Source organism: Ochotona curzoniae, unplaced genomic scaffold, assembly GCF_017591425.1.
Source record: "Ochotona curzoniae isolate NIBS_2020 unplaced genomic scaffold, NIBS_Ocur_1.0 contig_2210, whole genome shotgun sequence".
Classification (NCBI taxonomy): Eukaryota; Metazoa; Chordata; class Mammalia; order Lagomorpha; family Ochotonidae; genus Ochotona; species Ochotona curzoniae.
The window spans coordinates 35,391,964-35,452,911 of NW_024465369.1; the positions used below are offsets into that span (position 1 = coordinate 35,391,964).

Genomic DNA, 60,948 nt, shown 5'->3' on the forward strand with positions numbered 1-60,948 from the left:
GACATTTATTTTGTCTCTAAACTGCCTAGGCAATTGATGTCATTTGGGCATCATTACCAAGAGTTGACAGGTGAGCTGACAGTCATAGAACAGTCAGTGGAATGTCCAATAGGTGACTGTGGACAGCCTGTAGTGGCCCAGGTACCTGTACCCATATTGCAGACTGCCACGCAACTGTTAAAAAAAAATTATATGGTAGCAATATGTCCAAGAAAGACTAAAAAAAAAAAAAACAAAGAAAACAAAATGTATACAGAGTCCACGCAGCACAATCTCAAATATCTGAGTAAGTGTGGTAGAATGGAGGATGGAGAAGATGAGGAACAGAGCCAAGCTCCACTGAGCTGCTAGAAATGAAATTAGGTACATTACTACATGGCTTCACAGTGAGCAAATAATTCTGAGAGTTATATACATATATGTATACATATACAAACATGCACATACATATTTAGACACATCTTTTTAAAGAGCATACAATATCTGTGTAAGAGAAATACATAAACTTTTACTTTAAGTGGTAATTGATTCCACTCGCCCAGATAACTATTTGGTTCTGAATTTTCCCTTTGATTCACCATTTCCTTTCTGTTGTAGACACCCCTTACCTAAAAAATCAGTTTATCCCACAAACACAAAGGAGCCTGAGGATAGGCTGTGTCATTTAACTGTTATTGAAGCATCTCACTTAGGCTTTGCAGCCCTTCTGGGCCAGGGTACAAGTGGTACATTCCAGGGGCAGAAGAGCTCCCAACCCTCACTCAAATGGAATCAGATACAAGTTCTTAGGTTCTCCATCAACAATCCCCATAAAAACACAAAACCCTATTCCTTAATCATTAGAGTCGTTTTTCACTTTGTAAAATACAAAAATAAACAGCATCATTAAAGCCCATCAGAATCTGTTTTGTCGAGAAAATATAAAAATTGACTCTTTTTTTTTTTAAAAAAAAAAAGAGCTTATAATATCATGAGCGAAAAGAGACACAAGTGACTATAGTACCACAAACATTCCTACCACGTGAGCTGTGTCCTTCAAAGCCAACAATGAATGGACTGCCTTGACAGCTGCGTTTCCCGTTGTTTTTACCTATGTCCTTCTTTTTATTGAATACTGGCAAAGTCTACTGTTTTTCACAAGTATTTGTGAGCAGTCTGCAGATTCTACAGAATTCAATACACAAATGAGCAAGAAGGGCAGGGTGAAGAGGCATGAGAACGGAAATGCACAGCGTACCAGAAGCCTAGGCATGAAAAGTGGTGTGTACAAGAAGGCTGATGATGAAATCAAGGACGAAAAAAAATGCAGTGCTTGGAATCCAGCTGCCCCAGGTCTGCACACTGGGACACTGCCCCACGGTAACACTAGGAAGTGCAGATTGAGGTTCTGCATCCAGGAATCCCCCAGCAGAGTTTTGAGAACAGTAAATGATTCAGCGAAACAGTGCACAGCAAGGGGTGAAGTCAAAGGAAGAAATGAGGGGAAAGAGGGAGATAGGAAGGAAGGGAAGAAGGCAAGCAGGAGAGATGTTGAAAAGCTCGACCCCGATCACAGACAGCTTTGGAGAATTTCACTCACATTAATAGAGTTGTGAGATAAAAGGAAATTAAAATAAATTGAGTTATGCTGAAAACAAGGCTTATTAGAAGAGGAAAAAAATACGTTGATAGTAAGCAATGCAAAACTGTTTCAAAGCAATGAGTTCTACATGAACCATGACTGCTGAAACTGCTAAATAACAAACGTGGCAAGCAACTTATCTCCTGCTTTAGATACATTCTTCTGCTTTGACTACTAATAAAGTATTATTTATATCTTCTCAACAAGCATTTGCACCAATCTGCAGAGCTCACAAGGCTGAGCAGGGTTCCCAGGGATCAAAGCTCCCTGTACCCCAGACACAGGAAGTACCAGTGATACCTCCAACCTTGGGCATTGGTGTACCTGCCACCTAGATCAGCCACTGTCACCAAGACAGTCTCCTTCCCTGGTGAGCCCCATGGCCATTGTGTCACTGCTACATCATGTTAATCTGACATTTCCTGAGGTCAAAGGAACAGGAATATGAAGTGTCTTATCTTTGCCTCCCTGCCCTTTATCTGTAAAGACAGCCTCACAGATTAGGCTCCCTCACCTCAACAGAGGCTGCAGGTTGGCAGCCCCTCATGCTAAGCTTCTCCTCAATGGCACTGCTCCCTTGCAGGGCTGCTAGGAGAATATGTGAGGGGCTGGAGTTGTAGCAGTAGGTTAGCTGCCAGCTGCAAATCCAGCATCCCATATTGGTGCCTGATTCGAATCCCTGCTGCTCCACTTCCAGTCCAACTCCCTATGACACTCCTGTGAAATCAGCAGAAAATGGCCCAAGTGCTAGGATCCCTGTTACCCAAGTGGTTAACCAAGAAGAAGCTCTTGGCTTCAGCCTGGCCCAACTCCAGCCACTGTGGCTACCTGGGAGTAAAACAGTGAATGGAAGATTTCTCTCTCTCTCTCTCTCCCTTTCAGTTGCCTTGCCTTTTAAATAAATGAATCTTCTTTATTAAAAAAAAAAAAAGAAATTGTTAGCATGTTATATATTATACCATTATTACATATTACATATAAAAAGTAGCTCCTATATTTAGGCTAGTTTCCTGAAGAGTATTTGTACATGCTTTCACTGATAATAACAAGACTAATATTAATCATAACCACACACCAGTCCTAAGCAACCCACTATGGAGTGATGTGTGCACAGTGACCTCACCCAAGCCTGTCACCAAGCCCCAGGCAGCAGTCTCTGCTCTGATCTTAAAGGTTAGGAACCTGTCAGAGAACCGAGGAGGTCAAGTAAGCTCCCTTTGACTTCAGTATCGGGAAACCCTGCCCTCAGGCAGCACAGCAGCATCCCCCTAGGGAGCTTCCAAGGGAGACGAGCCCAAGCCTTCACCACCCCCAGGATCCAACCTCAAGTAGCCTCCGGCCACTCTCCTGGTGGAAGCTTGTTAAGGAGAAGAACACCACTCAGCTTCCAGAACATAGTGGGAGGGGCGGATGCTTGGGAGAGCCTGCAGCTTTGTTACTGAAAAACCTACAGGCCCCTGCCAGGAAGACCCTCAGAATGAGGAACAGCTGCGGCCTGTGGGAGCTGAGCCATACCATTAGGCCAGTGAGGAAGGGCAGTGAAGCCCAATCTGAGAAGCACAACGTGAACCAGCCAATCAATCTCCTCAGAGTTGGCATGCAGCAAACACTTAGTAAATGTTTACGAAGTGGACAGATGCACGAAGGACTGACTCTGCAGCTGGAAGTAATTCCACTCAGTTCCCTTTTCCATCCATCACATTCCGCCTCGCATTCCTGCTGTTTGAAGCATGGCTGGTAGCTAGCAGAAGGTAAGCACTCAGGGTCCCTCTCCACCCCTTCCTGAGCCGGGTCTCTCCCTCTACCCTCAGCAGGGACCCCCATTGTTCAGTGAGCACCTGGCTTGATTCAAACACATGGGTCCTGGCCAACACAAAGGCATGTATGAGCCTCCCCAGCCTTCAGGAACTGCGGGGTAACTGTGAGCTGCTGGCAAACAGCAACAGAAACTTCTGTATGGAAATTGGGAATTTGGTGGATCACATTAGAAGGTCACCGTTCTGGGGAGGTCAAAGACCAACTATCCACATGCTTAAAGTGGCAGCAACAAAAGACGTTTGTGTTTGGTTTTATGATTCTGGTGTATGTATTGTGGAATTTGCCTGTCTTAAAATCACAACCAGTTAAGAACACCTGAAAACACCAGGGAATGCACAGCCAGTGCGGAACCCTGTCCACAAAAACTGGTGGGAGGCAGGCTCATCCGTCAAAGGCCAGAGCACATTCCCTTCAGCTCATCCCACCCTCCATCGCTTTTGACCCTCACAGCACAGGTTAGGACAACATTCCTTGAGGGAGGAGGACGGTGTTACGAGGTACACCTGAGAGCACACAGGAAGCACAGCATTTGTGAAATGGGCCAGGAAAGAAGCCATGACTCCTCCACCTGGAAGTGATGTCATTCTGAATTCCCAAAGCTTCGCCTGATCTCCCCTGCTAATCTCTTCGCTCTACATCTCCGGACCTAAAGAGAGTTTTCTCTGGGAGCCCCAGTGACAGCGCAGGTCTGCAGGATGGTGGGGGGGCGGGAGGAGGGTATGGTTGATCAGTTTTAGTAACACCTGCAGAGTGCAGATTGCCACTGACGGCTTTCACAGGGAGCTGGGACCCACAACACGACCAGGTCCCCAGGAAATTAACGTTAACGTATTGGGGATGGAGGCAGTGAGGGGTCAAGAGGCCCTGACAGCCCCAGCAGGCTTTCTTACTCCCACACTCCCACACCCCACTCCCAACAAGCCAGAGGCAGTTTGCAACTTGAAATGGAAAAAAAAAATCTCTTGCAGTTGCTTTATCAGTTACAGAAAATGGGTGTTTTTGAGGAGGAAAACAAACAAAAAACTAACCAAGGACTCAAAATGAAGCTACAGTACTGTTCCAAAACTGGGAAACTGGCAAATAAAACCCACCCGGGACAGGGCGCTGCAGCCTGGAGCTGTGGAAGACAGCCAAGCCTGGGATGCAGGGTCCAGTGCGGGCGAGGTCTCAGGGAGACTCGGCAGCGCCAGGAGCCCGGGGGACAGCACGGGACTCAGCCCTCATGGACACGCCCTGGGTTCGCCTCGGTCCAAAGTCTAGCCACTAGTTGAGGATCTGGGTCAGCTCCCTTCTTACAGGGCATCTTTCCCCGATAGTTCTTAAAATAGAAACGTATGCTAAGTGGAAAAGGAAGGGAAAATCGTCCATCAGTTCCTTTGGGGAGGCCAGGGGCGACGGTGCGGTCTCCTGCCCCTGCATGCGCAGTCCTGTGGAGAGGCTGGCTCGGCGAGGTGGCGAGGCAGTGTCCTGGCTGGGAGTTGTCCTCCAAAGTCCCTCTGCACCCCCATTGCATTGATGCAGAGCCTCAGCTAGCACGTCCTGAACCCCAGGGGCTGGCCCTCAGTTGGCGCGGAGCCCCAGCCCCTGCAGCAACCCGCGTCCTCTTTCCTCTCCGCTGGGCCACCGGCCCCGCCCGGAATTGCGCTCCTTCTAGGGGACCAGTGTCCCCTCTCAGATCCCGGGGTGCCCAGTGCCGCTTCCCAGCCCTCCCTCTGCGCTGCAGAGCCCCATCACCTCCCAACGTCCCTTACCGCGCAGCAGCAGTTCTGGTCGGCTCCAGGGCCCCGTGGCGCACCGGGCATTTTTTCTGGAAAAACTTCTCCCAGGGTCCGAAGGGCTGAGTCTACCGGGCAGGAAAAGCGCTCGGCGCCGGGAGGCTGCGACCATCCGGGAACTTGGCCGGGACGTGAGCCCTCCCCCTCGGCTCCCTGGCGCGCCCCCGGTCCCCCGCCCCGTCGCCACATGCGGCCGGCCGCGCGCGAGGCCACTCAGGGGATGCGGGCGTCCTGCATCCCTGTCCCTGTGCCCGGCCATCCCGGGAAGGGGCGTCCCACCCACCGAGGGCCCTTTCCGTGGGGCTCCTCGCTTCCTCTGCCTGAGGAAAAGCCCTCGCCCTTCCGAACGGATGCCTGCCACTCAAGTTCATTTTTCAAACGAAGTGAAAACCGAGTCTAGGAGGCCCGGAGTCTAGCAGTCTGGCTGCTGCTTCTGTGAGGATGGGGTCCTTTTCGACCGCACCCCCTCTGCACCCCACTTGGTCCTCAGAGCCCACGGGGTCCACCGTGGACGGGCCCCATCTGCAGAGTGCACTCCGATCCCAGAACGGGAGCTGCCACTCCACACCCTGGCCCGGCTGCACAGATGCCAGAATGTGCGCATGAGAAAACCACGAAACCGTAGTCCATGCCAGGACTCACACTCCTGAAGACCCCAGCCCCCCCCCCCCCCCCGTGAGTACACAGGATACAGAAAGGCCGGGATAGAGGCCCTGCACAGCCCAAGCCCCTAGGCTCCCCCTGACCCCTGCACATGTGTTAATGTTTATTTGAAAACAGTGCAAGAAAGTCCGTTGGTTCACTCCCCGACTGGCAGCAACAACCAGGTCTGAGCCACTAGAAGCACAGAGCCTTGGCACTCCATCTGGGTGCCCTGTGGTGGTGGCAGGGGCTCAGACACTCAAGTCATCTGTTTCTGCTTTCCCTGGGCACATTAGTAAGACACTGCGTAAGAGGTGGAACAATTGGAACTGGAACCCATGCTCATGTAGGGGACCGGCCTTGCAGACAGCCGCTTAACCCCGCAGGGCTGCAAATTTGACCCTACCTCATTCTTTTTGGGGGACTTTTTCAGTCTTCCTGTACATTGTATCACAATTCAACCAAATTCCTCATTGCTGTACATTATCTTTTAGAAGTTATCTTTTTAAAAAAATACAATATACATATATGCTCCTAAATGCCCCTCTATCTATATTCCAGTTTGTAGAAGTTGCCATCCCTACAGAAAAAAAAAGCAACTTCTACTAATTAAGTAGAAATGTGGGATCAAAGGCTTTGTACCTTTTGGTAGGTACTATCCACTGGTGTCTTAAATGTTAGTACCAGTCTACTGACAGTGGCATTTTATGGACCCTAAAATAGGTCGTTCTTGCAAACACATGCCCTTGCTAATTTATCGGGAAGCTGCATGAGCAGTGGTTAGGTGTTCGGACTCTTGATTGGCTGATCTTGTCTGTTCTTGACTCCTCAGTATCCTGACACCGTGGCTTGCCACGGGTAGCTTAAACCTTGGTCTCTGTGTCTCTCAATGGAGGTGATAACAGTAGTGCCCACTTGTATACGTTGTCTATGGCCGTGTGAAAAATTACCTTCAAGATGTAGTTTCTCCCAACAGAACACATTCGGAAGCTTGTGATATCAGTGGCTGAGGACTCAGCATGGGGTAGCTGCATGGTGTCGCTGTGTGGTGAGGCTGTGTGGTGTCGCTGTGTGGTGCCGCTATGTGGTGTCGCTGCGTGGTATCGCTGTGTGGTGTAACTGCGTGGTGTAGCTGCGTGGTGCCGCTGTGTGGTGTAGCTGCATGGTGTTGCTGTGTGGTGTGGCTGTGTGGTGTGGCTGTGTGTTGTAGCTGCGTGGTGCCGCTGTGTGGTGTGGCTGTGTGGTGTCGCTGTGTGGTGAGGCTGTGTGGTGCCGCTATGTGGTGTCGCTGCGTGGTATCGCTGTGTGGTGTAACTGCGTGGTGTAGCTGCGTGGTGCCGCTGTGTGGTGTAGCTGCATGGTGTTGGCTTGTGGTCTCTCATAAGGCTGCAGTCATCTCAAGGTGTGACGCATGAAGCTCCCTGGAGGCTCATGCCGGTGGTTGTTGGCTGGAGGCATCAGTGCTTTGTCATGTATCTCTGGGGCTGCTGCAGTGTGGCACCTGCTTGCCCAGAGGCCATGGGCAAAAGGAGCACCCTAGGTGGGAGCTTTGGTCTTTTCCCCACTTGTCTTGCAAGTGGCATCTTGTCCCTGTGCTGTGTTCTGCCCGTTAGCTGCAGGCACTCAGTGCAGCCCGTGGAGAGGGGAAGGGTGTTGAATAAGATGCCTGTGACAGCAGGCATAGATTGCTAAGCTCATCTTACAGACTTCCCACCTAGGGCTACACTAGGTGTTGAGTATGAAATCAAACACGTCACGGGAAATGGTGTTAACAGATAATTTTGTTTTGTTGAAAAAACTTATGATCCATACAGACAAGGTGTCTTTAAAAGGCCATGAATGGTAGGGGGAGGGACCAGTTTGATGGAATAGCACACTAAGCCTCTGCCTGAGGTGCCAGCATCCCGTACGGGTACCTGTTTGAGTCCCAGCTGCTTCACTTCCGATCCAGCTCCCTGCTTATGACCTGGGAAAGCAGCAGCGGATGGCTCGAGTCCTAGGGCCCCGGCACCCACATGGGAGACCTGGAAAAAGGAAAAGGAACTGGCATTGTGGCATGATGGTAAAGCTACCACCTGTGATGTACATATCCCACATGGTGCCATCGTGGCTGTACTCATGGCCCAGCTCTCTGCTGATGGCCTGGGAAAAGCAGCACCCAATGGCCCAAGTATTTGGGCCCCTGTCACCCATGTGGAAGACCTGAAAGAAACACTTGGCTTCAGCCTGACCCAGCTCTGGCTGTTGTGGTCATCTGGGGAGTGAATCAGTGAGTGGAAGATTCTCTGTGTGTGTATGTCCCTCTAATTCTCCCCACCCCGGTATAACTCTGACTTTCAAATAAATAAGTAATAAATCTGGAAACCCATGGAAAATGTGTTCTATGAAACAACTATATATGGACTTCAAAGTTTTTTGTACCAAAAAAACCTTGCATTTTAATTTCATTTTTCCATGAACTTTTTGAAGTACCTTGTATATGTGGTATCTGACTTTGGTATTATTGCTGTTGTGCTACCGCCACCAGCAGCACCCCCATTCCTCACTCTTGGTTTTGTATTTGCCTCATATCACATCAAGAATCAAGGAACAGTGGTGTTGTTTTAACCGTGGTTAGGACATCCACACCCCATGTCACAGTGCCTGGGCTTGAGTCCTGGCTCTCCTGATCTCAGTCTCCAGCTGAGGCACACCTTGGGAGTCAGGAGGTGGTAACGCAGTCTTTGGGTCCCTGCTGGTCATGGGGGAGACCCAGATTGAGTTCCAGGTTCCCGGTTTTGAACTGGCTGCTGTAAGGCATCTGGAGAGTAAACCAGTATGTGAGATCTCTTTGTTAGTGTCTGCATTTCAAATAAGATAACAATTAATTTTAAAATAATTTAAGAAGAATCGAAGAATGATATTTAAACCAAGTTGCTGTTTGTATGGTAAAGTGAGCACGGAGCCTTTTTCAAATGAAGTAATAATACCAGGAAGCCCGAAAGCCTGTTTCATCTGATGTGAGTGTAACTATTCCTACTCAGTGTTGACTTCCGTTTGCGGCTGTGTCTTTCTCCAGCCCTTCACTTTCAGAGCATGTGTACTTTTACTGACAATTCATTTTTATCCTCCTCTCCCTTCTCTTCCTTCATTTCTTCTTTCCTCCTCCCTTCCCTTCCTCTCTTCTTCCATCCCTCCCTTCTTCTCTGTCTCCTTCCCTTCTCTCTCTCTGTTCTTTCCTCCCTTCCTTTCCCTTCCCTTCCCTTCTTTCTCTTTTTTTTTTCTTTGCTTTTAAACAACAGTTTATTGAGGTATGCCGTACAGCCTGCCAATGCAGAGAATACAATTCCATGCCTTTTGCCTATTCACACATCTGTGCAAGCCCCACCACAATCAACCATGGGACATTTTCACTTTTCAAAATGGATTTCCTCTTAATGACAGTTTCCTGACGACCAAGCCCTTGGTTCTGTCTAAACGCCATTTTATAAGAAGGTGTGGTTTCTACTGTGATCATTTTCTGTCATTGCAATTGTTACCTATAGCTGAGATACTTGCTGCTGTGATTCCATGGGAGGTAGTGTGGAAGGGCCAGGTGCTGTGGCATAGTGGGGACAACCACTGTCTACAATGGCACTGCCCTTTAGGGTGCCAGTTCAACACCCAGCTGCTCCTCTTATGCTCCAGCTCCCTGTTGACGCACCTGGGCCCCCTCAGCTTTAACTTTCAATTAATTCCTTCTTTGAATTCAAGCCTTTTGAATATTTTATTATTATTATTATTATTATTAAAATGTATTTATTTTTATTGGAAAGACAGATATACAGAGAGGAGGAGAGACAGAGAGAAAGATCTTCCATCCTATGATTCACTCCCCAAGCAGCCACAATGGCCAGAACAGAGTCAATCCAAAGCCAGGAGCCTCTTCTAGGTCTCCCACACGGGTGCAGGGTCCCAAGGATTTGGGCCGACCTCAACTACTTTCCCAGGCCACAAGCTGGATGGGAAGCAGGGCCAACAGGATTAGAACCAGTGACCATATGGGATCCTGGTGTGTTCAAGGCGAGGACTTTAACTGCCACACTATTGCACTGGGCCCTATTTTTTTTTTCTTTTTCTTTTTCTTTTTTTTTTTTTTTTTTTTTTTGAGAGGCAGGCAGACAGTGAGCTCCCATCCGCTGACTGACTTCCCAAATGTTTGGAATGGCCAGAGCTGGGCCAGGAAAAGGTGAGAGTTGGGAACCTGCTCTAAGTCTTCCTTGTGGGTAGTAAGGAGCCCAGTGCCTTAAACTCATGCTGCCCAGGGTCTAAATTAGCAGGAAGCAGAAACAAGAATTTGAGGTGGGTACGGAATCCAGGTACCTCAACGTGGAACACACAGGGGGGTCACAAACACAAGACTGAACATGCCTCCTGCTGCCTATTTCTTATTCCCATGGTTTCTTGACAGTTTTCTTGAGTTATGATGGGGAAATTCTGTTTCCTTGGATATAAATTCCCCCACTTAGCTGCTCGCTAAGGCACTGGCCACCTCCTGCACTGTGTCATTTCTATGTGTGTGACCACCACATACAGTAGTAGTGGTATTCCTCTTTCCCAACTGGGCGGTTTTTCAGCCCAGGGGCCACAGTTTTAAATGCAGAAGTCACCCCTTTTCTGAACCCTTCTGGGGTTTGCACTGCAGCAGAGCTAGGGCTGCCAGAAGCTTGGGTACCAGTCACCGTTTGCCCGAGCCTATCCACTGCCACAAGCGTCCTGTTCCCCACAGGAGTCTCCATCCTCTTTTCCCAGCCATGGAAGGTCAGCTCTTCTCCTGGCTGCTGTGGGCACGTTTGGTCACTGTCATTAGTTAGAGTTGGAGTCCTGGCCTTGTGTTGCTGCTTGTGCAGGAGCCAGGGGCCTCACAGCTCCAAGCTCCTGTCTCTTCTCAACACAGCAAATGCTTCCTGGGAGGTGTGGACTGACTGTACACACACTCCATGCCCGTGACTCCTGTCCCTTGGCACTGACTACCAGTGCTAGGACACTGTGCTTCTACGGCATGACACAGGCACAGCCGCATCCGATGACTTAGTGCAGGGGCAGACCCTGAAGGGAACATCAGGGTGTGTGCTGGTTAGAGGCACCTGTGACAGAGCTGGCATGGGATCAACCTACCAAGGGTGCAGATGACAGCCCAGTCTCCTGCGCAGGGACCCCTCTCACATGGTGAGGGGCCCATAGGAGTCAGGGCTCTCCAGCGGTCCCACAGACTACTACCTGGCCTGGGCCTGGGGCAGATCTTCAGGGAACTGTCAGATCCTTTCTTCATCACACACTGGTTCTGAGATGATCGCCACTAACCATAGACTGATCTGGGACTTGAACCCCCTTGGCTTCCAGCCTTAACAGCACCAGCCCAGGGCAGGGGTGGCTCACATTAGATACCACCTCTGCCCTGTCCTGGAGCCTATCCCCACAGCACGCTGGGGCCCAGCAGTAGAGAACAGCTTGTGGTTACACACAGCCCTTTACTGGTCTCTATTTCAAGAGAGTAAATAAAAAATACACAAAACAGAAAAGACCAAAAATCCATATGTACAGACCCAGGCATGCAACAGAGCTCTGTCTCCTTGGGGTGATGGGGGTTCTGAGAAGGTGAGGAGCTGATCTCAAACCCAGAACAGGCCAGTCCAGCCACCTGCAGGACAGGCCCGATGTCAGATGGTATGGGCCACGCCTCAGTCAGAGTCGCAGGCCTCTTGCTTGGTGGTGGCGCCCACTGCAGAGGCTAGGCAATCCTCCTGGCCTTTCAGCCTTTCACGGATGAGCTAGGCGATGGGCCTCTGGGTGTGCTTCTCCAGCTTCTCCAGCTTCTCCAGCTTCTTGGCCACATCCCTTTTGATGTCCCAGTCAGGCTTCCGGGGGGCGAGGTTGGCCAGGTCCACTTCCTCTATGATGGGCTTTGGCTTGGCGGCCTCCAATTGCTCCAACACCTTCTCTTCCACTGCAACTGGCTTGGCCTGGGGTACCCTCCTCCTCTTCAGGTCCTCATCCTCTGGGACATAGTTCCACAGCCTGAGTTCCTTGTGCTTCTCGCCTTCTTCATCCTCTCTGGGCTGCTTGGCCTTGAGTTTCCCCTCTTCCTTGTCCTTGCGTCCGGTTTTCTCCTGAAGGGCCCTCAGCCTTTCCTTTCGCTGCAGGGCCTCTTCCTCCAACCTGCCCACACCGGCCGCTACCGCCACCATCTTACCTGCACCCCCTCCTCTCCCTCTTCTTTCACTTTTTAACTCAAGGAGCCAATCTGTATCCCTTGACTGAGAAATGCCATCCATTTATATTTAGTGTTAGCACTGAGATATAAGAATCAACACATGTCAATTTGCTGTTCGGTTACTGATCATATCTGTTTTCTAATGCGTTTTGTAATACAGTGTGTTTTCACGATGTTGACTTTTAATGTAGGCCTCCCTTCAGAGAAGTTCTTACAAGACTTATCAAGCATTGATGAATTCTCTGTTTTTGCTTATCTGGGAAACACTTATTTCTCCTTCACTTCTGAAGGATAGATTCACTGAATACAATATTTTTGATTGGAAAATTAAAAAAAAAATACCTTGAAGGGCCAACATTATTGCGTAGCATGTACCAACATCCCGTGTGGGTACTGGCTGCCCCATTTCTGACCATGTGCCTAGAATGCCAACAGAGGCTGACCCAAGTGCTTGGGCTCCTGTTACGTGGGAGACTTGGGTAAAACTCCTGGCTCCTAGCTTGTGCTGGTTGGGCCAGGCCATTGCAGCCATTTGGAGAGTCAACTATTGAATGAAAGATCTCTGTCTTTCCTTATTTCTCTGGAACCATCTTTTGAAATAAATAAATCTTTGATTTAAAATAAAAATCAAAACTTGGCTCTATCAGAAGTAGAGCACCTGGGACTCAAAGTGATGCCCATACGGGATACTGGTGAGGCAGGCAGAGGCTATACCTTCTAAGCAGGTGCCAGCCCCTCAGTTCTTAATGCCTTTCTCTTTCGCTTCTTCAGGAATTCCTGTAACATGAATATTTGGTTGCTTAATCATATCCTGTGTTTTGTGTGAGTTTTCTTAATTGTTTTCTCTTTGTTTTTGTCTGACTGGGCTATTTCAAAAATCATGCCCTCTGGAGCAGAAATTCTTTCCTCTGCGTGGTCCATGCTGCTGTTGAAGCTCTGTATTTAATACATATTTATTAATTGAAGTTTTGAGCTCCACAGTTTCTGTTTGGTTCTCTGAATGATTTACTCTCATTCATGTCACCTCTGGTTTTCCTCTTTGTTCAATTTCCTTGGAATCATTATTTTGAATTCTATTCCTGGCACGTTACAGGTTTCCTCAGGACACAATCTGTTTCTGAAGATCGGTTGTATTCTTTTGTGTATCACATGAAGGGCATGTGTTCGCGTGACTTCTGATCGTGCAGCCAACCATCTGAAACTGATGATTCATCAGTCAGGAACCAATGAAGGGACTTGCTGAGGGCCTCAGGGGACTGCCACAGGTACAGAGTGTCCCAAACACTGTTCTCCACCCACAGCAAGGACCCAGGAGCCACATTCAGGTGGAGAGAAGGCAGCGCAGCGGGAGGACCCCGGGAGAAGTTAATACAGTGACCGGGAAATAGATGGGCTCTTAGTGAAGAGAGAGAGAGTGGGGTGTTACTTGTTATTCCAGGTTCTTGCTGAACACAAAGATAAGGTTTCTGAGTGCTGATGGAAGTCAGATGACTTGGATTCTAAAGGTGAAAAAGCAAAGACACATGTGAGCCTGAGTCGTCCCACCCAGTGTGGTCAGAAGGAGAGGGGAGTGTGTGAGGGGAAGCGAAGCAGACACTCCAGCCCCTTCCCCAGCCTTGGTCTCCTTCGGAAGAGAAAACTTTGACCTTTCTTTTTTTTTTTTTAAGATTTATTTATTTTTATTGGAAAGGCAGATATACAGAGAGGAGGAGAGACAGAGAGGAAGGTCTTCCGTCCGATGGTTCACTCCCCAAGCGGCTGCAACAGCTGGAGCTGAGCTATCCGAAGCCAGGAGCCAGGAGCTTCTTCTGGGTCTCCCACACGGGTGCAGGGTCCCAAGGCTTTGGGCCGTCCTCGACTGCTTTCCCAGACCACAGGCAGGGAGCTGGATGGGAAGTGGAGCTGCCAGGATTAGAACCGGTGCCCATATGGCATCCTGGCGCATTCAAGGTGAGGACTTTAACCACTTCGCTATCGTGCTGGGCCTGAACTTTGACCTTTCTTAGGAGGGCAGAGAATGGTGGCTCTGCAGACAGGAGGCCACCTCCTGGGAGTGTTATACCACCATAGAATTCCCCATGGGTCTTCAGGTACATGTTCTTATGACACCTTCTCCCCAAATCCTGGGTGAAACAGGTGGATACCTGGGAGGAGGACATATTGACAGACAAGTGGGAGGTTAGATTGCACACGGGCAGGGGCTGCGACAGGCACGTCCCGCACGGCAGTTCCTTCCCCAGCTGCCTGCCTACTCCAGATAGATAGATATAGGGCGGGCCTGTCCCCGGCAGGTCGTGCCAGTGGGAATCTGAGGGCTTTCGCAGAGTTTTCTCACAGGTTCAGCCTATTGAAGTGCAGGGCGTTGGAGGGACAAGAGAAAGTTGTATTATTTAATTTATTTGTTTACTAGGTAAGCTGATATTTATTAAGTGTTTTGTGGAGATGATCTTAAAATATGAGTGATCTGGAGAAACCCTTTAAAATGTAACAAAGGCATTTGCTAAAATATCTGAAGAGTACTTTATAAAAACTCATTTATTTGAAAGGCAGAATTACAGAGATGAGGAGAAGGAGGAAGAGAAAGACAGAGAGAGACAGCAGACAGACAGACATGGCCTGGACTGGGCCAGTAGCTCAGAGCTTCTTCCAGGCCTACCACGTGGGCCCAGGGGTCCGAGCACCGGGGTCTTCTGCTGCTTTCTCGGGCACATGAATAGGGAGCTGGATCAGAAGTGGAGCCGCCAGGACTGAAGCCAGCAGGTAGAGGCTTAGCAGCCCCTGGAGAACAGTTTTTAAGAATCAAGAGTAATAGGAGGGCCCAGCATGATAGCTCAGTTGGCTAACCCTCCTATTGCTAGTGCTGGGATCCATATGGGTGCTGGTTCATATCCTGGCTGCTCCACTTCCCATCCAGCTACCTGCCTGGGAAAGCAGTGGTAGATGACCCAAAGATTTGGAACACTGCACCCACGTGGGAGACCCGAAAGAAACTCCTGGCTCCTGGCTTTGAATCAAATCAACTCTGGGCATTTTGGCCATTTAGAAAATGAACTAGTAGATGGAAGAGCTTTCTCTGTGTTTCTCCTTCTCTCTGTAAAACATGTCTTTCCAATAAAAAATAAATACATCTTTGAAAAAAAAATAATAGGAACGTGAGAGAGGGAGATGTAAGTGTATGAAAGAGACATAAACAGAAAAATGTCGGTGAGCGTGACTCAGCCGAGCTCATCCTCAGGCCCATGACATAAGTGTTAACAGATCCCTCATTGTAGACACTGGGAAGATGGAAGAAAATGAATTCCACAAATGAAGAAACACCCGGAAAAAAATCATTCTTTTCAAACTGCCTATTGTAATGTAAGTGCGTGCACAGGACTGGTAACTCTCACGGAGCAAACAGTAGCTTCTTTTAGTTGTAGGTGATTCTCAACAGTCCCGAGATGGAATGCCCCTTGTCCTGCCTCTTCCTTCAGGTCAATTTCCTCTTCTCATTTTGAGGACTTCTTTTTCCAGCTCAGGGAAAGCATTTGGTTGGGTGTGACCATCAAGGGAGAAAATGGGGAATCCCACAGAAATAAAGCTCATTGTCCTTGCTACCACAGGTCTACCAGACAGAGGGGCTGGGTGGCCTGCAGGACCACCTGGGAAGGTGTGACCCAGAGCAGGACAGCAGGTGCAGGGGCAGAGGAGGCTAGGCAGGGCAGCAGGAATAGCCTGGGCCTGGCTGGAGGACTCCAAGCTCACTGAGTGAGCCCCTCCTCACCTGGTCCCTGCCTGGGGGAGGATTAAGGCGAAGCATATCGCCCCCTAGTGTGTGGTTCCAATGGAGGTAGCCTGCCTCTGCTTTGCTTATCGAAGTCCTGCTCCTGGCTGAGCCCTGTGCTATGCCCAGGATTTGGTTAATCCCAGTCTCAGAGAGGATTTGGTTAATCCTCCCAGAGAGGAACAGTCTCTCCCCAGTGAGAAAGGTTGATTTTGTTTGTTTAATTTATTTGAGACAGAGGAGACTGGGAAGCATGTGTGAGCTCCAATCCCCTGGGTCACTCCCTGCGATGTCCGTGCCTGCCTTGACGGATGCTGGGTCAGAGCCAGAGCCAGAATCACAGTGGAGGCCTCCTGTGTGGGAGGCAGGAACGCAATTGCTTGGGTCATGTTACCTGCTGCCTCCCGCGGTCTGCATTAGCAGGAAGCTGGGACTGAGTATCAAAACCAGGTGTTTCAAGGTGTGACACAGGTATCTTTACCACCAAGTAAAGATAAAGCTTTAAAGCTTTGCAGGCATCATGATTCTTAGAAAACAAGAAATGTAGACAATACAGAGATAAGGAATTGTTCTTGGGTGATAACTAAGAAGGAAGAATATACGTTCTGGGCCTCAAGCAATTTTTTTTTTTAAGATTTATTTATTTTTATTGGAAAGGCAGATATACAGATAGGAGGAGAGGAACAGAGGAAGATCTTCTGTCTGATGATTCACTCCCCAGGTGACCACAACGGCTGGGGCTGCACTGATCCGAAACCAGGAGCCCAGATCCTCTTCTGGATTTCCTACACTGGTGCAGGGTCCCAAGGCTTTAGGCTGTCCTTGACTGCTTTCCCAGGCCACAAGCAGGGAGCTAGAAGGGAAGCAGGGCCGCCGGGATTAGAACTGGCACCCATATGGGATCCTAGCGCATGCAAGGCGAGGACTTTTAGCCATTAGGCCACTGCTCCAGGCCCTCAAGCAATCTTCTAAATAATGTATTCATGTTTGAGAAAGGAGAGTGTGAATGAGCAAGAGAGACCGTTCCCATTCGCTGCTTTACTCCCCAAATACCCACGGGTGCCAGGGCTGGGAAGAGGGTCACTGCCAGAAGCCAGGAACTCCATATAGGAACTCTCCTCCATCCTCTGGAGGGAGGAGAAGTTGTCTTTAAAGGGGCTATTAGCAATGATGGAAAGAGGAGAGAACCCCACTAATGGAAAAGCCCAGCTAAGCGTCAGTGTGGCTGGATTTCCTCAGAAAGGACAGGTCTGTCTGCACAGCAGGCCCAAGAGCCACAAGTTCCAAGAGCTGGACTGGAGAGAGAGGGGCCTGGGTGCGCAGAGGAAGGTGTTAGGCTGCTAGAGCGGCAGGGGATGGAGAGGGGGATGATGGAGAAGGCATGGGGTAGAACTCTGTCTTCCTTGGCTCTGAGGCCAGGTCAGAGAACCACTGCCTGGAGAAGCAAGGCCAAGACCCTCTTCTGTTGTCCCTTCTTGACCTGGGGCGCCCAGGTCTGGCTGGGCCGTAGACCCAAACCTACAAAACAGTTTTAGAGGTGCCTTGTGTCTCTGTGCGTTGGCACCTGCTCTGTGGAGTGCCTGCCCTGCTGGCTGCCTCCAACGCAGGCTTCAGAGTTCACCTGTGCCAACGGCTGTGACAGGAGCCAGTAGGACCAACTCTGCCTTTTGTTGACTTTGTCAGCTCCAGCAAGTTCTTTACCTTGGCCAAGGCTCAGTTCCCTTCTCTGTGAAATGGGAGAAATGGTTATATCCTGCCTCATTCTATCACAGATAACAAGCTCCTTGTGGAGGCCCTCCATGAAAGCTACCATTATTACTGTTGATACTTGGAGCACTGTGGAAAGTATAACTTGAAGACAAAAAAGCAGCTGGCTATCAAAAAGGCAAGATAGCATCGAGCCGGCTGCTTACCATCAAGGGACTCTTAGAAATGCTGATGAGTCTTGGGGCTGGAGCTGTGCTCTAACAGGCTAAGCCTCCAAATGAGGCACTGTAGTACGGGATGCAGGTACCCAATGCAGCATTTTAACTACTGCATCAAACACCCCCAGGCTTACCTTTTTTTTTTTTTTCAAGGATGCAGTTATTTGTTTGAAAGGCAGAGTTACGAGGGGCGGGGGGGTGTCAGGGAGAGGATCTAGCCACTGGCTCACTTTGCAGATGTCTGCAACAGCCAGGCCTGTATGGCTGAATCCTGGATCCTGGTTCTCTGAGACTCCCACATGGATAACAGGGGCCCAAACATTTGAATTGTCTGTTGCTGCTTTCCCAGGTGCTAAGAACTGGCTGGGAAGTGGAGCAGCTGTGACTTGAACTAGTATATGGGATGACATCACAGGTAGTAGGATAATTCACTGCATCACAGCACTATCCCTCCCAAGCATATTTTTATTTTTTAGATTTACTTACTTTTGCTTGAAAGCTTTTACAGAGCAAGGTGGAGAGATAGATAGATAAACAGACAGACAGACATCTTCCATCTGCTGGTGCTGCAACAGCTGAAACTGAGCCAATCTGAAGCCAGGAGCTAGGAGTTTCTCCCAGATCTCCCACATGGGCGCAGGGGTCCAAGGACCTGAACCTTCCATAAGCAGAGAGCTGGATGGAACTGGAGTAGCAGGGACACAAAACAATGCCGGTATGGGATGCTGGCATCCCTGCCTGAGGATTAGCCTGCCACACCATCATTCTGCCCACACCGAAACTTTTAATTCCATTTCTCCCATAAGCTTCTTGAAGGCTCCCACAAATGCCAAGTGCCTAGGATGGAAAGAGCCATCCCGTGTCTGCTGTCTGTGTTCCCTATCCCTGGTCTTGGTCACCCTAAGGCCACGATCCATTCAGCCAGAGTCAGGTGGCCAGGGTCACATCCCTGCTTGCTCACCTGTAGCAAGGTGTGGCCGTACAGCCTAAGCATTCACCCGAATGTCCTAGGTCATGATGTTCCACGTGCAAAAGTTAGAACAGTGTGCTGTGCAGGGCTCAGCTGGGCCTCCTGCTGCCCAACAGCAGAGGAGACAGGGCCCCATGTCTTTTAGGCAGAGGGAGAAGAGAAGGCTGGCCAGGTCTGGGAGGCCAGCTGACCTCTTCCCAGTTTATTCTCTGGATTCTCCATCATCTGTCCCTCAGGGGAACAGGGCCTCTCTGTCTTGCTCACAATCAAGTGTGTGCAGGATCTAGCCATTTTATTTGGCACACAGTGGGCACATAATCCAGGCATATCGTAAGTAAACAAAGGTTAGAAGAATGCTGAGGTTATAGACATGTTAAGGAAAGAGGAGACATTTCCCATCCTCTGTCTTGCCTCTGCTTTATTAGCTGCTACATATACTGCACTGTTAGGATTTAAGGAAGATCGCCTATGTTAGTCCCATCTTACTATTCCCACTAACACACTGTCCTCATTGTTTTTTTTGATGAGCCTCTGTCTCAGGGACTATGCTTTCTTTGACTCCCCCCACCCTCAGGCCAGCATGATGGCTCAATTGGCTCATCTTCCACCTACAAGCACCCAAATAAGTACCTGTTCTTGTCCCAGCTGCTCCACTTCTGATCCAGCTCTCTGCTTGTGGCCTGGGGAAGAGGCAGAGGATAGCCCAAAGCCTTGGGATCCTGCACCCATGTGGGAGACCCAGAAGAAGTATCTGGCTTCACATCAGCTCAGCTTCGGCCGTTGTGGCCATTTGGGGAGTGACCCAGCAAATGCAAGATCTTTCTCTCTCCTTCTCTTTTTTAAGTATTCTTTTAAAAGATTTTTGTTTTATTTTTTTAAATTTTATCATATAATTCTGCATAGTCTTGGATTCACCTACCCCCAATTTCCACCCCCCAACTGATTTTCCCATATTGTCACAATAGTACATTTCTTAATAAGGAGTTACAATTCCACCAGTCTGCTATTTAAATGTGCCCCGACATTGCTGGTACAGACAACATCAGACAGTCCATCATCCCATTGTCTGGATATGTCCAACACTTCCATTGGGAGCCCATCTTTTGTTTGGAAGTAGGGATGCATGTTGCATTGTGTCTTCACATTTGGATATGGTAGTTTCCATTATTCCACCACATACATTCCAGTTTGCATGGTGGGTTCCTTGTATTAGAGAGAACATATTTTGGGATTGACTTATTTCACTGAGCATAACAGTCTCTAGTTGGGACCATCTAGTTGTAAATAATTTCATTCTTTTTAATGGCTGAGTAATATTCCATTGAGTAGATATACCACAGTTTCTTTAGCCACTTCTCTTTGGATGGGCATCTGAATTGTTTACATGTCTTTGCTATTGTAGATTGTGCTGCTGCAAATATAGGATTACAGATCCCCTTCTCATATGTAGTTTTAATCTCTTTTGGATATATTCCTAGGAGCAGGATCACTGGGTCATATGGCAGGTTTATTTGCAGTTCTTTGAGCATTCTCCATACTGATTTCCACAGTGGTTGTACTAGCCTACACTCCCACCAGCAGTGAAGGAGGGTAACTTTCTCCCCACATCCACGCCAGCAGGTGTTGTTAGTTGAGTTCTGAATGTAGGCCTGTCTCACTGGAGTTAGGTGGTACCTCAAGGTGGTTTTCATTTGTATCTCTCTGATGATTAGGGAGCCTATGCATCTATTCATGTCTGTTAGTCATTTGAATCTGTTCTTTGGGAAAATGTTCGTTCCCTTTGCCCATTTTTTTACAGTGTTGTTTTGTTTGTTTTTGTTTATTTTTGCTGTCCCTGGGTTTCTGAAGTTCTTCATAAATCCTGGATTTAGTTCCCTGTCACTTGTGTAGTGTGCAAAAATGCTCTCCCATAAAGTAGGTTGCTTCTTCGCTTTGTTAATGATTTCCTTTGTTGTGGAGAAGCTATTTAGTTTGATGTAGTCTCATTTATTCATTTTGACTTTGACTACCTGTGCTTTTGGCATCTTTTCTAAGAAGCCTTTCCCTGTTCCTACATTTTGGAGTGTGCTTCCCATGTTTTCCTTTAATAATTTGATGGCTTCTGGGTGTAGATTTAGGTCCTTGATCCATTTAGAGCTGATTTTTATATAATATGACAAGTGCAGGTCTTGTTTCTTAATTTTGCAAGCTGCTATCCAGTTGTAGGATGGTAGCTATGGAGGTGGGAGCTGAATTCTGAGCCTTAGGCCCCTGTGGCCTGGCCCAGTGTCACTGCCTTAAAGCAGTGTGTGACCATTAGTTAGTCGACATGGAATAAGGAGTCATTGCAGAAGCAGAACCTGCGTGTTCCGGGAGAGACAGGTGCTGACGAAGCCCAGTGGCCTAGGGGCCTGCTTTCAGAGCAGACTGGCTCCCGCAGGAGTGAGAAACAGCACCAAGAGGAGGAGAAAGGGTGCCCTGGCTGAGAATCTTCATACCTGAGACAGCCCTAGGTCCATGCTGCTGGAAGGAGGGGGGCAGTGGGAGAGGCCCTTTCTCCTGTTTCGTCACAGGAACACCTGCCTGCTGGGGTGAGGCCTGCACCCTTTCCGGCCTAGGATTCTGCAAAATCTCAGTCAGGTCATCAACCCCTGCTGGTCCCTCCCAGGCAGCTCCCTCTCCTAGGACATGGAGTCCTATTTAAGCATGCGAGGATGAGGGTGTCCTTGGTGCTGCTCCGGGTCTCCCTCCTGTGTGGCTCTGCCTGCACAAGCTAAACTCCTGTGAGCACCCATGTCCTGAAGCGCTGCAGCCTCAGCCCCTGCTGGGTTCCTGCTTGGAGAGGGCCAGGTAGAAGGCGGCCAAAGTGTTTGTCAAGTGCCTCGTGGACAGGAGATAACAGTGTGCTAATCCTCCTGGCTCCTCTTCCCCTGCCCTCCGGCACACACGCAGCCCCAGCCAGCCAGCCAACAGCACGCGCTGCATCCAGAGGTTGGAGAAAGTGCTGGGTGTGCAACAGTCTGTACCCAATTCATCTCCTGTGAAGCAGATGTTTTTGTGCATCTTCTAATGGCCTTGCTTAGGTTTGGGCACATGTGTGCCCATGCTAGCTTCTGCACCCGAATATCTTGGTCAGGCTCATGTACTACATACAGGGCAGCAAGGAAAGGCCTGGTTCAGGGCACATTCCGTGTTTTGGACCCGATGTCTCCTAATTGTCAGTGAGTGCGGTCTGGCACCTTGGAGGGATCCTCGCTGCATTCCCACTTCTAACCACCAGGTGTCAGCAGCGCCCCAGCCCCCAGCGCCATCCCTCCCGGGGAAGGACCTCGCTCCATTCCAGCGGCCAGAAGGCACCTCCAAGCTGGGCGATGACTTCAGCGTCTCCCAGTTAATCTACAGGCAGCTTCGTTCCCTGTTCTGCTCATTCTCCGAAATTAGCACATTGTAATCTGTCCGCTTTACGCAGCCAGGATCTGCACAGGATTTTCCCACAGAATTAAGGCAGGCCTTGGCAGCATGTGTGTGGGATGATTTGGGGAGCCCACACCCCACATTGGAGTTCCTGGACTGAACTCCCTGCCAAGTCACACCCTGGGAGGCAGCAGCTGATCTCCCAACTGATTGGATCCTTATTACCCAAATATGTGAAGGACCAGAATGGAGTCCCCAGCTCCTGGCCAAGTCCCAGCTGTTATACCGACATTTAGGCAGAGAACAGCAGGTAGAAGATTTTTCTTCTCTCTTTGCCTTTGAAATAAAATCAAAACAAGCAAATACAAATCAAATTAAAAGTTACAAAAATATTTTGAGTAAGACTTCTCCTAGAGCAGAGGCAGCCACTAGAAACATTGCTGCAAACTGTGACTTAATCTCTGACCCCCAGGCGCCAGCCCAGGCTGCAGTCCCTCTCCCTGGCACATATATGTGCCCGCCAGGAAGCCAAGCGCAGCTGAGGGTGTCCTCACTGCAGCTGACTGTCTAGGGGCCTCTGGGACTTAGGACCCCCGAGGCCATGAGCCGACTACTCCCCTGTCCCTGATGAGGCACCTGCTTCAGGCTTCCCTCACAGTGACGGGACAGACAGCTGTGTGGGGAGGAGCTACCCTGCCACAGCCAACTCTGACCCAGGGCTGCGGGTGTGGGATGTGGCAGGGGGGCCGGCCATGGCTAGCATTGACCTGGGGCTGTGGGTCAGAGAGGCAGGAGGTCATGGCCAGCGCCGACCCAGAACCATGGGTTAGGCAGGCAGGATTATGGCCAGCACCGACCCAGAACCATGGGTTGGGCAGGCAGGAGGTCATGGCCAGCGCTGACCCAGAACCATGGGTTGGGCAGGCAGAATCATGGCCAGCACCGACCTAGAACCATGGGTTAGGCAGGCAGGAGGTCATGGCCAGCGCTGACCCAGAACCATGGGTTGGGCAGGCAGAATCATGGCCAGCACCGACCCAGAACCATGGGTTGCACAGGCAGGATCATGGCAGCACAGACCCAGAACCATGGGTTGGGCAGGCAGGAGGTCATGGCCAGCGCTGACCCGAGGCTGTGGGTCATGTAGGCAGGAGACCGAGCCCATGCTTCTGTTCCTGGTTCAGGGTGGTAGGGTGCTCCCCACTTGGCTTTAGGGAGATCCCAGGACCAGCACACACCTGTCCAGGCGGATAACTTACCCAGGGCCACCGCATGTCAGCCCCATGTTCTCTGTAAACACAAACATCCATGAGAGAAGCCTCTCTGAGATTCTGCCTGCCAGGGCACCTGTTCTGGTGACCAGAACTAGAGTTCATTATCTTCAGTCGCAGGATCTGTTCCTTATCCTGAGGTTGCGACATCCTGCCTTTTGAGGGTGAATGTGTGGACATTTGTTGGATGCTGCTTCAGATGCCTGTGACCCACGCCTGAGGACCTGGGTTCGAGTCCCAGTACTGCTTCTGATTGCCCCTCCCTGTCTCTTCCTGGGAGGCAGTGGGTGATGGCGCCAGAGAGACAGAAAGAGAGAGAGAGATTCTTCCATCCACTGACTCACTATCCAGGTAGCTACAAGAGCCAGGGCTGGGCCAGTCTGAAACCAGGAGGCAGGAGCTTCTTTCAGATCTTTCCCACGGTGCAAGGGTCCAAGCACTTGGGCCGTCTTCTGCTGCTTTCCCAGGCACATCAGCAGGGAGCTGATGGAAGTGCAGCAGCCAGGACTTGAACTGGTGCCCATAGGAGATGCCAGCGTTGCAGGGTTATGTGCGGTGTGCTTCATGTTTGACAGCCGTGTGTGCAGAGCAGCCGTGGCACCATTCTCCATGATAACCTGTCTCCAGGTAGCTACGGAGCTCAGCGGATCTTTGATTTGGTCCCTGAAACGAAATAAACACTCGTTTGGATATCAACTGGACAGATGAAACAGGTGACTCAGATGTGACTGCTGCCCTCTAGGGGCCGCAGCCCAGGAAGGTGTCGGGGAAAAGCACAGCAGTTGCTGCGGTGTGGGGAGGCTGAGGGGAGCAGGCTTGGCCTCTCTGTGAGGTCATGGGTGACAGGACCAGCACTGGGAGAACCAGGGCATCAGAGACGCATGCACAGTAGGTGAACAATTTGGGGACGACCATCATGTCATCCTAACTCCTGAAATCCTGAAAATGTTGGAAGAATTAATCAAATAGAGACTGATGGCAATAGCTAGGCTAGTGTAGACAGTTACTGAGTGCTGTGCCTTCTTGCACTTTAAACTGTTCGCGAAAAAGCCCGCCCAGAAGGTGATGTTTGCTTTAAAGGGATGCGCTCCCACAAAGGAATTCAGTGGATGTAGTACTTACATGTTAGCACAAGAGGGCGCTGCTGTACAGCGTTTTAAAAATATGTATTTCTGTAGGTTTATTGCAATTCTTAAACTAGAGTGGATATTATATTGTGACATTTACCATTCTCCCCAAAATAGGACTACAAAAAATATCCTTTGCTTATTCAATAGAATTTTTTATCAGTCATGCATTATTCTTCATGGTGAATTTCTCCTGTACCTCGTGATTGACTGGGGAGAAAAGATAGTACTTTAAATGTTAGCCAGGCTAGAGGATTTTTGTTAAACCAAAAACCCATAGGGGAAATGTTAGTAAGTAACTGTATAATTTTTAAAGGATTTCTTGCTTTACTAATGTAATCCCTTCAGACTCACAAGCAAACTTCCTAGAACTGTACGCTTGAGCGTGCACACGTGTGTGTGTACACATGTTTAAACTGGAGTTGCCAGAGTGTGCATTGTGGCACGGTCAACGACGTCATTTCTTGGAAGGCTGGCATGCCATATTGGAGGGCCTTGTCTGAAGTTCTGGCTCTGCTATCGCTTCCTGTTTGGCTCCCTGAGCCAGCAGATAGATGCTGTCTGAAGCACTAAATCCTTGTCCCCCTCACAGGAGACCCGCATGCAGTGCTGGGCTCCTGGATTCAGCTTGGCCAAGTTTCAACTGTTGCAACCATTTGGTGAGTGACCCAGCAGCTGGGAGACCTCCTGGCACCCCTTCTCTCCTTGTCATTCTGCCTTTCAGATAAAGAAATAAAACATTAAGATAACATATGTGTTATCTTAAATAGAGAAACTATCTCCTTGGGTTCCCTAGAATCTATTATTACTTGAGAGACAGCTGCATCTTGTGTCCTCTGGGTTCACTCCCCAAACTCCTGCAATGGCTAGACCTGGGCTAGGTCCAAAGCCAGGATTTCAATCCAGGTCTCCCCGTGAGCTCAGGAGCTTAGCCTATTGGGCCATCCTTGCCTCCTCCCGGGGTTGGTATGGGCAGGAAGTGGAATCAGAAGTTGCAGCACAGATTCAAACTCCAGAACTCAGATGTGGGGGTGCATGCGTCTTAACCCATGTCGTACCCACTAGACCAAGTGTCTAGGCTGTGGTTCTTCACTGAACAAGTTACAGTTGCCACCTTCCCTGGAGCAGACAGACCCACATGTGTCTGAGTGTGTATGCTCCAGGGTCACCTCCTTCGCTGGGTACCTGTCTCATGCAGTTGCCTCCGGAAGGTCAGGTCATTGCCACATTGATTTCTGAGTCGCCTGCTAAACCTCGACCGGGGCCAGAGATGGCCCCCAGCACTGTGAGGCTTTCACACTTTGAGTCTGTGAACTTTGTCTGGTTGGTTGATGGTATTCTGGGGAGAAGGCCTGAGGAGAGGTGAAGGGCAGCGGGGGCGGCCATCCCAGCTCCGCGGCTTCCTCTCTCACAGGTGTCTCTGGACTCTTCGTGGGGCAGAAGGGGAGGCTGATGCTAGGTTATCCGGTGTATCCAGTGCTCAGAATGGTGCGTGCTACCTGGTACATCCCCTGAACACTGCTGAGCGAGAGGGCATTCATGTACAGCCAGATGAAGTTTTAGAGAATGAGGTGGAGGTGGGTGCTGAAATTCTGGAGCACAGAGGGGGACTGCATCACAGCCGGGGAGTATACTCAAGAGCCCTGGGCGTGTGCCTGGAGACAGTTATGGCACCTGAGTTAGATCTCAGGACAAAATGTCAAGGGGAAGAATTCAACAAGTGTGTGTGGACACATAATAGGGGCGGAAGTGTCCCCTGGCTTTTGCTGGGGGTGGGATGCAGGCCTTGCCCGTGGAGATACTCAGCAGGCCATCAGAGGCCAGGCCAGACTCAGAGCCTGAGCACCTTCCCCGGGGTCCCTCAGGAAGTTCATGTGGGATGGACTTGTTGAGGTCAGAGGACTCACCCCAAAAGGTAGTAGGTAAGGGGACATTTCCGGAGACCTCTGGGCCCAGGGTAGGTGCGCAGGAAGAGGAGCAGAGGGGACCTGGGCTTTTGTTTTGCAGGAAGGGGAATCCCGGGCTTTGCCCCGGCCTTCACACAGGTGTGCATTGCAGGGAAGCGGGTCAGACACTGAGGGTGCTACTCTTGTGCAGCCCTTCCAGCCGGCTTAGCTCGGCCTCCCCTGTTTGGGGAAGAGACAGGGCCCTCCTTACGCTGCTTCCTGGCTGACTTCCCAAGCAAGGGAAAGGGGGAGCTGGATTCCCAGCATGTCCCCTTATGTGTACACATGAGCTTGTGTGTCTGTACACCTGCTCTTGACTCCCGGGATCCTTCCTCTGTTGGCTCTGGTGAAGGACCTTCCATGGTCAACACTAGCATTGCACTCCCACCAGCGACACACATCCAGCTCCGCACATCCCTGCCAGCAACAACCGCAGAGCATGAGCAGAGACTGCTGGACTTGCAGTTGGAACAAGCCGAGTACTGTGTCTGGCTCTTCCTTTTAAACTCTCCTCTCCCAAGCCTGCTTTTTATTTTGCAGTTACTTTAGATTGGCAGAAGAGAGGCTGACAGCACATTTGTACCCCATGCACCTTCTACCCAGCTTCCCTACATGCCAACAGCACCATAGAACACTTGTTAAAATGGAGAAATCGATATGGGTCACTGTGGACCACGGGTGGGCTTTGCCCAGATTTGCACTCCTCTCCCTTTGCCAGGCGCAGCCCAGTCTGGGACACCGCACTGCAGTGACATCACTGCTTATTAGCTGAGATGCTTTTGATGTTGTCATCTCCAAGTCTTGGTTTTTTTTTACAAGTCCAGTGGGCATAATGCTAATGTTGCACCCCACCTCGTGAGATGTGGTGCAGATAAAAGCATTAGTGGGTCATGCTTCTTGCCAATGCCAGTGAGCATTAGCACCATGACCCACTGTCTTCCCTGGACCTGCACCAGGGGAGGTTCTGAGTGCTCTCTGCAGGCTTTCCCTGGCCAGGATAGCACCTGGGTTGCAGGTTCTGCAGGTTGGCAAACAGGGTCGTGAAGCACCAATGTCATTGGCTGACCCACAAGTCCCCACTCCCCATGCACCAGCTGGTGGCCTCAGGCTTGAGTGGTGATAGAGACCAAAGGTTTGGGCTCAGTCAGGGCCCTGGGGCCCTGGAGTGACCCTCTTGAAGTGCCAGTGATCCCCAGAGGGAGGAACAAAACTTGACTGGACTTAGGGGCTTTCCGGCTGTCTCCAGGCTGGAGTGGAGGAGGGTGGTTGGTGGCTTGCTCTGGGGAGATGAAAGAGAACAGCCCAGTGTGCCCCTGGCACTCCTGCCTTCTCCATAGCTGCTGTCCCCCTAGGCTGCTGCCTGCTTAGTGCTTGCAATGGACAGAATAGTACCACTGCCAGCACCACCACCAGCAGCACCCCACCTCCCATGTGCCCCACACCTGGGAGTATGACATTACTTGGAAATAGGTTTTCTTTGGACATAACTATGAATCTTAGGATGGGATCATCCTTAGAACAGCAAGAGTCCCAGGGTGGAAAGGAGATGACTGACACACAGAGGCCATTGGAGGTAGAGGCCACTTGCAGCATTGTTGCTCCAAAGCCAAGGGCCCTGCTATTGCCCTGGAAGCTTGGCCTTGCTCAGTCATTTCAGGCTCCCATAGGCAGCAGCTTATTCATGGAGTGTGCCCTCCCTGTCCTGAAGCTGGGAGTCCTGGCTGGGGACCAGGTGCCATGGCTTCTGGTGTGGGTCTCTTCCTGGCTGCACAGGACCTCCTGCTCGTGTCCCTCCCTGGGAACCAGAGAGAGAGGAAGAAGCCAGCTCTCGGGTGTCCCTGCTCAGGAAGACACTCATCCCATCACAGAAGCCACCCCCAGGATCTTGGCCAAGTCCCATGATCTCCGAAAGACTGTGTCTCCAGTACCATCACCCCAGGGCCTAGGAGTACAACACATGCATTTGGTGTGACTGGCAAGGGGCAGCTCAGTGTGTAGCAGACTGCCAGGGCTGTGAGAGACTGAATTTCTGCTGTTTTAAGGCAGCCTGTTTGTGACAGCTCATTTCAGCATCTCTCAGTTACCCCTTAGGATCTTCACGGGATAGGCTCCAGGACCCTCTGTAAGGACCAGGATGTGAGGGGCTCCAGTCCCTGACACAGTAAGATGGCATGTAGCCCATGCAACCCTCCTGCATACTTTAGCTCATCTCTCTTGCTGTACCTAATTCCGTGCAGAGGTTAGGTGAGTAGTTGGGATGCTGTCTTGTTACAGCAGTAACAGGGCACACACATCTGCAGGGTCGCCCAGGGTGGTCAGGGCAGGGCCCTCCTCCATCACCACACCCCAGCCAGATTCCAGCACTGTTTCTTTTCCTGTATCCTTGGTTGGCCTTATTGGGACTAGGGCCTTTGTGGGGGGAAGAGATTCCACAGGTGACAATCTGTGGCTTGGAGAGATGGAACAGGTGCTCCTGTGGCTTGGAGAGATGGAACAGGTGCTCCTGTGGCATTACTCTCTCCGCTCAGGGCCAAGACATCCAGGACCAACAGAAGCAAGGGATCCCTGGAGGGCATCGCTGGGGAGCCATGGGAAGGGCTGGGGTTAGGGGACACAGGGTGGTTTACCGGCTCCACTGAAGGAGGGGGATGGGTGAGGTAACATCTCAGTCCCTCCTCTGAATCCGGTCTGTCCTGGCAGGCTCTGGCAGATCCAGCAAGCAGGAGATGCAAGTCTTAAGAAGCCTTTAGTTCACGCTTTTCTTAAGAATGTGGTACAATACACTGAACACAAGAGTTAGCACTTCAACTACTTGTAGATGTGCAGCTAAGATGTATCTATTACTGCCCATCATCTCTAGAACTTTCTGTCTTTCCAAATGGAAACTGTACCCAGGAAACACAAAGTCCCCGCCATTCCCTCCCTCTGCTGTTGACCTCCAACCTAAGCTACGAAACTGCTTCTTTTAGATGCTTCCTAACAGTGGGACCGTGCAACACTTTTCCTGGCACAGTGTGTGAGGCTAGTTCAAGTTTTTGTATGGATCAGAACCTTATCCTTTTTAAGGCTAAATAATATTCTGATTTATGTGCTGAGATACCTTAAAAAGTTCATGGGAAAGTGCAGTGAAAGGATACATTGAAGACTGCAGGTCCTGTGAATCCATTATTTTAAAAATAAAATACCTGTTTCTTTTGCCTTAAAATACTGAAAATCCATGCAACCCTTTTTCCACATAATGTATTTTCTATGAACTTTTTGGAGGTCCCTGGTGTCGCCCTTGGTTGCCATTCATCCATCCTTGGGCATTTGCGTCCTCTGCTCCTCCTGGCTGTCGTGGGTTCTGCTGCTGGGAACACTGGGGTACAAATAGATGCCCAAGTCCCTGCCTTTGCTCCTTCGGGGAGTTCATGGGGACTTGGGGAGTCACTGCACTGCTCTCACCTTGAATGAAGGTACTCAGCCAGCCCTGTTGCGAATGTGCAGCCCGGGTCCCAGAAAGAAGTGGATGGAAACCCCCAGGGCACACACAGACCCCTTGCTGTGCAGTCCACATCTCATCCATGCGTGGCTGTGAATCAGGTGTGTTCCTGTGATGTGAGGCCATTCCTGACCCCCCAAGGCCACACACTTTCCCCTTCAGGGGTACATTATACCATGACCTAAAGTGTACTAGGGAGAAAAGAAATTACTTTCTCTCCTAATTACTTCTCCATAAAATTTTAGACATGGTGATGATGTGTGCATCTGTTTCTGGTTTCATTCAAAGGATGTGAATCCAAAACAATTGGGAGAAGAATTGGGAGGAAAAGGGATTGACACCAAGACTCAAGGTCACAGAAAGATGGGCCAGGTCTACAGGGCTACCCAGCAGGAGCCAGGCGTGGCTGGGGCAGCAAGCAGACAGCGGAAGTGACCTAGCCCAGCATCCCCAGGTCATGTCCAGGTCTGGCCTCCGGTCTGCTCTTCTGGTTAGAATTGGAGTGAAGAATGTAGTGGCCCTGAGATTTGGTGTTCTCATTTATGAGACAGGACCCTGGCGGAGATCTCTGGGAAGTGGTGAGATGATGCCATGGTGCTGGTGGCCACACTCAATATAATCCGCACCTGTTTTCCTCCCAACCGCAGGAGACAAACCCCGTTGCTTGTTATCTGGGATACTGCTTCTCTCCTCCCAGGTCTAGAGCTTGACCTTAAGACAAGGGCTTTGGAATGCAGTTTGCCCATCCTGAAACCTACCTCTTTGTCTATCCACTGCTTCCTCTCTCTGCAAATCTCATGCTTTATTGTTTTGGGGGCTGGTAGACAGGATCTTCCTTAAAGGTACAGAACTGGCTCCTAAGTACAGGACATGCTCCTTGTTTAAAACACAACAGTAACAACAACACATCAGAGAACCCCAGTTGTCCCAAGCAAGACGCTTCCTCTGCCATTGGAAATGCAGATGCCTGTCAGCCATCCAGTCACATTTAACAGACAGAGTTTACTCCTGGAAGAGACAGCAGCAGAAAGGGAGCAACATTGCGAACACCCTGCAAGGCCTAGCCTTGTGTCCAGGCACATCATTATCCTTAATAATAAACAGCAAAAACTATCATCCTAGCAGACCAATCTTCTTCACTTGCTTCTTCCTCTTCTCAATCCAGCTGCTGCTCATCCTTGCTGATTCAACTCAATGAGCCGACCTGCAAACACGGCCAGGGTTCCGATGAGACAGACCAGCATGAAGATCCCCAGGAGAATGTGGTCCATCACCATGGCGACATACTTCCACTCCTCGGAGGCCTGGGGAAGAGGTGAGTGTTAGGCAGAATGGGCTTGTGTCCTTCATGCTATGGGCTTTTCAAGGTGTGGGTCTCAAAGACCCCAACACCTCCTGGTTGGCATTACACTTTTGGGTTTTTGAGTGGATTATTCACAATGTGAGGGCTTCCTAAGGAGACCCAGAAGTGGTCACCAGGGCAAGCTTTTGCTTGGCGGCGACATCTTGAATGCCAGTCTGTCAAGCTCAACCCATCAGTCTACACTCATGCACTTGATCATGCAAACACCTGGGCCAGGTGGGGTGGTGGTGATTCCAAGGCAGGATGCTTACGTTATTGGACTCCTGGTCTGACTTCATGGTCTCTGCGATGTACTTGACGCCCTCAATGGCACTCTTCACCTCGGGGTGTTTGATCAGGGGCGAGTGGAAGCCCATGGGCGGAGGCCCTGGCTTCCCAGAAATGTCAGAAATATCTATGTCTTCGGTAAAAATCTTTTTGTCTTGTTTGTCTCTGGATGGTCTTTTCATTGTCGAGAAAAACATGATATTTGGGATCGTGTCAATAAAAACCTAACCATAACAACAACAAAACACATGTATGAGCATGAATGTTAACAGGTCAGCATTAACCTTGGTCTACATTGGCAATATAACTTGAGCAAAATATTCAGCATCTCTTGGCCTCCGCCACCTCACCCTTAACAAAAGTGACAACTGAGGATTTTCTCCAAGATCCCTTCATGTGTGAGGGAACTTCAAGAAGTTTATGAAAAATGGATCTAAGATGTTCATGCAGGTGCAAAAATTTTTTTTGAAATCCCTGCATGTTTTTTGGTAATTGCGCCTTGTGAGTTTTTGAAAATTCCTTATTTGCAAGGATTTCAAAAAAATTTTGGCAGTAAAATTCATCTTTTAATTCCTGTTTTTTCGTGAACGTTTGAAGTACCCTTGCATATCCTGTGATGTGTCAAATTATAGATTGACAGTGATGGCTGTAATGTGAGCCATCAGCCACTGGAGGGAGCCTGTGTGCAATGAAAGGCCTCACAGAAGGCTGGTGGGCTCCCGTAAGCAGTGTCCTAGCAGTGTGCCAAGACAGGGTTAAAGCGTTGAAGTGACTCCTCCACTTCAGATATGCAAACTCCTGGTCCTGCAAAACAGCTAGAGAGGGACAGGCTTTTGGTGCAGCGGTTGATGCCACTTGAGGCACTTGCATCCCTTAGAATGACTCTGCTCCTGACCCCAGCTTCTGCTGATGGGCACCCTGGGAGAGAGCAGGCGGTGGCTCAAGTGCCTGGATCCCTGCTCCAGGCTCCTGGATTTGGCCTGGCCCAACCCTGCTGTTGTGAGCATCTGGCTGATTGAATCAGGCAATGGAAAATCTCTTTCTCTGCCTTTTAAATAAAGAAACCATGGCTTAGGCAGCCAGGAGTCACCTCATAGTCTTGAGAAATGCGGGGGCTGCTGATCTCCAAAACCAGACCACTGTGAGAAGCTTCTTGATTCCCGGGTCTGCTGCTTGTAGCACACAAGCTCCTGGATCTTAGTGGGTCTGTGGAGTTTTACATATTTTTTTCTAAAAAAAAGGATGTGTTGGAAATGGCAACACATTTTCAAATCCAATCATGTCAGTATTTGAGACCAAACTCTTCATTCAAATTGATGTTTTGGCTCTTTCTCGGCAAGATCTGCCCCAGCCCTTCTTTCAGCAAGTCTGTTCAAACATTAGCAGACAGACAGAAATCTCGAGAATTTCACAGCATTTGACTAAGACAGTGATTGATTCTTCCCTAAAAAGACCCTTGGAGCTTGGTGTTGGAGTGGGATTTTCTCTTTTTTATCTCTTTCTCTGGGAAAGCTATGTGAGTTATTCATCCCCAAGAAAGTTCCCTCCGAAGCTTCCTTATGGTGCAGGAAGGACTTTGAAGACCTACGTCTGCTCAGTGCTGCCTGCAGCGCCCTGGGACATGTTCAAGGGCAGCCAGGCCTGTGCGGGGTGCAGGGGCCTGGCCCACTCACCTTCCGCACCCACTCAGGCATGACGTGGGTGCTGGGCGAACGGTGATGCGTGTTGATGACGATGACAGTGATGATGATAGACGCGATCACGAACACCATGGTGAACAGCATGTACTTCCCAATCAAGGGCACGGCGCTGGAGGTGGAAGGGATGAGCTCCACGATGACCAGAAGGAACACGGTCAAGGACAGGAGGACCGAGATGCTCAGAGTCATCTTCTCCCCTGGAGAGACCAAGGGGAGATGCGCAGGGCCCACCGTGAGGGCTGCACTGTGCCACCCAGCCTGCCTCCCCGGGGCCCTGGAGAGACCAAGGGGAGATGCGCAGGGCCCACCGTGAGGGCTGGACTGTGCCACCCAGCCTGCCTCCCCGGGTCCCAGGAGCCATGATTTCAGTGAAAATGCAGTCATGGGGCAGGTTGTGGCAGAGCGAGTTAAGGCATCATGTGCAATGCAGGCCTCCCATATGGGTGCCTGCTGGGATTCTGGACACTCCAGTTCTGATCCAGTTCCTGTTGGTGTGCCTGGGAAAGCAGCAGAAGATAGCTCAAGTGCTTGGGCCAGTGCCATCCACCTGAGAGGGCAGGATGGAGTTCAGGCCTAGCTTTGGCCTGGCCCAACCCCAGCCCTTGTGGTGATTTGGGGAATAAGTCAGTGGGTTGAAAATCTCTCTCTCTCTTTCTCTCTCACTCACTCTTTTTCTAACTCTACTCTTTAAATAAAAGTTTTAAGATTTTTTTTTTAATTTAAAAGGCATATTTACAGAGTGAAGAAAGAGAAACAAAGAAAGAGGTCTTCCATCTGCTGATTCACTTCCCCAAATGGCAGCCATGGCCAGAGCTGGGCCAGTCCAAAGCCAGGATCCTGGAGCTCCATCCATGTGGGTGGCAGGTGCCCAAGCACTTGAGCCATCCTTTGCTACTTTCCTAGTCATAGTAGCAGGGAGATGTATGGGAAGTGGAGCAACTAGGGCTCAAATTGGCTCCCCTAGGGAACGTCTTGACTTACTATGTCACAGCATTATCCCCTAAATCAATCTTTGAGAAAGATAAAATACAATGTGGTCCTATGGAGAGAGGGCTAGTGACCCTATAAGTAGAGATTAGCATGGGTTAGGCCCCACACACGGGAGACTGCGTGAGGATGTAGGGAAGAGGCCCATCTACATGCCAAGGGGAGAGCCCTCGGGGGAAGCCCACCCTGAGGGCACCCCATCTTGATGTTCCAGCCTTTACAATTGTGAGAAAATGTCTTTCTGTCTTTTGGCCATCCAGCCCATGGTAATTGGCTCTGGCAGCCAAGCAAACTGATGTAGCACCAAAACCCACAGGTGAGAGGAATGGGACAAGCACATTCTCAAAGCCTTGTTCTGGGGTGTTTGGGGCTCAGAATTTCTTATGCGATCTTGGTACTTGGGGCCTTAACTTCATGCTGCAAGCAGCAGCAATTCCACAGAGGTGGCCAAGCAGGGAGTAATCAGTCTACCCCTTTTGTGGGGAAGCACAGGTGGCTGAGAGTTCTGGGTGGGTGAGTGACCCTGGGTGGTAGTTTCTCTTTCCACAGAAGAAATATTCAACTTCATCATATGGAAACATGCCTGGACAACTGGTCACCCAGCAGATAAACAGGCAGCCCAGTAGGACATATCTATTCTCTCAGTGTGGGAGGAAGCTGCAAGACTGAAACCGAGGAAAGGACGAAAGCTACAAGACCAAGGAGTTCTCCTTGGTGTCAGAGTGACCTTACGCCACAGTTTCACATCCTCTCACTTTGTCATGGTCCTCTAAGAGGAAGTAGCTGCTGCTACTCCTTTTTCGTTTCTTTCTCCTCTACCCCCTCCTCTCCTCCTCCTCTTTTTTTTCTTCTCCTTCATCATTTATCATCATCATCTTAAGGGCGCTGGGATTCCCCAGGCCCCATTTCTTCCTCAGGCTCTGGAGTCCCAGGAGTCTGGAGCAAGGTTGGCAGTAGGGAGGTGGGGTTTGTGGGGAGTGAACCCCTCAGGTGTGTTGTGGAACCTTTGGAAGGACCCAGTCTTGCTGTTGATGTTCCCTATGGGGCCTTGATTCTAAGTAAGGTGGTTTTTCCACACCGGCTGTTTCTGGATGCTGGAATATGAGTACAACTTGCCCTCTGCAGCTGTGGGCTTCCCAGCCTCCAATTCAACCTTGGATCTAAAGTACCCCCCTAAACATTACACCTGCACTGCACATCCATTGGCTTTTTTCTTATCATTCCTTCAACAATCCTATGTAATAGCTATTTACATTGTATTTGACATTCTGAGTAACCCATACGTGACTCAAGCTAGACTGGAGGAAGTGTCTAGATAATGTACAAATGTGGTTTTATATGAGGGACCCAGGTAGTCACAGGGTTTGGTGTCCCTGGGGGGTCCTGGAACCAATGCCCCATGGGACATTTGTATACACAGGACATGAAGTATTGCAAACAGGAGCTTGTCAGCAGTTCCTGGTGAGAAGGAAAGCCTTCAGGGGGAAGGATTATAAATACAAAATATTTTTCAAATTATACAATAGTTCTTGATTCATCAGAGTAAACATTTTCAAACACACCGTAGTCATTGTCCTACCAGTTTTCAAACAGAAGTCATTTAATATTTATAGACGGTAGCTAGTTTCCAAATGGCCACAACATTTCTACTCGTCACTTTAAGGAGTTTCATTGGGGACTGGCATTGGCGTACAGCAGGTTAGGGCACTGCCTGTGACATGGGCAGACCCCAATAGAATGCTGGGCTAAGATGTTACTATTCCATTAGGGTTCCAGCTCCTTACTCGAGTAGCTGAACCATTACCACCCATGTGGGAGACCCAGATGAAGCTCCTGGCTCCTGGCTTCAGCCTAGGTCAGACCTGGATGTTGTGGCCATTTGAGGCGTGAAGCAGAAGATGAAAAATCTCTCTCTGTCACTCTGTTAAATAAATAACTTTTAAAAAGAAAGAAGCGCTTTTCTGATTAGAAGGTTGAAAAACCATTTGTGTGTGTAATGTTTAAAATGGCTCATCAGCAGAACATATGTTCTATGGGGAAAAGCACATCTTTATTTTTTTAATTTAATTTATTTAAAAAACTTACTTGAGGGGCCAGTGCTGTGATACAGAGGGTTAAGCTGCCACCTGCTGTGCTAGCATTCCTCTATGGATTCCTGTTCCAGTCTTGGGTGCTTAACTTCTGATCCAGCTCCCTGCTAACACTCCTGGGAAAGCAGCAGAGGATGGCCCAACTGCTTGAGTCCCTGTACTCACAAGGGAGACCTAGAAGAAGCTCCTGGCTCCTGGCTTCAGGCTGGCCCAGCCCTGACTGTTAGAGCCATTTGAAGATCATGCCTCAAAATATGGAAGGCCTGTCTCTGTCTCTCCCACCCTCTATAATTCTGCCTTTCATACAAATAAAATATTTTTAAAAAATCTTGTTCAAAAGGCAGAGTTGCAGAAAAAGATGTTGGTGAGGATAGAAGGAGACTGCTTCTACCTGCTGGCTCACTTCCCAAATGACTGCAACAGCCAAGGCTGTGCTGGGCTGCCGCTCGGCATCCAGAGCTTCCTCCAGGTCTCCCATGTGGGGGCAGGGGCCCAGGGACTTGGACTATCTTCTGATGACTCTGCCAGGTGCATTAGCAGGGAGAGGGACTGGAAGTAGAGCAGCCAGATTTCAGACTGTGACCTGGACGAGATGCTGGTATTGCAAGTGCTGGCTTAACCTGCTCTGCCCAATGAGGGCTTATCTTTAGGCCCTCCTGTGTTACTGTCACATAAAAGCTGCTTGGCAATTAGTAGTTGAATAAGTAAACAAATCATCTTTTTTGTTTACTTGCTGGGAATTTGGAGTTAAACTTTTGGCTTAAGAAAATGCTTTCAGTAGATAAGGTTGTGGCCTGCCAGAAGTGTGAGGACAGCAACCCTACAAGCTGTTTGTGAGTGGTGATGTGCGGGCAGGTGGCTGACTCTCCCTCTGCATTTGCAGTAGACTGTTGGGCTTTGAGGATGGGATCGTGGCACAGAAGTGAATGCTCGGCAGGAGGTGCATAGACGGTCCAGGCTGATGAACCAGGAGGAATTGCCACCTGGGTGGTGTGACCCCATGTTTATAGATGGGCATGCAGACCCACTGGTCAGAACAGGGGACTTGAAAAAATGTTCATGGAAAGTGGAATTAAAAGATAAGCTGGTTTGGGTACAAAACAATTTCAACATGTGTGATAATAAGCAGTCTACAAAAAGTTCATGGGAAGTCCATATTATCAAAATCTAGATATGGATTTTAGTTAATTTTGTGGTTTTTGCACTCAAAATGATTCCATTTTCCCATGAGCCTTTGGAAGCACCCTTAGATAAGAAGTGACTTCAGAAGGGGTGTGGTCTGCAAGTGCAGGTGATCACCTGCGTGCCTTACTCAGCACATTTCTGGACACGTGGTTGATATTCTGCAATGAGCGTTGGTAGATAATGGTAGTTAATGCTGGACTGGCTTTGCATCCCCAGGGCCATGTTCAACTCTGCTGCCCCACTGTGAGGCCCATCAGCAATGACTTTGAACATTTCCCACTGGCACTCAGTAAGGGCATCTGCCTGTTAGGATGGCATGGGTCTGCCTGGGTTTGTCAGGACACGATCATTTCTGACCTTCCCCCGCGAATTGCAGCAGCAGCAGTCATGGCCACCACACCCACCTGAGTCTGTGGGCAGGTAGAACACCAGGCTGGTTAAGAAGGAGAAGAGCAGGCAGGGGATGATGACGTTGACGATGAAGTAGAGGGGCAGGCGCTGCATGACGAAGTGGTAGGTGATGTCCAGATAGGGCGTGGTGGGGCAGCAGGAGTAGAACACCCAGTGCTTCCAGCCCCGCGACTCCTTGATCACCCACTCCCCACTCTCCATGAAGTTGCTCAGGTCTGGCTGGTCGCTTTCCTAAGAATTCAAGTGAGATTAGCAAGCCCCAACCAGGCTTCACACTGCAGGTACACAAAATGAGCATTTGACTGATTGTGTAATCGGCAATGACAAGGAAACAGACCCTAGCTCCATGGGCCACCACAGCACTCAGGCCACCACTGGTATCTGATCAATTAATTGGATTTGCACTATTGGGATTCTACACGTTTAAGTAACTGGGAGTCTTCAGATATACAGGCACATGCCCAGGATGGATAACATCAGAATCCTTGGATACTGAGCCTGCCCCAGGAGATTCATTTCGTTCTCACATGCAGAGCATCAAGGTCCTTCCTAACCAAGTAAGAGCCATTGGGCTGGAGAATGGCCAAGTTTTGAGTGGGGCCCATGTCACACTGTTCCCAGTGCAGCTGTCTCACGAGAAGCCACCACCTACCGGGTTGATGGCCACCACAGAGCCGTCGTAGGTCCAGGTCCCCAGCTTCATGCTGCAGTTCTGCTCATCGAAGGGAAAGTGGGTGACGATGATCTCACAGTAGCTCTTAAAGATGGCTGGGGGTGTCCATGTGATGTGGCCAGTGTAGTCCAGGAGCACTTTGGTGAATTTGACAATGGCAAAGTCACCGTCGGCACTGCAGTGGGGAGGAGATGAGTCCACAAGACAGATGAGCCTTCCATTCTGCTTGCGGGCAGCAACAGGAGGCAGCTAGCTTTTTGGTGTTCTACTGCTAATTATAGAAGTCATGGGTGGGCAGTATTGTTTTGAACTTTGTCTGATAATAAGAATCATTAGTGTACCTGTTTAAAAAAAAAAAAAGTAAGCTCTTCATCAAAACCATTTAAGCAGGAGCCTTGGAGCATGCCCCATATCGGGGACCCTGGGATGGTTGGGAGGCTGGGTGTGGCTTCTCCACTTATCTTTCCCCTTTCCCCAGAAACAAGAAGGAAAAGAGAGAATGTGAAAACCGTGGTCTCATCCACTTTCCTCCAGCCCTTGACTCTTTGCATCCTATTCAACTATGTAAAAATTATCAAAAAGAAATGTAAGTTCTTGATCATCTTCTACGTATGGGCCCTGGACCACAATATCTGGAGAAGAACATTAGAGTCTACAGTTTTAAAGAAATAACACGTACCTTGGGTCTTCCACATCTGGGCTTTTTTTTCCCTAGTCCTTCGTGGTATTTGAGATGTTAGTTTCCATGTGCCCATATCTCCCCCAACCCCCTTCCATATACGTTGAGAACTGACTGGAAAACCAGGAATTCAAAGTAAAAAAGCTCAGGCAGGTTGGGAAGCGGATAGGTTTTTGGCATAGTGGGTAAGGTGTTGCGTTGTGAGCCACATTAGAGTGACTGGGTTCAAGTCCTGCCTCTTTCTGGTTCCAGCTTCCTGCAGATCCTGGGAGGCAGCAGGTGACGATTCAAGTGGCTGGACTTCTGCCACCTGTGTGGGAGATTCCCCAACTGGACTCCTGGCTCCTGACTTTTTTCTGGCCCAGCCCCAACCCCAACTCTTGGCATTGATGGAGAAGGGAGGGAAGCGTGGAAGGGGAGTAAACCAGTAGATAGAAAATCTCTCTCTCTCTCTTTCTCTCTCTCTCTGCCTTTTAAATAACTAAAATACATAATTTTTGCAATGAGAAGAACTGTTTGGAACTGAGTAGAGTCGGGTCATGGACTCAGGTGCCACCAGGGTTAGCAGGTGAACAGGAGCCCTCCCTCCTCTCAGAGAGGCACCCCTCACAGAGCTGCCCTGAGGATACACAGCCAAGGAAAAGCCCAGTTTGCCAGATGTTGAGATTCTTCCTGAGAAGCTGGAACTCTAGATTTTTTTAAAAAAAAAAAAGAAAATATTTTCAGATTTTTTGGTGGTTGGAGTTTTCTAGGTTTCTCTGTGATAGGTCTTGATTTTCCAAGCATGGCAGTAATTCCTCATGAAAAAGAAGGCCATGGTAGATGCTAAGAAAATAACAAGCTGCTCCTGCACAACATAGTTGAGGGACAGATAGCTTTTCCTGTAAACAGCCTTGGTCAGCGACAGACAGAATGCAGGCCAGGGAGCTGAGGCTGGGGACCTGAGATAGAGGGTTTTTTTGGGGGGGCGGTCTTTGTTCAGAGAACTGATTGGCATGGGACACCTTCCCCACCACCAAAAAAAAAAAAAAAGAACCCAAGAGAAGCAGAGGACCTGGGAAGTCATGGCTGGCTCCCACGCATGTGTGTGTGGTACAGTGTCAGACCATAAATCCTCGGGCCACCACCACGCTGCTGCCCAGGGAAGGAAGGAAGCACATTGCAATGAGCAGTCCCGGACAACTGAAGGGTGTGTGCTAATGAGTGTGTTATTGCACCAGGGGCTTGGATCACATCCTGATTTCACGACATGCCATCTGTCATGGCATCACAGACAGACATCCTGGAGGTCTCAGGGAAGCGAGAGAGATGGCATTGTAAGGTTCACCAGACCTGTTTGCTTGGGAGGACGTCGGCTCCTGGGATCCCTGAGCTACAAGGCTGGCGTGGTTTGGATAGTTGCCATGCACACTCAGTAGCTCCTAGCCACAGCTCTCATTTAGTATGGCTCCAATAATTGTTTCTGTTTGCATCACGAGCAGCCCTACAGCACCCCTGGCCTGTCAGCATGGCACTGGCTGTGTGTGGCTTGTTTAGCGCTCAGTGTGCTGAGACAGCACACGATCCTGCCTGCCCCCGAACCTCCCTTTTGAACCTGTCCCATCACTTACTTATTGTAGAGAACCAGGTCCGGGTGCCAGATCTTTTCAGAGGGAACGTGGATTTTTTTCACACCGCCATAGTCCTCTGGATTCCATTTGAGGTTGTAATCCACCCATTGCTAGAAATGACAATAGTTAGCCAGTTACAGAGCCAGCCTGGGGCTTCCAGGTATCCTGCTGAACCTGCTCATTCAGGCATTGATGATAGTCAGACTTCCTGAAGGAAAGTAGGATTCAGAATTCAGCTTCTGCTGCAGAAAAAAAGAATAACTAACTGACTGCCTGTGGGCACTGCGATAAGCTTCACCTAGAGGAACTCATCCTGGCCTCACGAAAGTCAGTGAGTGTGCTACGGCACCCCCTCCCACCATCAGGGTTTACAGAGCAGGAGACTAAGCCTGTGGTATGGCCAGGAAGCGGCAGATCCTCCAAGCCACCCTGTCCACTCACTGTGCCCACTCCAGGAAAGGAGGATTCACCATTTTAAAATGATAGCATATAATTTCCTGCGTTACAAGAGTAATCCTTATGAATACCCAGGACAGCAAGTGTGACTAACACAGGGAGAAGGGTTGAAGTATACCCTCTGAATGCCCACATCCTGAAGTCGGAGTGTGATCTCATCTAGAGATGGGATTTTTGCAGAGAGGATTAAGTTAAAATGAGGCCATTCCGTTAGATCCTAATCCAATAGGAGGGGTAGCTGTATACAATTAGGAAATTCAGACACACACACACATGCATATGACATGCATTAAAGACATACACAAAAAGGAAGAGGGCAAGGACAAAATCTCACATACGCGATGAGAAAGCCACGTAAGGAAGTAGCTGTGTACTAGACAAGAGCAGAGGCCTACAGCAGGTGCTGCCTCCTAGCACTGAGAAGGAAGTAACCCTGCTGGGACCTTGGCCTTGCACCTCCAGCTTCCAGGTCGGCCTGTACGACTTTGCCTTGGCAGCCTTAGCTGAACAGTAGGTGTACACACACTCTCTCTCTCTCTTTCTCTCTCTGTGCTCCCAACATCCCAAATTGCCTACTCTCAACATTCTGGAAAAGATCCCTGTTGCGTATGCTGAACTCCTCTGGGCCCAGGTGAGACTTCAAGACGAGAAAAGCACCCTCAAGGCCATGACGGAGCTGATTTACCTGTTTCAGACGGACATTCGTTGTCACGATCTGATTCACTTCATCCTGAAAGGGGAGAAGGGCCACTTTTTAGGGTTGAGGGAGGAGAACCAGGGGCAGGTGTCCTGGGCTGAGGAAGGAGGATACCACAGAGCTCCCCTTGCATCTCACCACGTTGATGAGCTGGATGAGCTGCAGGCCCACGGTGACCTCCACGACCTGGCGGTGGTCTTCCACTGGCCGCACCACGCTGCTGTAGTCCTTAAACAGCTTTGCCACCAGGCGGGTCTCATGTTCGGAGCCCAGGACAAAGCCAGCTGCAACAGCAAATGACATACACCTGTCACCCTCTACCCTCTTGCCCTCCACATGAACTAGTGTGAGAAACCATGGGGTAGTCCATCAGTGGATGCTCCCCTGCTTGGCTGTGGCTGCCTCGATTCCTTTGCCAGAACCACTGCAGATGTGGTTTCTACCAGGAGACAGCAGACACAGCAGATTGACCCCACACCCATGCTCAGTAAGTCAAGTTCACCAGCAACGTGCATGCACACATCAAGAGAGACCACAGAGACCTCACTGTTCTCCAAAGTCTGGCCACACTGTGGTAAAACCTTGGGCCAGCTGATCTCATGATAGCATAAATTACCAAGAATTGGTGCTTGTTTGGACCTAGAAGGTTGACCCCAATTAAGAAAATGACTAACACGTGCTGGTGAGGGTATGGCGCCATTAGAACCTTCCACTGTGGCTGATGGGAATATTTGATGGCAGGTCCTCAATGGGTTAAACAGTCACCACAGGACCTACAAGTCCACTGCCAGGTGTGTGCCTTCAAGAGCAGTGGCACTGTTTACAATGGCAGGACACTACAAGAGCTCAAGCATCCATCCACAGATAGGCAGCTGAACAAATCTGGCATACCCGAACAGTGGATTATTACTCAGTCTTGAAAAAGAGATGAAGTGCTGCCATCTGCTATGGCATAGAGGAAGCTTGGAAGCGCCATGCTAAGGAAGCCACACACAAAGGGGCACTTAGGTAGGGCTTCCTTCTCGGACACTATCCAGGGCATTGCTGCCCTGGAGACAGCGGATTGGGGATCTCCACGCACTCAGGGGGACATTGCAGTGATCATTGAGTGGGTGTGAGGTTTTCTTTGAAGGTGGTGAAAAACTTTCTGGAGCTAGAGTCTATGGGATAATGACCATTTAGTGCCAAAACTGTACTTAATGACTTTTAATTGCATGCTTTAAAATGGTTAAAATAACTTTATGTAATGTATATTTTAACACAGTTTTTAAAAATAGCTGCTGGTGGGTACATTTCCCAGCTGAATTTTTAAATTGAATGAACTCTGTGCTTTGTTGGGTTTGGGGTTTCTGTTTGGATCATGAGTGATTCCAGGGAATGTTTGCTGCCTTTTCTGTTAGGATAGAGACTCCTGTGTGTGTCACTGCCCTTTCTGTCCGATGTGCTTTGGGAGGCGAGCAGGCAGACATCCTCACCGCTTGCTCGGGGTCCTGTGGCTGGAAGGACGAGGCTCCGCTCCAAGGCCTTTGTTCTGCATGGTTTCTTGTAGTAATGCTTTGTGTTAGGAGTGTGTGGATGTTCCCAGGAACCTTGCAGCTGCGTGCCTTGCTGTTTCCAGGGGAAAATGTGTTCCACAGCCCAAACCGGGCTTGGGAAGAGGATCTCTGTAACACAAGCCTGTGGTCAGGGCTGCCTGTTCCAGGCTGGGAGAAGAAGCAGGCACACCATCTGATCAGTTTGCCTGGATCTCCTCTCCACAGGTGATGGCAGGGACAGCCCAGCTTCTCCCTGGGTGGAGAAGACTCGGGATGGTGAAGGTACTTTCAGCTTGGTACCCAGAAGTGTTAACACGTAGCCTCTCATGTTATTTTTGCTTTATGATTCTTCTCTCAGGATCCGGAACTGGAAAGGAAGTACTTGTCCACAAAATAATAACTAAGGAACATTGCTTTCTTTGTGTGTTTTTATTAAGTAAGAAACAGAGTAGGTAACTTAACAGTTTGTTGTGTGCCAGCTGCTCTTGTGGATTACCAACTGGTTAGTTTCATGAGGGGGCGAGGTAGGCACTATCATTGCCCCCACCAGGTGAACACACTGATATCCAAAGAGGTGAAGTGACTGGCCCAGATTTCCTAAAAAGCAAAGCCAGGATTCAAACCCAGAGTTCAAACTCTCCATCACCGTTCCTCATACAGGACTTTGGATCTACTTGAAAAAAAACAGTGTAACGCAACAAGTTAATCCATTGTTGTTGCTCCAGAATCATTTGTTTTGTTTAACCCAACTTGCTGAGTCCCTGTCGTCATCCTGTGGGCTAAGCTTGTAGCCCCACTTTACAGACTGACTTCGCAGGGGGGTTGTGCGTTCATGGCTCCCCAGCTCCTTAGAAGAAAGATTTTTATCACCAGAGGCCGTTTCAACACCCTAGCCCTCAAGGAAAGTACATCAGTTCCATTTGGGTGTTTGAAGGTTTCAATGTAGCGTTCATATCTTCCCTGTTAGTTCCAGCAGCTCCTTACCCAGCCTCCCTCTTCCTTTTTAGTTTCTAATGTTTTCTGAATGCAGACGGCTTCAAGGGCAACCAAGGTGCCCAGTCACACTGAGCTTTCACAGAGCTTGAAACTAAAACCACCTTGACCAACCCCACAGGGAGCCTCTTCAAAGACCCTGTTTTCACAGTCACCCTGGTGAGGCTCTGAGACCGGGCAGCTCCTCTCTGTCCTCCATACTGTACCAATGGCCCGTCTGCTCGAGCTGGGGACTGCGAACTGGACCCTGGAGTGGATGGCCGAGTGGTGTGACCACAGAGCTTGAGGCTATAGCCCTGGCATTGCTCTGGGATGTTCATTTTTAAATGACCGTTTATCTCCATTTGACAGGAAGACTGTAATAGAAAGTAATGACCAGAGCAGATGGGCAGCATTGTGTGGCAGGAAAACTGTGCAGGCCAAGTCCATGGTGCACCAGGAAGATCAACATTCCAGCAACATCCAACCCCTCTTCTCCCACCATAAACACTAACAGGGGCCCCTGTTCCTTCTGGAAGGAGTTTCTAAGGAATTTCCAAGAAGTCTCCCTTTCTCAGACGTGTTTCATTTTCTTTGTTCCTCTCTCCCCAGAGCAGGGTAGAGCTATAGGAAATCCATAGGATGTAAGTCAGAATTCTCTGATTCCCTTCCCCAACTCCTAAAGGGGAATTGGAGCTGTTCTTGCCAGATTCAGTTAATCACTGAAGATAAACTTTGTAAGAAGTCAGGGTATATATAAACAAAAACTATCAAAGTCCTCCCCCCCCCTTTTTTTTAGCAAAATTATGTTGGGAAATTTTGTTTCAATGATGAATAGTAGCATCATTTGCTGTGAACACACATTTTCTTAGGAGCTTTGGGATATTGGCAGGTGAATCTAATGTGAATTCTGTTTTCTTAGCCTCATAGAGAACGGCATTAGTCATTTACATAAATAACTGAACAGTTGTGTCCTAGAAAGGGTGGCAGTCAAATGCTGGGATTCCGGAGAGGGAAGTGGGAGGCAGGTGGGAAGGGCACATGCTAAACGAACAGTATAGAGATCCTTGTGGGTTAAGCAAACATAGGAACAATTGTTTTTACCCCCAAGCAAATCTACCCCAAGTGGGAAACTCAGTCACCATTTCAAGAGTGTGTTTCTCTGTACTGTGCTTGTTCAGTTTGTATTTGTATGTAAGGGCAGCCCCCTTGTGAGTTGGCTGAAAGGGATTTTGGATGGTTCCTGGCAACCTTGGGTACTTCTAATCTCAGCTCAAAGCTGCATCTCTTGGTATCTTTGGCTATTTCCGGCTGAGTTTTCTGACCTTACATGTAGCAAACCAAGTCTCCAACTGATCACATTGCAACAGCTATAAATCAGATGACCCTGGGCAGCTCAGTTCATGTGTGTTGGCCTCAGTTTTCTCATAAGAAAAAATAGAGAATGTAAGCGTGTCTGGCCCACATAGAAGTGCCTGTGAGGCGCTCGTGGGAATCAGTACCAGCCCACTCTAGGTCTCCGACAGCATGCATTTTTGGCGGCCTCCTTGGAGGCCTCTGAAGGATGTCTTGATGGAGGCATATCCTTCCAGGACGGTCATTGAGTGTAGTGCTTGCCAACACTGCCTGTGTTGCTCTCTGGTTGGATCAAGTTCAAATCTAGGAAATAATTTATTTTATTTGAGTTTTGGTGATCTCTATTCCACTATTGAAAAAAAAAAAAGAATTAATGAAATCTTTTGCCTTTTGCCCAGGACGCCTGTGTTTGGATGATCTCAGAGAAGAGAGACCACAGGCCAGGGACCACCTTGTTTCTTGGCAAATGTTTCTAACAAGTGGCCAGCCAGAGTGTCCTGTTTCCCTTATCGGAAGTCTGGGATTCAGGGTTCTGTTTCAGCTGCTGTGCTGTGACGCATTCCAGAGCAGAACACAGGTTAGGGCTGGGCCGGGGTTAGTTTCCATGTAAGCCCAAACCTATAAATAGTCACACTCTTATTTTAAAAAAAGAAAAAAAAGCCTGCAGGAATGCATTTAGACAGACTGTTGTTTTTTAACTTCAGAAGTCTTAAAAAAAATATTCCACAAGTTATCTCATCACCACAGGGAGTCCAGTTGCAGTGAGGAGCAGGCTCCTCTCTCTAGCACATGCGGCTGTCAGTCAGCCCTCTGTTTCAGAAGGCTCAGGAGCAGAAAGCGGACTTGTGACTGCCTTGTCTGTGACTGCCTTGTCGTGTCTTGTATTTGTCCAGCTTGGAAGGTGGTTCCAGGACACCTTCTCTGTGTTCCAGATTCTACAAGGGAGATGAAGCCTCCGGGGAGCTGAGTTGGATACCAGATGCCAATAAGGGGACAGACCTGGGAAGGTGCCCTTGGACTTTTTGACCAGATAGTTCCTGTTTCCATTGAGTAACGCAAGCTAAAAATCTGTATCCACAAATCTGGGCCAGCCATCAGGAAATAACTAACAGAGAATCCCCAGGCTGTGTTTCCATGAAAGAGGCAAGAGTTGGACTCCCCAAGTTGCAACCTCAGTAGAAATGCATACACACACACACACACACACACACACACACACACACACACACAGAGATAACACTGGTCCCCAACCCCCACCGACCTTAACCCTTACCTGAGCAGAGGCTTAGGAGCAGGAGGAGAGGCCAGGGCTCCATGGGCGGTGGGCACAGGCGTGGACTCAGCAGCGTGCTGGCCAATGCTGCTCACTGGCTCGCTCTGGCCGGATGCTTAGCTGCCACTGGCTTGGGGAAGTGAGTGGACTTGGTGGGGCTATTGTCTTACACCACCTGTTTGTGCTCATGACAGCTGGGCTGCCCTGGCTAGGGAGCCCAGGAAGACACCCCGTGTGGTACACTGTCACAAGTGTGCCTCACTTTACACAATGATGATTGTGAGCTTGACAGGCTGAGGAGGGACTATGTGATAAGGGTACTTTAAAAAGTTTCTGGAAATGGAATCACGAAGTAAGGTCATTTTTGTGCAAATGATGTTGAACTCCACACAGTTTTTCTATGGTGTGTATTTTCTTTTTGTTTTCTTTTTTATTGGAAAGGCAGATACACAGAGAGAAGAAACAGAAAGAAAGTTTATTCACCCACTGACTCACTCCCCAAGTGGCTGCAGTGGCCGGAGCTGAGCAGATCTGAAGCCAGGAGCCAGGAGCTTCTTTCAGGTCTCCCATGGGGGTGAAAGGTTCCAAGGCTTTGGGCTGGCCCCTACTGCTTTTCCCAGGCCACAGGCAAGGAGCTGGGTGGGAAGTGGAGCAGCGCCCATATGGAACCCCCAGGCATGCAAGATGAGAACTTTATCTACTAGGCTATTGCTCCAGGCTCTGTGATATGTATTTTAAGAGCTTGTTTTTTTTTTTTTTTCTCTGAGAACCTACTCTCCATGGATTTCAACAATAATTGCTATCCCCCAAAATGTATCATGCATCAAGTCTAAATGGAAAACTTTAAAGTAGAAAGAATGAAGTTAATGATGTGGACTGATTTGATTAGGGTCATTTTGTCATCATCAGTAACTGTTTATGTTTAGGCGTTGATCACCCTGAGCCCCTAAGCCCACATTTTACAAACATGAGAATCTATCTCCTTGGATTGAAGGTTGAGTGGAGAGTGCCTAGAGGTCTTGGGACTGCATGAAATTGCTAAGAGGTAGCTGCTGTTGAATCTGTGGCTGGAGGTTTTTATTTGATGGGGCTTGGCTTTTTACAAACATGGCTTCTTGTATAAAAGTGGTCTTACTGATTTTTTTCTCAACCTTTTGGCTAAGATCAAGTGTCAAAGTGGTCTTACTGCCTGTGAGTTTGCTGTTCTGTAAATGCCCCAATTCTGCCATATTATTCCAGTAATAATTGGGAAGAGGTTCCCACTGTACCAGCAAGTGTTCCAGCATCCTGTGTCCTTCCATTGTTCCCTCTGCTTTCACTCAGCCAGCAAGGAGCACAGAAGTTCAGCCTTTTAATGTCTTCATTCAAAAGCTTCCTGACAGCCAGCACTTACTCATTACTTGGCAAAGGTGTGTTTATATCTGCTCTGACTTCCTTATAGGGCTTGAAATGGGTTCACAGCAGGCAGCAGTTAAAGACTCATGCTCAGGCCTTTGGTGCCTCCGTCCCAGATTGGCTCAAGTGACGGAGAGCTCTTATGCCAAGTCCAGGGCAGCATCCTGACAAATCCCCCACTCCAATGGGTCCCATCCACCTTACACCTGACCTTCTCCGTCCCCCAGGAGTGAGGACAAAACACTTACTATGTGAGGCCATTGAAATTATTGGGCTTGTTTGTAAAACAGGCAGTGTTATCACCATGGATGCAAAATTTCATCCCTTGAAACAGGGGTCCTAAGGTTAAAAAAATTCTGAAATCTATAGCACTGCATAAGAAAGCAAAAACAGATTAGAGACTAAAAAACGAGGACTTTCCTATATCAGGATGTAGTCCTTAGAGGTGAGCACAAGAACCAAGGCTGGGAATAGCCCAGACCAAGCCAGGTTACAGTATATGCCAGCATACGTGTGGGTCAGGTCTGGGGATAGGCCAGGCTGGGCCAGTTTGTTGCACCCATTGGCAGATATGAGAACCAGGACAGGGTGCAGGACAGGCCAGATTGGGCCATAACATCAAGCAGTTCACATTAGGGCCAGGACTAGGGGCTGTCCAGGCTTGCCTAGGCTGCAGCACCTGTCAGCATGAGCTGGCACTGGGGGCAGGCCAGGCTGATCCAGGCTGAAGCACCTGCTGCTAAATGTTGAGATGATGCAAGCCATGCTAGTCTGGGCCTCAGTTCCCACGAGCATACATAAGACCCAGAATTGGGAGTGAGCCCAGAAGGGGAGCTGCAGGGCTTCCCTGCTGGGTCACTGTCCCTGGTGATATGTGTTAGAGCTGGGACTGGGGGCAGACCAGGCTGGACAGGACTACAACATCCATTGGCTTGCATGTGAACTGGCTTAGGGGAAGAGCTAGGCTGGGCTAAGTGACCATATCCACTGGGGCATGCACGACCCAGAGTAAGTGCAGGCTTGTTAGGCTTTGTCACAGCATTGGCTGGCAGGTGCTGGGACTAGGGACAAGTCCTTATCAGACTAGACCATGGAACTACCTGGGAAGTGCAAGATCCAGGGTTGGGAGTAGACCTTGTGGCAAGATTGTGGGCACCCCTCTAATGGCCTTCAACTCCCACTGGTGAGATGAGAACCCGGGCTGATGGCAGGACTGACTGGACAGGTGATGGCACCAGCCAGCATGAGTGTGGGCTGGCTAGTGGGGTTGGTCAGGTTGAGCTAGGCTGCAGTACCCATTGATGAATACAAGAGCCAAATGGAATGTGAGACAGACTGGATCAGTCTGCTTCACATACCAGCATGTGTAGGAACCAGGGTTGGGGACAGGCCTGGTAGGGTTATTGGGGTTTGCTCTGGCTGAGTTGCAGTTTCTGCTGGTGTGTTTGAGGACCAAATGTGTGGTGGTCAGTGTTAGGCTGGGCCACAGCATCCTTTGGTTTGTGTATGAGATGGGGCTGGAGATAGAACTGGCCAGGTGACTGCAACCACCAGTGTGTGTATAGGCTGATGTGGGTGATGGACTGAGCTCCAGGCCCTGCACTGGCTGGCACACACAGGAGTAAGGTTAGGTTCACCTTTGATGAGGTTTCTTTGGGGACTCCTCCCAACTGGATCACTGTTCTCAGCCACAGGGAAAATCACAAAATCTGTGCTCTGACTGTGGAGTGCATGTGTCAAAACTGGGTCTGCATGGTTGCTGAAGCCTGTGCAGTGGATGGTATGCCCAGATGCTCATGGTGGACATGACAACCAGTTCACTGAGGCCTATAGAGTATGTCTAGTTCCATGGAGGACAAAACAAATTGGACAGCTTTTCCAAACAAGCTTTGAAAGCAAGTATCAGCAAACTGAGACACTTAGGTGGACTATGTCAGCCAATGGACCTTGGAAGGATTTCCTCAACCTTGGAGAAATGATATCACCAACATTACAGAGCTATCATAACCTCTTGGGCAGTACCCTCAGAGCATGTTCCACACTGGGGACTCTGGGATGGTATCGGTGGCCTCCCCCTATTCCTGGATACTGATGCGGTTAGGCTGCTGAGAATAGCCCTCTCCATTCTCCCTGCACCTTCCCCAGAAACAGGAAGACAAAAGAGATTGGAGGCAGTTGTCTTATCCATGTTCCCCCCTTCCTCAATCCTCCCCACCCTAATTGGTGGTCCACATGGGCATGCACTCCTCTCAACTATGTAGACATCATCAAAAAGAAAATTAATTGATTTTTTAAATGAGGGCTCATTACAGTTTATATCTGCATCATAGAGTAGTGTATTATTTAATAAAACTGCTATTTTCAATTAAGTGATGAGCAGAGCGTCTTCTGGGCCTGTGGCATAAGAGAAGATTTTGTACATGCAAAGTTGGCGGATTTCGGTTCTTATGTGCTTTGCTTGGAAAGTCAAGACAAAGAAGAGTCTCACTCGGGCAAGAACTGGCTGGTTCAAGGGAAGACATGAAGAGGAATCGAATGAATCCCCAAATATGTAGCCTCCTGCTTTGAACCCCAAAGTGCAATAACATACACGAAGAGCTCCAAAGCTGGAAAACCTTCCTCAACCAGGAGCACACACAAGCCTTTGTCTTTGTTTCAGATGGCCTCAAGATGGCGGCCATTAAATCAAAGGAGAGAGGAATAACACGTACAGAAGAACAGCTTAAAACAGAGAAAGAAAAAGGAGGAGGCAGAGAAGGAGGAGAAGGAGAGGAAGAAGAGGCAAAAGGAGGAGGAGCAGAGGAAGAAGAGCTTGAGAAGCATACCTCATAAAGAACCCTATGTGTGCCTCCTGGCATGTGGAAATGACCAGAAACAAACATTTCACATTCTTACTCTGCACTTGCAGGGATTATATTGCCAGTGTTCATGAACTAAGGCCACAGAAGCTTTGGTTGTTCGATACTTAGCCATTGGTGTTAGTCATTTGTCTTTGATTGTCCAAGCGTACTCCAACGGAAGGCAGTACACTACATCTGCACGGTCCCGCCAGGATGTGCCTGTGGAGACTAACAGTGAATCTTCCAGAGGGCATGGACCAGGACCACGGGGCAGAGGAAGCAGTTAGGGAGTCCCTCCCAGAGCTGCGAACCCTCTCACTGTCCCCCTAGGTCCCTCCCACCTTCCCGATGAGTCTGAGAACAGTGCTGTCAGCACCTGCCGCTACACTCAGCCTCAGGACTTTTCTTAAACTTCTTCCTGTAGGACTGCATAGGATAAGACTTAGGTCCAGATGGGTTACTGCATGCAGAAAGTCTCAGCCAACAATGGAGGACAAACACCCCAGCTTCCTCTCCTCCTAACAGAGTGGCTCCCTGATGCTCTACACTGCCTTGCAGAGGTCCTCAGTCTGGGCAAGCCTCCGGCGCCCCCTGGTGGAAGTGACTACATAGCTCCCCGCTTTTTAGCTTCCTCATCTCTGCCACATCTCAGGTAAACTCCTTACAGGGCTGCTATATGAGGGACCTTCACATCAAGACGATTTTCTCAGGCCTGGTGAGATACCCTAGTGGCTAAAGTCCTCACTTTGCAAGTGGCAGGATCCCACATGGGCGCCGGTTCTAACCCCAGCTGCCCTGTTTCCCATCTAGCTCCCTGCTTGTAGTCTGGGAAAGCAGTGGAGGATGGCCCAAAACCTTGGGACCCTACACCCGCATGGGCAACTTGGAGGAAGTTCCTGGCTCCTGGCTTCGGATCAGCACAGCTCCAGCTGTTGTGGCCACTTGGGGAGTGATCAGCAGACAGAAGATTTTCCTCTCTGTCTCTCTTCCTCTCTATATATCGGACTTTCCAATAAAAGTAAAATAAAATTTTTTTTAAAGACAATTTTCCTACTTCCTGGCAGGTGTACTTTCCCCCACATTTTCACCTCTTATCAAATCTACAGGTGAATTTAAAAATTGAAGACTTGGGCCCAGCCAATAACCTATACCCTAGTGACTAAATCCTTGCCTTGCATCCACTGAGATCCCATATGGCTCAGGTTTATGTCCTGCCTGCTCCATTTCCCATCCAGCTCCCTGCTTGTGGCCTGGGAAAGCAGTAGAGGATGGCCCAAAGTCCTGGGACCATGTACCCACATGGGAGACCTAGAAGAAGCTCCTGGTTCCTAGCTTTGGATCAGCTTAGCTCTGACCACCAGCTGACAGAGATCTTCCTCTCTGTCTCTCCTCTGTAACTCTGCGTTTCCAATGAGAAGAAATATATAAATGGTATGGGAAGGAGGCTAAGGGCAGGTGAGCTGGGAGGATCGCAGCTGCAAGTGCAGCAAGGAGGGTAGGCCTCATGAGGGGGAAAGGGGTTATTGAGCAGACTGGAAGGAGGAACACAAGGATGTGGGATGAGCGCTGACTGCAGGGTGAATGGCAGCAGGATCCCTAGGGGAGTGGGCCTGCTCTCCTCCAGGCACGGGGAGGCCAGAGCAGGCAGCAGCCAGGGAAGAGGGCCGCAGTGGGTGGCGTGGACTCTTCCTGTCCACGAGACAGAGAGCCGAGCACTGATGTGTTCTGTCACAGCCTGTTCCAAGACAACCTTGGCCGCTGCAGTGACCAGAGGGCAGCAGGGACAGGCTAGGAGCCTCTGCAGAAATCCAGCCAGTCCATCGATGGTGTTGGTTGGACCAGACTGATCTCGGTGAAGGAAGTGAGAAGTCATTGGATTTGGGAAATGTGTTTTGACTTGAGGGCTAACAAAATTTCCTAAAGGATTAGGCCTGGCATACGGTAGAAAGAGGCGTATAAAGTTTTGACTGGAGCCTCAGGAATGAAGCTGGTAACAGTGGATAGAATAGGGACAACTGAGCAGCGAACAGGATAGGGGGTGGGAACAAATGTTGTGCATGTGGAGTGGTGAGGCTGAAGCACCTGCTGGGAATCTAAGCGTGCAGGTGGATCTACAGGTCAGGAGTTTATTAGGCTGGAGCAAATGGTATGTAAAAGTTGCACTGGAGGGCCCAATATGATAGCCTAGTGGCTAAATCCTCACCTTGCATACCTGGGATCCCATATGGGCGCTGGCTCAAGTCCCAGCTACTCCACTTCCTGTCCAGCTCCCTGCTAGTGTCCTGGGGAAACAGCTGAGGACAGCTCAAAGTCTTGGGACCCTGCACCTGCATGGGAGACTCAAAAGAAGCTCACAGCTCCTGGCCTCAGAGCAGCTCAGCTCCAGCCACTGTGGCCACTTGGGGAGTGAAGCAGCAAATGGAAGATCTTTCTCTGTATCTCCTTCTCTCTGTATATCTGCCTTTCCAATTAAGAGGGAGGGAGGGAGAGAGGGATGCACTGGAGAAGGCTGAGGGAATGGGCATAGGCCGAGGGGAGAGAACTCACATTAAGGAAGTGGAGAAGACAGTGCAATAAGCAAGATGGAGGCAGGACGGGGTGGGGGAAAGCAGTCTTGGGGAGAACCGTGAGAGAACAGAGGCCTGGCAGCCCAGTAAGGACATGGGCAGGATGGAGCGAGCGACCTGCTATGTCCAGGACTGCTCCTGGAGCCCAGGCGGGAAGGCCAGAAGTGACCACAGGCCCAGCAGTCCTTGACCTACACAAAACCAGAGGGGTGGGATCAGAAGGCCCTAACTGTAAAAGCTGGCAAAGAGCTGGATGCTGGCTCAGGAAATTGAATCAAAAGAATATTTTTGTTCTTTTTTATTTGTTTTAGAATATTTTTGTTTAATGGCTTTTTGTTAATGGGATGGGGAAATAATGGCATATTTGTGTGAAGATCACAATGATGACATCGTGATAAAAAGTTGGTTACATAGGACAGAGAAGGAAGAAACCTCTCATAAAGATGCTATAAAATGGGATTTTCTAGAAATTCAAAATCATATAGTATTTTCCTAGTGCAATAAGAGCTCTACATTTTCATTGCTAAAGGCTACAGAATGGTCTCTTTTTGAGTACACAATATTTTATTTAGTCACTCCTTAGTTTTGGACACTTGGATGGCTTTTATTTTATTATTTTTTAAAATGTAGAAGAAGTTGGCATTATGGCATAGCATAGCTGCCTGTGTCATAAACATCCCATGTAGACACCAGTTCATGTGCTGGCTGCTCCACTTCAGATCCAGCATCCTGTTATTACACCTGAAACAGTCATGAAGATGGCCCAAGTGCTTGGGTTCCTACCATTCATGTGGCAGGCCCCAGATGAAGTTACCTAGCTCCTGGCTTTGGCCTGGACCAGGCCTGGCTGTTGCAACAATCTGGGGAGTAAGCCCACAGATGGAATGTTTCTGTCTCTCCCTCTCTGTTTATAACTGTGTAAAATTCTGACTTTCAAATAAATAATTAAATCTTTATTTTAAAAATGTTAAAGTTTTATTTTTGACAAGGCTAAAGTGCTCTTGCCTTTCCCTATCCACCTTATCCAGTGCCCACAAAGGGCTGGGGCTGGGACAGACTCGAACCAGGAGATGGGAGCTTAAGCAAGGTCTCCCACCTGAGTGGGAGCACTCAGGGCCAGCACCAGCTGTCTTCCCCATCAGCAGGAAGCTGAGTCTCAAACCCAGGGCCTCAGATGTGGGACATGGGCCACTGTAACGGGCAGCTTCAATTGCTATCCCAAATGCTTGCCCTAGTTTCCATTTTTTTTCTTTTTGCTTTTATAAGCAATCACGAAGTAGATATCCTCATACATATAAAGCAGCCTCACCTCCTAGTTGTTGTGTTAGGATGTGGAAGTGCTGGGTCAAAAATGGAAACACACCAGTCCTCAGAAGGCATGTCAGATAGTCCAGATCTCTACTTTAGAATCAGCCCAAGATCAGCTGTTTTTCTTTGACACCTGTCCTTGTGTTCTGTTATATTATCTGCACAGTTTCTCTCCCACTAGTTTGCAAACTGGGCAGTGTGGTGTTGCTCAGGGCTGTATCCTCAGCTTGTGGCTGAAGCCTGCCCCATGGTGGACATTGAATCAAGTGCTGCTGATGGTGGAGGTGAAGCGAAATTCACTGACCAGGTAGAAGGCCACCCGGGCTCATTCCCTGGAAGATAAAATGAGGTATGAGCAGCAATCAACTACAGTGACCTAGGGAGCATCGGTGCCTGGCAGTGGACATGTGTGCGTCAGGTTAACTCACGCATGAGATAAGGGTGCCACTCTGCAAGATTCTGCCTTTGGTGCACACTAACTGGAATAGAGAGCCTTGCTCTGCACCCACAGGAGCTTGGCAGTTCCGGTGCCGAGTGCCAGGTGCGCGGCCAGCAGGTGGCGACAGACGGCTGTGACAGCGGCTGCAGTGGTCTGCGCTGGGTTCCCAGGAGGCTGTGCCCAGCCTGGACTCCACCCTCCTCCACCCCACCCCATCGGGAAGGACGCCACACAGGAGCTTTCCCAGGGACCCCTGGTGCAGCGACCACCCCTGCAGAGGGTCGGAGAGAAGCATCAGCTCTCTCTTGTGTTCCCAGGGATCAAGGGCAAAATGAAGGTCAACTGCAAATTGGGTCTTCAGGCTGTGAGCTTTTTTACCCAGTGCACGACCACCCACCGACCCGCCTCTGCTGTAGTCTGTCTATACGGAGTGGCCGGTTTCTTTGTACTCTTTTTTTTTTTTTCCTAGAGGAGAGTTTTACACGTGCTCCTGGGTTGATGACCATGGGATCACCTCCACGATAGGCAACACAGGTCGTGCCCACCGCGTGGTATGGTTTCCAGGGTCAGGAGGGTGGGTTTACGTTTACTCTACTCGCGCTCTGCCTTCCTCCTGGTAACCAGAGGTAGGGAGAGGATCGCCGTTTGTGGAGCCTGCGTTGCCTTCTCTTTTTGCAGCAGTCTAGCCGAGCAGGTGTTGCATTGGGTGTGTACAAGCTCACGAGGCCGGTAGACAGCGGGGCAGCCAGGAGAAGAGTTTGATATTTTTGGGTCTGAATATGGTGCTCTGTCTGCTACTCTCATGGCCCCAGCTGTGCTTCCAGACAGCCTCTTTTTTTTGAGGTGGTTGCAAGAAAAAGATGACAAGGTGTTGGAAGAAGATGGGAGGGCACCAGGTGGCCTGAAGGGGGCGAGCCTGCCTCTTACCTTGCTTCATTTAGGACAAGCACACTTGGAGTAAGACTAGGATATCACGTGAAATCATACTTATATATATGTTCCATATAGACTTTCTTTTTGGGAGGAGCAAGAAAGGCTGAGATGCCTCTGCTCATGAGAGTTATCATATATATATATATCTCATATATGATTATGATATATATGATATATATGATATATATGATATATATATGATTTCTTAATTTATTATTTTAAAGAGTTACAGAGAAGGAGAGAGAGAGATCTTCTACCTGCTGATCCATACCCTAAATGGCCACAAAAGCCAGAGCTGAATGAATCTGAAGCCAGGGGCAAGAAGCCTCCTCTGAGTCTCTCACATGGGTGCAGGGATCAAAGGATTTAAGCCATCCTCTGCTGCCTTTCCAGGCCATAAGCAGGGAACTGGATGGGAAGTGGAGCAACTGGGACATAAACTGTCGTTCACAATGGAATGCAAACACCACAAGTGAGTGGAAGTTTAGCTTACTGTGCCATGCACTGGCCCCTCATAAGACATTCTATTGGAGAGGTAAGGGGATTTTCCACCCACTGGTTCACTGTCTAACTATCTACAATGTCTGGGCTAGCACTGACGCTGGAAACCAGGAACTCCATCCCACCTGGATGACAGGGACCCAATCACCTGGGTCCTCACCAGCTGCCTCCCAGGCTCTGCACTAGCAGGAAACTGGAATCAAACCAGTGCTGGAATGGGGGGATGCAGGTGCCTGATGCTGCTGCCTCGGGGCTGTGAGACAATGCAGTTAGGATCAGAGCTCTCAGGCTGTGACCACTGTGGCTCCAAGGGTCTGACCCCACCCCCCATGCACCAAATGTTCTGATGGCAACATTCCTCTCTGTGTTTGGCTTCTCACATTCTTGTGGACTGATGTGAAGTTGAATGCGGAGTTGAATAGATCCTATCCCACCCTCTGGTCTGGAATACAAACAACTTTGAATTTCTTTTAACTGCACAGAGTCAAAGAGCAGCTGGAAGGAAAATTGAAGAGACTTGGGGCATTAAGTGGAGGAACACAGGAACTGAGGCAGGGAAGGAGAGAGCTGGGAGAGGAGCATCCTGCAGCGGGGCACCTGGGGATGTGGGAGGCGGAGGAGCGGCCATGCTGGAGAACCTGTGAGGGCCAAAGAAGCCCGAGCCTCGTCTTCAGGGCTTGGATGGTAGTGACATACACTCTGACCTTGAGCCTTTTCTCAAGAGACAGAAACGATTCGATTTCAATTCTGTGTTTCTGCATCCCCAGGCCAGTGCCAAACGGGACCCCGGGGGCTCCCAGTTCTATACTTGCATACCAGCACGCCAGTCATTGCTGCGATTTGGAATAGGCAAAGCCATGCATGTTCTCCCACTGCCATTTTGTCAGCTGCCTTGTGCTGCTATTCTGAGAGGTGCTAACTGTTAAACATTGTTAGTCATCTGTGCTCCCTAAATAACTTAATTAGTTTTAATTTGGATCAGGAATGTTCTACTGTTGACACTATGACAGGAATTATCAAACATAAAATTAGTGAAGAATGTACTTCAGACAAAAATCTTGCACTCATGGCATATTTTAGAGCATTGATCTCAATACAGACAGATAATTAAAATTTTTGTTTTTAAATTATTCTCAAAGCAATAGTGGCATTGGTAATGAGATTATTCAAACATTTTTCACTTCTCATGCATTTCTTTTGCAATGGAATTTTCCTATTATCTTCTAGGAGACTCAATTGCATTGGTACAAGAAGTACCTTATATCTAGCTGGAGAGTTATTCTATTCATTGCTTATTGAAAAATGAGCAATGCTTCTTTAAAAACTGGTCAATGGTAGGGGCTGGCATAAAGCAAGTGGGGCTGCCACCTGCCACACCAGCATCCTACATGGGTGCAGGTTTCAGTTCTGGCTGTTCCACTTCCAATCCAGCTCCTTGCTACTGTACCTGGGAGGGCAGCACAAATGGCCAGAGTGCTTGGACCCTTGCACCCATGTAGCTGACCCAAAAGAAACTCCTGGTTCCTGACTTCAACCGGCCATTGTGGTCACTTGGGGTGTGAACCAGTAGATGGAAAATCTCTCATTCTCTGTCTGACTGTAACTCTGAGTCTTAGATAAACAAATCTTAAATTTAAAACTGTCAGAGAAAAATCGACCCTCTCAGAATTTCATAAAGCAGGCAATACAAGAAATTACAAAACGTTGTTGGAAGGTTTTTGTTTTTAATTTGGAAGGCAGAGTGACCCAGAGAGAGAGAGATGTACTTCTGTTGGCTCATTCCTCAAATGCCCTAATGGCTGGAGTTGGTCAAAGCCAGGATCCAGGAACTCCATCCAGGTTTTCCCATGTGGGTGGCAGGAATCCAATACTTGAACTGTCACCTGATACATCCCAAGGTATGCATTCGCAGGAAGCTGGCATCAGAAGCTGAGCCAGGCACTCAAATAAGGGAGATGCTGGCTACCCAAGCAGTGACTATGTTACTCCCCAATGCCCTATCTTTCTCTTGTTATTTCTGGATTGACCCCTACCCTGTCCCCACCCTGATTATTTTTTTCTTTAAGATTTATTTATTTTTTCTTTGAAAGGTAAATCCGTGGAGAGCAGAAGAGAAAGGTCTGTCTGTTGGTTCACTCCCCAAAAGGCTGCAATGGCTTGAGCCGAGCCGAACCAAGCCAATCAGAAGCCAGGAGCCAGGTACTTCCTCTGGATCTCCCATGTTCAATTAAGGACCTGAGCCATCCTCCACTGCTTTTCTAGGCTGTGAGTAGAAGTGGAGCAGTCATGACATGCACTGGTACCCCTATGGGATGCTGGCACTTGCAAATGGAGGATGCTACTGTGTCACCCCAAATACCTAATTCTAACAAAGACTGCACATCCCTGTGGTAAAAATGTCATAAAAGAGATTGAAGAACTTGTCATCCTGGGGAGAGTCCATCTTTCCCAAAGGTTGGATCCTCTGGAGTGAAAACTCTGGTGAAGATCAAAAATAATTCCCTGAGGGTTTTTGAGATGCAGAGAGAACTCCGCATATGATGAAAATTTGAGCAAGCTCTTTTAGTCTCCAAACATACAGAACAATAAATGTATGAACAGGTTTCTTTAGAGAAAGTTCGCGATATGCAGGGTACATGTGACAAGTGCATAAGTGACTGGGGTATGGTTTCCCTCCCCATCTCTGTGATTTTCTTAGGAATGACGTAACTGGTCTCGGGGTGGCTTAGCTGATTATGGATGAGGAGGATTGGCTCTGTTGGTGACTGCACAGCTGACAGACGTATTCAGTGTTCTGCAGTGCAGTGGAAAGGGGAAGAGATGTGCTGGAATATTTATAGCCCTATACCTTGTCTTCTGGTTATAGACGTCTTATAACAAATTAAAGCCTGTGAGTTCCTTAAGTATCAAGACCAGCTAGCCAAGATCAAATTTTACTTAGGCACTGTTCCTTCTGCCAGACCAGTTTTAAGGCCATTAGCCTCTTGTTATCATATGTATTTTATCAGTGCCATTTCAATGGCCAGTCTCCCCGGGTCCCTTTGTGTGCCCTGAGTGCTTGTGTTAATGGCACCAGCTTGATCTTATGTCCACAAGTAGAGGCGCCGGGGGCCCTTGGCTAAATATGGTGCATCTGCATGGAGCTTTGATTGTGCTTGATGAATTGGAGGAAAGAAATGAATCAGTTTAACCATTTATTTCATGTGTTGCCAATTCTTTACTTAATTTGCTGTGCAACAAACAGAAATTATGCTTTAGCTATGTTATGACTAAAACCCAAATGTTGATTAATACTTACAGGAATAGAATAGCAACTTGTAAACCAATAAGTATGCCAGCTCAGCTGTCAGAGTGCCTGTCAGGAACCAATGGAGGATGCTGATAAAACAATGTGCTGACCCACATCCTGAGCAGCTGTGGGACACAGCTCTACCTGGCCTGCAGGTGAGGCAGCCCGAAGCCTGCTCCCATGTCTTGTTCGGGTCTCCTTCCAAAGACCGGTGGAAAGATGGAAGAGGATGGAGCTCCTGGTTTAGGCTATTGTGGTCATCCGGGGAGTGAACCAGCAAATGGAGGCTCTCCTCTCTTTCTCTGTCACTCTGTGTTTCAAATAAATAAATAATCTTACAAATGAAAATTCACACCAGTGTTTAAGGTACAAGAGCTTCAAGGGGTTGGGTGCTAATGTGTGTCACTCTGAGTAGTCCTGGGTCCTTGGGGATGCATTTGTCCTCCTCTGTGGCTACA

The 60,948-nt window shown here is 49.1% G+C and overlaps 2 protein-coding genes across 2 annotated transcripts; both read right to left on the reverse strand.

Annotated features, from left to right (window-relative positions):
- Window positions 1-10,188: 10,188 nt before the first annotated feature.
- LOC121150899 (coiled-coil domain-containing protein 12-like) lies at window positions 10,189-12,062 on the reverse strand. The gene has a single exon (XM_040972097.1). The coding sequence runs from the start codon at window positions 12,060-12,062 to the stop codon at window positions 11,646-11,648; it is 417 nt and encodes a 138-aa protein (XP_040828031.1). The 3' UTR covers window positions 10,189-11,645.
- Window positions 12,063-31,126: 19,064 nt separating this feature from the next.
- CHRNA1 (cholinergic receptor nicotinic alpha 1 subunit) lies at window positions 31,127-47,336 on the reverse strand. The gene is made up of 9 exons (XM_040972098.1): window positions 47,219-47,336; window positions 42,221-42,366; window positions 42,071-42,115; window positions 40,930-41,039; window positions 38,620-38,815; window positions 37,961-38,198; window positions 33,268-33,491; window positions 31,579-31,818; window positions 31,127-31,268 (listed from the first exon to the last, which is right to left on the reverse strand). The coding sequence occupies exons 1-9, from the start codon at window positions 47,259-47,261 to the stop codon at window positions 31,137-31,139; spliced, it is 1,374 nt and encodes a 457-aa protein (XP_040828032.1). The 5' UTR covers window positions 47,262-47,336; the 3' UTR covers window positions 31,127-31,136.
- Window positions 47,337-60,948: the final 13,612 nt, after the last annotated feature.

What these genes read in the sequence shown, in the direction of transcription:
- LOC121150899 (XM_040972097.1), bottom strand. Translation starts at nt 12,062, where the DNA reads ATGGTGGCGGTAGCGGCCGGTGTGGGCAGGTTGGAGGAAGAGGCCCTG.
- CHRNA1 (XM_040972098.1), bottom strand. Translation starts at nt 47,261, where the DNA reads ATGGAGCCCTGGCCTCTCCTCCTGCTCCTAAGCCTCTGCTCAG. An exon ending in TCATCCAGCTCATCAACGTG is followed by an intron (nt 42,116 to 42,220) that starts GTGAGATGCAAG and finishes CTCCCCTTTCAG; the next exon opens with GATGAAGTGAATCAGATCGT. An exon ending in CAGACCAGGAGTCCAATAAC is followed by an intron (nt 31,269 to 31,578) that starts GTAAGCATCCTG and finishes CCTCTTCCCCAG; the next exon opens with GCCTCCGAGGAGTGGAAGTA.